The sequence below is a fragment of the Ptychodera flava genome, assembly GCF_041260155.1.
Source record: "Ptychodera flava strain L36383 chromosome 3 unlocalized genomic scaffold, AS_Pfla_20210202 Scaffold_27__1_contigs__length_13241970_pilon, whole genome shotgun sequence".
Classification (NCBI taxonomy): domain Eukaryota; kingdom Metazoa; phylum Hemichordata; class Enteropneusta; family Ptychoderidae; genus Ptychodera; species Ptychodera flava.
This window is the reverse complement of record NW_027248281.1, coordinates 2,674,548-2,746,636: the sequence shown is the minus strand read 5'-3', so window position 1 is coordinate 2,746,636 and position 72,089 is coordinate 2,674,548. Positions and strand designations below refer to the sequence as shown.

Below are 72,089 nucleotides of genomic sequence, written 5' to 3'. Positions count from 1 at the left end.
TGACTGCATTTATCTAGCTCGTCCCAAAGTGACGGACGCATCTTTCAACCTTTCAGCTTGGTGAAAAACGCATTTATTGATTCGCCAAAGGCCTGTGGACTCGCTTATTTTTTGCACAAGTGCTACATGGACATAGGAAAAAGTTGTTGAATACTCACTGTTTCAGTGAATCCGTCATGATCAGAGTTCTCAAATAAAAAATGTTGCCGAGCTCGAATACAAAGGTCTTCTCATTAAATTACGTCATTGTTATACAAGAGTTAGCCAAAGTCTGTCACCCTGATTTTTTCAAAGTTTGGAGAAGGCCGGCATTTCCATCTGAATGATTGGACGACGTGAAACGCAAACTTCCATCGCATATTATCTGGCAATATTTACAGTAGAAATACCGTATACCGTCGCTCCGGTCCAGGTTCGTATAAGCTTATACTCCACAAAATGGCCACAGGCGGCGTGAACTTTCTGAAAGGATTTCCTAAACGTCCTACTTGTTACCTTAGGGACTCACTTGTGATCTCCTGAAAAGTATTCTCTGCAGTAATTCCAGTTTCTGTCAACATGCAAAGCTCAACGACAAGATTATACAGACGACACATTCACGCGCATATTGGCAGACTACACTGGCAAACGAGTGCGCATGCGTGAAGTTGTATTTGCAGCACAGATTTCGCGGAAAAACTCATGCTTTTGCTCTATTTCCATCCCAAAACTTCCTCGATCGCTTACAGTAAATGCACATGAACAAAATAAAAACCCAACAACGTCAGCACAGGGAGAGGGTTTATGGTTTTCGCCACAACACAAATGCCACGCTGAAGACATTTAACATTCTACTGGCATAGACTCTCCACAGTCGCTGTGCCTTGTTTGTGGGCGCCCACGACTGCCACGATGGGCCTGCGTTCAAAGGCTACGCTGTGCAGCTCAGCAGCTGTGAGCGCGCCCTGCCAGAGACGACTGTTGGTTTTTGCAAGTTTATGAATATTCATAAGGGTAGTGATGTCAAAAGAAACACCTATCTGACTGGGCGGAGAGAATATACGTACGACAATTAGAAGTCACCCCTATTGACAAAATTAAAATAAACAACACCTTTTTCCTATTTTTCAGAATTCCCACAGCTTCAATAAATTGTTATTAGATTTCTATATAATACTTATAGCCCCTAAACTTGTAATAATAATAATAATAATAATAATAATAATAACAATGATTTATTTATAAAGCGTCTATATCCACTGCGATAAAAAGTGATCAAAGACGCTATAAAAGCACACTACTATTTTAAAAATGTAAAATGTGCATGTAAATTGAGAAAAGTTCACAACTAAGAGAAAAAATTTACAAGTAATAAAAATTTAAAATTCAACAAAAACAACACATTGCACAACAACTTACGTGGTAACCTTAAATCGCCAAAAAAGGACATAAAAATTAACTAAAGGTTAATTTAAAAAGGTTCGTCTTAAGGTTCGATTTAAAAGAAGAGAGAGTAGGGGAGCATCGGATCTCAAGTGGAAGATTGTTCCAAAGAACAGGTGCCGCAACACTGAAAGCACGATCCCCATATTTCTTAGTACGTGACCTATTTTGGCAGAGTATAAACTGATCAGCAGATCTCAAATTACGATTCGGAACATATAAAGAAATCATGTCATATAAGTAGTTTGGAGCAATGGAATGGATACATTTGTAAGTGACTATTAAAATCTTGAAAATTATGCGTTGAGAAACAGGTAACCAATGTAATTGCTTAAGTACAGGGTGATATGTGAAGTGGGTTTGGAACGAGTGACAATTCTGGCAGCAATATTCTGAATACGTTGAATACGATTAATTAAGTGTTTGGAAAGACCGAATAAAAGAGAGTTACATGAATCAATACGAGATGTAACAAATGCGTGGATTAATTGCTCTGTGGCAGATTTAGAGAGATACTTCCGAATAAGTGCAATGCCACGTAAATGAAAAATGGCTGAACGGCAGATCTGACCAGCATTGGGCTTCATTGTGAGGCTAGAGTCGAGAGTGGCTCCCAGGCTCTTGGCCTGAAAGTGAACAGGAATCAAAGTATCACCAACCCTAATTTCTCTTATCCCCTTCTCAGGCTGATTACCGGTAATTGCAGAGAAGGTTACAAATTCAGTTTTCTCATCATTTAGGCAGAGAAAATTTTCTGACATTAAGGACCTAACCTCTGAGATACATAATTCAAGATTACTAGCTACCCTTGCAGCCTTGTAGTAATGCCATTTTCTTAACAAAATATACGACGCAACGTTTTTTTTGTATTTGAAAGTAGTATTGTCGAGAATCTGTTCAAGTTTCTACACTATTGGAATGGAAATTTGCTGTTTCAGTCAGAGCTCGTCACTCATCAACGGCGCTCATCAACTTGTAGTCACTCGCTATTGTTTCAAAGCTGCAGGCGACACTATGAATCGGGTCACGTGACCGGAAACTTTTTCAAAGACAATCTCCCTAAGGAAATAGTCTTTTAAACCCCCTCTAACGTCCTATTGTCCATTCAGTGGGGCTAGACATCTCTATTTTCTCATCACATTACGCATTCTGGCGAGAGAAAAAAGGAATGAGCATGTGGAATATTATAAAAAATATTATACAGAATTTGGAAATGTCCACGCGTATGACAAGATTAGTTGTAAGCTTTATCGATGTAAAACAAACAAACAAATAAGTGCGATCAAAAGAATAAAGCAGTAAGCTTACACACATCAAATTGTGAAAAGACCAAAATGCAAAGAGTTACATTTTCCTGACGTAAAATTTGGTCTTCTGACATCACTCTCTATTCTATTCTATTATAGTTTGACGAGACCAATCCTGAATTGGAGATCTATTTGGTTCCTGAAATCTATCACTTTTCTTCCAGGCATTCGCTTTATTTTTCCATTGCCCTATATTGCTATAAAGGCTTTATACTTCTTTGGGGCGTATTTCTTGCCTGGGAGACAAGACGGGTCTCTCTCACACAACTCAACGATAGTGAGTATACATCATGTGTGAACATCCACGATCTATTAGCGTTGTTGGATTTTTTTTTCTATGGAGATCACACCATTAACTTTCCATTTTATTTCGTATGACATATCCTAACATTTGTATTCGATATGTAAATATTAATATTAAAATCACTTCAGGTGTTTAGATACAAATGAATGCTGCTCTCTTTTACATTCATATGAAGATGCCCGTTCCTAAAGATTTATGCATCTTAGTGATTATCAGACTCAAATTGTGCTTTATGTGTGTACCATTAGTTAGAACTAACATGCCTCAGAGTTTGATTTGCAAGGAGTGCTTTATGACAGAACATGTTGTAAATGAGTGATTATGATGCTTGAGATAGCTATGTGCAAAATAAAACGGTCACGATGTCTATTTGTGCCAGTAATATGAATCTAAATTCCCTGAATTTATCTTCATTTTTATTTTGTTCATTTATCCAAGGTACGTACATCGCACTGTCCATCTATACAGTCTTCGTTACCTGCACTATCGTACTTCCGGTTCTCTATCTGAAAGGAAATGACGTCACCTTTACGTTTACTTTCCTGACAACGGCCATTATCATCGTCAGTACAGCGATATTGTTACTGGTGTTTGTACCAAAAGTATGAGTTTTGTATTTCACACATTATTGCAGTAATATGCTAATGAACTTGTTTAACTCTTTCACATGCGTGTCTACAGCTATTGTGGATATAAACAAACACAACATAAACACGATGACGGGATCGAATACTTTGCAGCAGATAGTGTTTGTAAAAATATACCATACGAAATAATTCTTGATTTGAGAATTTTTTTTGCTCCTAAAATGGTATGCGCAACTTAAGGAAATGTATTTAAAACCCTGCATTGTCTTCCGATGTATTTGCGAAAATATCCTCTCCGAATATTGGCAAAAATTGATATACCAATCTTTGCAGACTTCTAATGATTCAAGTGATTTATCAATGTGTCATTGTTGTAGACTGTTAAACTGCACGATTTATTTTTATTGGTAGATTCTACTTCTGACCAAAGACCCCGAGTCTCTGACCATCAGTCTCATCCACATATCGAGTTCATTGAACTCTCGTGACACAAAGGATACCAGGAGCGTGTACAGAAAGGTAAGACAGCTTTGAGTACTCAGAACTGTAAAAAAACCATCGATAAAAAAGTTTAGAAGGAATGACCAAGATTTTGACAAATACTTCTTCTACACAGTACTATCATTTCCCAGTCAATAAATATTTTGTTCTCTATTTGTTATGGAATTACAAATTTAAGACAATTTGGCCATGTCTTACTCAAATACATGAACAATGTTTAAACAGTCATACCAGGTAATGACACAAAAAATAGATTTTTTCCCAAATTGAGTCTGTTATCGCCATGGTAAAACCTTTTATCTATACTTTAAGTGAAATTCATATTTATAACTCGGGATTACATATCGCTTTTGTTTGTTTCGTCATCGGTGCTAAACTGCTCATCTTTTATGATTTGTTCTCGGTAAGAAAACTGAAGAATTGCTACATCTACGAAGACGCCTCATGTCTAGCGGAAATCATGAATCCTACGTCACGCACCTGTAATTAAAATTTCACATAGTTTTATAGCATCAATATAATAACACAGAAAAAACTTGAGGCAGATGTTGAACTGGATGACATGTTGTGTAACAGAGACTTAAAGGCCTAATGGCTGTATCTTTTAACATTATTTTTGTGATTTTACTTCCAAACTAAAACAAGCTTTTGGGAATGTACTCATTGAGTGGTGTTTATATACAAGTAGAAAAACTGTCCATTGGGACTGCATGTGCAATTTTGAGCAAGATAAATAGTAAACGTTTGCCCAAACAAAAAATGGCGCCCTCGTGCAAACAAAGCCAAAACACTGTACGTCATGCATATCTGTATTGGAATCTTTACAGAAACAACAGAGTAGTCAAATATAATGCATAGTGCTAAATGTCATCCACTGGGACATCATATGCTTTGTTTTCTTTGTAGTATTTTCAGATTTTAAAAATGGCGAGAAATCAAAATAACGGTTAAAATTCAAATTTATCTCCCCAATGTTTCAGTAGTAATTATATAAAAAGACTATATCCTTTAAATTTGTAGAATTTAAAGAAAATCAGAGAAAATATAAAGCCTTTTTCAGGTCAACAAATTTCAAGAGTTACAGCTACAGCGGCTTTAATATCAAAGACATTGTTCGAACCATTTGGGTCAATGATTCTTTTACTTTTGAAGCCTCATTGTAAAACTTGTCAACAGAAAATTTGTGAAAATTGTCAAAGTTCTCCTTGAGTGGTCTCCTTTAGTTGTTTTCTTGGCTTTTTGACAACTAAGGTCACTTCAATGGACCCACTGTTTTGTTTTTCTTTGGTCATGTAATGTTTATTTATACCGCAACGTTCCGCTCTACATTAAAGCTTCATCAGATAGTTCAGAAATAAAAAGATGTTTGGTATTATACAGAATTAAAGTGCTTGAGCTGTGTATGTTTGCAAATAAATTATTTTGTCCGCAATTTTCTGTCGAAACTCCAGTAAATGAAGTTGAATGCATGTTACAGTATTAGATTGACAAAGCAAATTTTAATAATGACAAATCCATGATTACGTAAGTATGAGTCATTTTTCCTGAACAAACTCAACTTTTAGTAAATTTCAATAAAATATATATCTATTACAAAGTGAGATTTTCCTCACACAGCAGATTTTAATTTTTCATTGCTGACAATTTTGTCGATGTGAAGTTTTGTTCTTGAGCCACGACATTGGAACAAAAATACGACAGTAGAGGCAAACCGGTGTTTCCTTTTACCTCGTCTTTGCTATGCTCCCGTCACTCAGCGAATTGCCTTTCAGAGAAAAGACGTTTACGTGGATTCCAGTCACCACTACAATAATTATGTACTCTTAAGGTTTAAAATCTCAATGGAGACCCTATGTGACAGAATCAAGCCATAGGCTACATGTAAGCTTAAATTTGACGAGTCACTTTGCAACCAATGGTTATGTTCCGCTACGTATGACAACAGCAGTCAGCATGCTTTGATATTCGTGGTTCGTATATTGCCCTGACATCATTTCACAGAAGCGAAGTGCCTGTTCTCTATTTCCCCCTGAATGACGATAACACTGATACAAAGGACTGTTATGGCGCCCAGTCTACGAAATTAATGGAGTGTCGATGCATTGTGAAGCACAGGACACGGGCGGCAAGTTACATGCACTGAGAGAGGACTAAAAATACCCCTGCCCTGCCCTTGTCTGTGATGCAACATGGCAAACGCTTGAACTCATCTAGAGTGAAAACTTGGCAGATCGTCCATGTAGCCGACACGAACACGAAGTGTCTGTTACCGGCTACCAAAAACTATGAAAAATAGTGAAGAATGAGCTACAAAATCACCGTCAGTTTTAAGTTGCAGGTAGAATAAGTCTGTGCCTTTGTAATAAAATACTAAAAAAATAGTAGAAAGTGAGCAACCAGCTGAAAGTTAGTCGAGGAGACCTTTACTACATATCATTTGCATCTCATTGTCGGCTACATGGACTGTGTGCCGAATACTTGCATATCCAGGGTCACGCCGAGAGTTCTACCTATCCAGCGGACTTGTCAGTCTGATAAATACCTATACCGCTGGCTGCGTTGCTCACGAAAATAACGTCAAGTATGGGATAATGTTTCAGTCAGAATTTTGACTGCATATTAATTAGCAAAGTCACCTGACAAGATCATGTGATCATCACATCTGTACAGCGGCAATCGCTAGCTGGGAAATTGGATTACGAAACATCGAACGTTGTAGTTGTTTGCAATGCTTCACTCTTAAGTCCCCGATATGATAGTATTTGGAGGTGAAATAACGACTATGATCTACGATTGTTTTTTCTCAGACGTTACCTGGTAACCATGATGACCTTTGGCATGTACTCACTCACTTTCAGGGGCAAACGAAATCTAAGTTCGAAGTTGGAAATAAATTTAATGCAATCACTGCGCTCGTAGTATTGACAAATGACAGTCATGCTGACAGTAGCCCATGTACCTGACCCTTATTTCGTGAGCAGTGCCGCCAACGGTAGATATAAATAAGCTACCTAGCGGCCGATATAGCTCCCGCTGTGTTCTGTCGAGAATAAATATTTTTGACATGTACAGTGTTGATGAAGAAGGTGGAAACTTTGCTAGCTCATTTCAGTGGCCACACAAAAAATGGCACGATAGCTGCAAAAAAATCACAATCGAAGATTTCATCATAATTTGAACAAATCATATTGACATCGTCCCTCAGAACATATCAGCCAAAGCTATCAGAGTAGTAGTTTTTTGAGAAGTAAATATTTTGACCAATAATGGCAAAAATTACCCCAAAAACAAAAATTGCAGATTTCATCATAATTTCAATATATCACATCAAGTTCATCTCTAGGAACCTGTATACCAAGTATCAAAGCAATCAGACGAGTACTCATTGAGAAACAAATTTTGGACCAAAAATGGCAAAACTTGCCCCGTAATACAAAATTGCAGATTTGATTATTATTTCAATATATAACATTAAGTTCATCGGTAGGCACCTGAACACCAAGTATCAAAGCAATCAGACGAGTACTCATTGAGAAACAAATTTTGGACCAAAAATGGCAAAAATTGCCCGAAAATTACAAAATTGAACATTTCGCCATACTTTGAATATATCACATTTTGCTCATCCGTATGAAACAGTATACCAAATATGAAAGTTGTAAGACAAGCAATTTTGGTGAAATAAATTTTAATAAAATTCTCGACCAAGAATGACAAAAATTGCCTTAAAATACAAATTTGCATATATCTGCAGCATTTGAACAAATCTAAAATAGATCATCCTTAGGGATCTATGTACCAAATATCAAATGTATTTGACCTGTAGTTTTGGAGAAGAAGAGTTTTAAAGATTTTTTGACCAAAAATGACACGATTTGAGCAAATCTAATTGAAGTCACCCTAAGTAAACTGCACATCAAATTTCAAAGCAAACGGACATGCGGTTTCATAAAAGTAGATTTTTTACCAAAAATAGCAAAAACTTCCCCAAATACAAATATGCAAATTTTATGACGATTTTAACAAATTTTAGTGGGGTCATCCAAAGTGAATTGCATATCAAATTTCAAAGTAATCGGATTGCGGTTTCGGAGAAGAAGGCAATTGTTAACGGACGGACGGACGATGACGGACGACGACAGAAAATCAGCCTATTTATAAACTCCGTGTCGCTGACAGTGTTCAACCGAGGGAAGTACTTGTTTCTGATATTATCATAAATTTATCGCATCAATCAAAATGAAATTGAATTTTAATAACGGAGGGCTACATACCTTCAATAATTTACGTCACGTAAAATTTCTCTTAGTCATAGAAGCGTACCTTAGGGGATCGTTTGTAAAGCATTATTGCCAGCGGGTGTCATTGAATTATTTCAGCATTTCAGTACCGTATGAATGGTATTTAAATCTCAAACCACCAGGCCTGGTGGTAGAAAGTGCTTACGCATGTGTGGTCTAATCCAATTTTCATTGGAAAACAATTATTTCACATGTTAACATAATCTAAATAATGTTATAAATTACAGCAGTTACGATGTTTTGCCACTGCATATTTTTTTCTGCCAAGCATACTGGCCAACATTCCTTCATCGTTGAAAGACTGCACGTTTCATCGCTTTGAGGATGATACAACTACAGTGAGTCGTTGTGGGGTTTCAATCGATGAACTGATATTCCATTAACAATGAAAACAACACAAGTTGCTTCCGAATTCTTGCTTTCCAGACCGTCGCGTGATTGACTAATATCAATGCTATCCTATGGCGAGCAACCGAAATGTTGTATGGGTGTACAAATCCCCTATCTATGTACCGATCGATACCTGAGCAAAAAAGACAGCTTTTGCCAGAGAGTTGCCCGAAAATAGTCAATTTCCGAGTCACGCACGAAGCGCCGACCATTGGCTGATGGAAACAGACTACTTTAGGCGACCGACTCTCATGCAACAAGCGTATGCCGTTATCCGAATATGGTTAGTCAATATGTGTTTTGTAACAACCTCAGCCAATTTTCTCATCACCAAATTGAGAAATTCCACCAGCTGTGCCCGGGAAGCTATCATACACCGTCTCGGTCCGAATACGACACTGCCATGTGTTTTACACCTTCGAGCATCTGCGCGTACGTGGATGATACTTTCAAATTACAACAGTTTTACCGAACTAACTACTTAACATATTTGAAAACTGTCAACTGTTATTTTTCTCTTTGCATTCATCAGCTTCACCGTAAATTGAAAAATCACAGCAGAGAGTTTAGAGTAATGAGTTGCAAATCTAAAAATTTACGCCACTTTCTGAAGGTAGTTGTTACATTACTTATGAATTGTTGCCATGCCAACGATGACAAATTGAAGTTCTGTTTGAATATGAATTATGCATGCCGGAAAATGCCGAGAGGTTTTGACCGTTTAAAGGCGCCCTTCTCAATCCCAGGTTCTCGCATTAGCAAATGTGTCAATAGCTCATTAACAGTTTGTCATTCTTTTGTTTTCCATTGAATATTTTATCAAGTACACAATATTTATATTAGATAAATCTGATAATTGAGTGGGGGCTTTAAGAAGGGCTTGACTACGCAGTTTCTGCGTAGTGAAGCTTCATTACGTATTCATGGTGACCCCTGGCCAGCTGTCAATAACTTTGGGGCTTTTGTCTTTTGGCCTGCTTTGCATATGCGTCGTTGGACACGACCTGCCAATCACCCAGGTAGTCAATTAAACTATTAATTGACTGTTTACCGACCCAATTAACACTATCCAGCAGTATCAGTCATATGTTAATCGCGTGGCCCGGGTGGGCACAACGTGGGAACGCGTGTATTTCTATGTGTACGTTTCACTTGTGGTGTCGTTTGTAACATCATGCTTTTGAAGTCCTTGTTTCACTTACAGTATTACCTTCAAGGTGACGGGCTTACTATTAATGTTCAGTATCATTGCACCGAGTTCTGCCCACGGTGAAAACCACCTGTTTTGCCTACTAATTACTGCCCGTCGCTGCCCGTCCTGAATGTAGCCTATCATAGCTACAGTAATCAGTCAATATATAATACCCCGCGCCTTATACTTTCTATATACACTTGTAAAATCATAGTCCGAGCCGTAAAATTTTTGACTTTCGATCCGATATACAGGTTGATCGTTGAATCGCACCGGCGCAACCATTGTTTACTTGCCCAATAAGCTTACTACTCTGCAAAGGGTGGGTAGATGGAATTCCAGGGCCAAAATGAACACCGGGGCGAAACTTTTTGTGAATCCATGTGAAAACATAAATCATTTATCTGTTTTGATATATACTCCTTAATTGTAAGTTTGATCAAAACCGAGACCACATTCAAGGGCTATGCAGACTGTCCATGTACGCACACACAGGCAACCAACGGTGAATATCAGCGTCAGCGGCATAACTATCGGTCGTAATCGATCGGCGGTTTGGGGGCCCTGGACTATGATTTTATAAGTTTATATCACAAACAAATGTTGTGGAATATTAAGATATCGACCTATTACTGTATTGAAAAGGCCAATTTCGTGACGGGCATTGCTAGAAGAATGACGGGCAGGGACGGCAGTAATTAGTAGGACTGTTTCTTTGAATACTGTTCGATATTAAGTGACGGTCAAACTTTTGGGTGGTGCGCGTGACCGGCGGCACTGACACAAACTGGTTTGACAAGCATATAATTCAGGTTTTGTTCAGTGTTGTTACCATTTGTCCGTGGTGGAAAACATTGACGGAAAACCAGAGAAAACGGTCCCGCTCCGAGAACAGCCCCGAGACGGGGACGGCCACACTTGTGGTGTTGTTTGTACCATTGTGCGTTTGAAGCCCTCGTGTTATCTACAGTATTACCTTCAAGGTGACAGGCTTACTATAAAAGTTCAGTGATCATGGCATTGAGTAAACGTGTTACATGTCATGATGTAAATCACGCAATGTTTTTTTTACATATATCCCAAGGATTTGTTTTCGCTTTCTTTTGCCCTCGCGAAGTTTGCGAAAATTTCTCGCTCTGAAAAAATTTCCGGCCACAGTATCATTGAACCCACTCATTTTTTTCTGGGTGACCTGTGACCAAATGTACGTAATAGTGAAGTCGATCATGCGGGGAAATAAAGGAGTATTAAAAGCAAAGTTCTATTCGTCTATGTCCGTTCATTGTCAAAAGTCAAGCAAATGGTGATCCTGAATGATTTCATGACCATTGGGCGATAGAACTTTAATTTACTCTGTAGTGCGCCTGTTCGATACACAAACATTACAACACTTTTGTCTGTGTAGGTATTAAATTTGGTCTGGCCGAGAAAAAAAGGCAATCAAGACCATAGTCCAAGTTTTTAGAAAAACTAACTGGGACACGAACGGGATTCGTGAATCAAATTTTGTTGAGCTTTACAAGCTGTCTGGTTCACGGCTTATTGTGCACAGGCCGCGTCTTTGCCCTTGCCATCGTGTCATTGAACTTGTAAATGGACGCATCAATTTAAACGATTTCTTTTTATGAATGTCCGTAAGTTCATAATCAAACACCGATTCGTTTGAAATTCGTTTGCCTGGTACAAGCAGGCTTTGTCATCGCGACGATTCACGTGCTGCCGCGGGGCCGTTTTCTCGGACGAGGCGTGGGGCCGTTCTCACTTGTTACCTTATGACGCATATCAATAGCGGGCACTTAGGTTTTGGTCAAGGTACTTGGCAATTTATTCGAAGTTTGACACCAGAACTATAAAAGCAATAACTTCAGGGATAAAAACAGCAATACCGCCACCGCTACCACCAACAATAAATCATCATCAACAACATTAACAAAACGGGTAGACATAAAAAGCCAAAAAATGGTTTTTGGATGCCGAAGATGGCTCTTGCCATAGAAATCACTGACAAACAGTAATTGAAAAAAAAACCAAACAAATGTAAAGGACGGGTGCATGTGACGAGATAACGTATCGCATTTTTAAAGTGTACAATATCAACTTACCTCGCACTTTCGGTCGTGTAAACACTTTGGGGGAGCCATTGAGCCATTGAACTCTTCTCTTCTCTTCTACCATAGACAGTTCTCGCTATACTGTCTATGTTTATAAAAATAAAGTCATCTGGCATTTTGAAATTTCTGTAGGCTCATATCGAAGTCGGGCGATTCCATGGCTCTTTGGGGCAATTAAGTGTACGTCGAGCTTAAGGAATGTGGTTACATTCGCGATGTTTTATTCGAAATCATTTATTCTAGGGCAAATGCACACAATTTATGCCGTTGGAAATACTGGCCGCTCATAAACAAGACAATAAACTCAATATGTGTGCATCTTTACTTTTATTGTCAAAGTGCCAACGACACCTACAAAATACAGAATAGTTCAGTCCAGGTATTTGCAACTGTGCCATCAGACTGGTCAACCGAAAATCAACCATAGGTGTCTTTTAGCACGCGTATACGCCAGACACCTAGGCGACGGTAATCCGCACCACTTATCACTATCTTGAAGGTACTCCTCCCCCTATACCACTGGCTATCCCGCCCTCAAGGCAATACGTCATTCGACCAAGCATTGTTATTGTAATTTCCTGCATAAAATTAACAGCGAGGTCAACGGTCAAAACCTCTCGGCATTTTTTCTCATGTGGAGCAATGATAGTCAGGCAAAAAAATTATTTCTAGACATTGACATTCAGCAAAAGTGATGCTGCGACGCGGTTTTCTTTTTCTTCCTTTTTCCTCTTTTTTTATTCCTAACAATGTTGGTTTGGCACTATTGATGCAACAATGATTGTCTTTTATCACAGGCTGCATAATACTTCCGTTTTCTTTTTAGCATTTTTGGACATGGAAACAGGGATATCAAGGACAGCTGTACTGATGAGTATATACCCCCTCCCCCCCAAAAAAAAAAAAATTAATTAATTAATAAATATATGAAAGCCATGAGGCGCAGGTTTTGAAATGATGACCAGAAACGATCCTTTTTGGCCTTACACCTGTTTAGAAAAGACATATTAAATATAGAAATAACGGGCGACGCGCTGACCATTAACGTTTATTTGTGGGCAAGGGCGAGAGGAAAGCCAAAAATTAACGGGCGAGGCTTGCCGAGCCCGTTAATTTGGCTTTCCTCGAGCCCGCGCCCACAAATAAACGTTAATGGTCAGAGCGGAGTCTGTTATTTCCATTATATTATCAGTGAACCCAAGAAAACCGTCAAAATTTCCGAAAATTTCAGGAGCGAACGACAACTGGGCCCCAGAAACTGAGCAATACGCGACGCACTGTCACGCGCGCTGTAAAACATAGGCAAATCCGGAGATGTTTTCAGAAAAGAGTATCTCAACTTGACCTACAAGTGCTCCATTTTATTTTGTGATTGATTATGATTTACGTTTGAGCTGTAAAGTTACGATACTTTGAGTTGTTAATCTTATTATTCATATTCACGGGCATGTAAACAGACCATTACTGTGGATTTGTGGTCAGTCACGTGGTTCAGCTCGACCAATCAAAATGCGACGGGCAGAACATGGTAATATAATGCTTAGTGTAAAGAAATATTTCCGAATTATTGCCCCGAATGATTTATTATTACGATGAGTCAAAACATGAATTTCCCTGCCTTTGGTCGAATATGACAACTTCACCTGAACTTGAAAAAACAGTACTGAGCCATCTTATATCACCACCTCTTGACAGTTCCAACAGACTATATGTGAAAGAAAACTTTGCACGCCAACGTTTTCAGAATTCACGTTTGAGGGTGTTGTGTACAAACCAAATGGAATTAAACATAAGTTTTCCTTGCAGAAAGACGATTAAGAGTGTGTCCTCTCGGTTAGAATGTGATGGCTCAACACTGGCTATGATGGATCTCAATGTTGACTAAACTAAGTCATGATACAGCGATCCGATAGTTTAAATTCTTTAGTCTTAGACACATCAAAATGAAGTCTACACTCAATTTATTTCCAGACACGTTCGTACATATCTATGCTATACTTCCGCGCAAATGTCGCCGCAGACTTCGTAAGCGTGTTCCACAAAGTTCAATATTTGGGTCTTATACTCTTTCTCACGAGAATTGAAGCATATTTCGTCAAATATTTATTGAGTCTTAATTATACATTCCGTGGGCTGGCAGTCGACACCTGCGGCTTGGGCGCTGAAAGTATCGTATAAATCGACTAAGAACCAAGGACATCAAAAGCTATCCGCCCCACAGCATTTCTGATAACATTGCGTTGCATTTAATTGAAAGGCTATTGCAGAGACTTGCAGGGAATATTGTTTGGCTCTTTCTATGTTTTTGTCTTGCTTGTTCGCTTTTTCGTTGTTCGTGTCGTGACCATGCAACATGGAGGAAGGACCTCTATGTCACATGATCACTAAATTTTCTTCTCGAACAGTTACGAGGGACGTATAAGACCAGGGGGAAATAAACTATCTAATAATTGAGCTATCAATAATGCATCATTTTATTGCTTCGATAGTTGCATTTTCGACGTGATAAAATAAAAGTTTTTTTTTAATTTCTTGATCACATCAATCGTAAAAATGGCGGTTCACAGTCATGACAGTGCACGGCAGTTGTCCCGCTGAGACTTGATGATGTCAAATCGCGTTCTAACGTCTCTGTGACTTGTGACTACAAATGGGCTGGCTGTCTATCGATACACAGCTATATGAGAACAAGCCTTGCTATCGAAATGTGCCCTAGGAAACGCAAGGCTTTTTACGTTCCTAATTATCAGTTTTCTACCCACACGCTCCCCTCGATGCCCTTTGGGATCATGATGTATAACAGCAGACTTAAAAGCGGGATTTATCACGTATGTCGACTTAGGGCCAGTAAGCTTACGTTTACACAGTATGTGCAGACTTTGCATTCGCCTCAATACATGCATTGATGTAAATCGTTTTGTATTCGTGCCAAGGCTAATGACTGATTCATGATGGAGTAGCGGCTAAGATGGTCGAAATAAATCACTCACAAACTAAGTACGTGATCATCCGGGGTATTTCACTTAAATTGAGGAAGGCAAAGGATTAAGGGTCATGAGCAGGCAATGCAAAATGTGAGGCTATCCAGCCTCAACATTACAAATATGAAACAGGTAAGGTTCAGGCATAGCTGTGAATGTTTTTTCAAACAAAATGTTCTCTCTGACTAGAGATACAGATAAGACAATCGTGCTGTTATAGTATCAACTTTGAAAACAAATAAGTATTGCGTGTATGGCCCTATATTTACGCCATTGAAACAAACAAACATCATTCATAATTCATAATCCTGCCCTGAGTCATCTGATCTTTCACCCAACGATATTAACAGTCACGACAACTAATCTTTAAAGAACTGCTCAAAGTAGATAGTTATTGAAACTGTCTTGCGTGTAAGTAATATGCCGTACTTCCCCTCAAAAGCGGCACCATGCCAAATTGTCAAATGCAACCTAACAGCTTGACCATCTAGACTCCAGGCTAAAAAGTCGAATACTAAAATTCTTTACTTACAGGTGAGTACTTATTGAAGCTGCCTAGTAGCTACCTACCCTTCTAACTACTTACTATCTATTCTCCCATCTGCTCACCTACCAACTCACTCTGTCACTTACTTCATCTCTTACTTACCTACTTACCTACTTACATACCAACCAACCTACATACTTACTCACTCACTCACTCACTCATTCATTCACTTATTTACTTACTTACTTATGGTGACATTGGGCCTTAGTTGGTGACCACTACCTATCTGACTTACAGATTGATATATGGCGGGTGCCACATGTGGGTTAGGCTGCGTTTACCATTTTCGAAACAGCTGACAACACTTCTTAGTCTTTTGGCCAGAGTTACATGTATCTTTCTTTCATGATTTTAACTTTGTTGTGTCTACCGGTGCGTTACTGTCTGTTCTGTGCTGTTGTGTGTCTATGCTTATAGCTATTGTATTATGAATTTTGACCTAGGGTTTTACGGATTATGGATTGGTATGATTGCGATTATTTTAGTCACTTATTTACTTACTTACTTACTTGCCCATGATTTTTTTTACGTTTTCGCCCATCAATGAAGCAAACCATGATCGTCCAATCTAAAATGTAAGATTCATTTTGCCGATTCTGAAATGGAATGATGTGAAAGGTAATACTCTGATCGAATGTAACGCGGTTGAGTTGAGATTAATTTTGTTGATTATATTTATTTCGTATTTGCAATTCAGCAGACTGTGATTTCTGAGACACGGCACAAATCAAACCAGTCTTTTCTGGATAGATTGTCCATCGATTTCCTGCAGTGTTTTTAGCAAATTAATGACATTGGTTTTACTGTCTCGACTGGTGTTAATTTGACATATATAGGTGTCGACTTTAACGAGACGGTAAACCCCAAAGAAAGTCTAATAATAGCAGAACAGAAAGACAACACTGTCTTGCTTGAGTGGTGTAATAAGATAATACTATAGTCTATATATTGACATTTCCGTCGACTTAAGTGGGTTCACACAATGTAATTCCACGTGGTGATACTCAGTACCCAAGAATTGTGTTTACATTGTATCGTTACACTTCTTCGCAATTATTGTCACTTGAATCAATCAGAAGTACCCGTTACTGCACTAATACGAAACCCTACAATATTGCTTGCAGATGCTTCCAATCACAAACTTGATTAACTGGGATTACTTGCCCGCTCCTTTGAAAATCAGTAGTGTGTATGCTTCATGTCAGCTACAATATGGTACCGTCATCAAATATATCATTCTGAAATGAAAGGCATCTCAGAGGAAACGTAAGCTGGTGCTCCGATCTAATCGAAATTTGTTTTCACTCACCAAACAGTCGTATCATCTTACACTCTGTCCCTCGACAAAGTAGATAAATATTGCTGAGTATTTCTATTTATGATGGAAACTGTAGAGTTCATAGTAATGTCACACGGCACTGCTTGAAAGGAATCAGTGTAATTCTGCCTAGCTGCAGTTACGTATACACAAACAATTTAGGTTGAATTGTGTGACGTGGCAAGTAGCTACCCGTTGATATTTCATGTGTTGGACGTAGAATGTAACTCATGTTGGAAACCAAACGCACAAATTTCATTTTCATTCTTTACATTATGGAGCACAGTGACACCTTACACCCTTGTTAATGAGTTATTCTTTTCAATTCATTTTTTCTGGAAATGATACAAGATTTCTGTTTAAGATCTAAGATAAGATGTTACATTTGCAAGGAATAAAAGATAATAACAAAATAAATTACTTTCAAAAGTGTATTGCAGTTTCACTTGCAGGCTTTGAATGATATTTTTACAATCCCTAAAGCCTTAGCAGATTGTGATGCCGAGCAAGACCGCAAGGTAAGGACGAACCTAAGAAAGTCCATGAGCAGTGCCGCTGTAGACCAAAGGCAAGCAGTGTCCATGAGCAGTGCCGCTGTAGACCAAAGGCAAGCAGTGTCCATGAGCAGTGCCGCTGTAGACCAAAGGCAAGCAATCTAGCAGCCGTCACGTTCATTCTACTATTCTCAACCGGAATTAAAGCTTAGTTTTCCATAAGAAGACTGAATTAATCGCAATTGCCATGACTTCCCCATTGCGTAATCCTTGTACAAAGAATGATAAATCATGACTCTGTTTTGTGTATTTGCGATTGCATTCTGCAATATCTTGGCTTTCCAGATGTTTAAACTTTATGATCATCAATGAGTTAGTGAGTACTCTACATGGAATCATTTCTTTGAGGAAGGATTTGCTGTTTCTTCTCCCGGAATCTTAATTGTATCCCCAATATCCATACGGAATTTTTGTCCTTCCTCATACGCCAACCAAAACTACATTGAATGTAATCGATATAAGCATTGACATTGTTAAGCTCTGTGGAAATGAAACTGCCAATATATCAACACTGTAATGTCCACCGACGTTGACTTTCAATTTTATACTTTCTTGCGTCAACCTTGTTTCTATTAAACGATGGTATATCCATCTCAAATAACTGTCTGTACTGTTAAATGACAACAGAGTGTATCAATACATTGAGAGTGTGCTGTGACGCACTGTTCTGCATACACCAGAAATACGTACACCTTGATATAACATAGGCTATTTTAGCTAGCTGTACCATCAGCCTAAGCTGGCATTCCACTGATTTGTAAGTCCAAAATATTTTAGGAAAGCAGGTTAATGCAATGTGATATTTACCGTTAGCCATAGTCTGTAGCGAGTTGTTTCTATGATTGTGGACTTTCAAAACATCGACAATTAATGAACAAAACATGGAACCTATTTGGTTGCCTGGTTACAGGATGCTAATGCCATAAACTACGCCGACTGTAGTTTTCCCCGCACATTTTTTGTTATTTTAATGTCCACTGTCATTAGCAATTGAGTACAGTGATAGCAATGTCACCATTAATTCATGCCAGACATGTTGAACAGGCGATTATTGGATAATTGTACATACATACATACATACATACATACATACATACATACATACATACATACATACATACATACATACATACATACATACATACATACATATACATACATACATACATACATGCATGCTTGCATGCATGTTCATACATACATAGATACATAGATACATACGTACATACATACATACATACATACATACATACATACATACATACATACATACATACATACATACATACATACATACATACATACATACATACATACATACATACATACATACATACATACATACATACATACATACATACATACATACATACATACATACATGTACATGCATATGTCTACATCATATATGCATACACAGGTGATTGTAACGTGACAATCTAAGGCCAAAAAAATTATAATGGGTTTGTTTCTGGTCATTGACAAGTGGCAAAATTGATGCGGCGAGGCGATTTTTTTCTTCAGTTTTTATTTTTATTTTTGTGGAATTTGATACATTTTCCCATTTTTCCATAGGGGCAAATGAAAAAAAGGAAAAAAAAGAGTTGACGCGCACACTTTGAAGTGATGCACGCGCTGACCAAAAACAAATCAAATTTTTCTTTTGGCCTAACCGAGAAAACACATGAGTTCAGAGTTTTCAGTTTCGCTTCATTTTCTAACCAAGGTAGTACCTCTGCACTATTAATGCTTCCAATCTTTTAATGATAAATGGATGTGCATAATTTATCTCCAATTGCTGTCTGGGAAATAGGTGATTCATGTCAAATTGTTGTGGTTCGCCGCTGAGAAACATATAATCTAGCATCTTCGGGGATGATTTAATTTTTTCGACAGTGAAGTGAAATACATGCTACTTAAAAATACACGTTTCAGGAACTCAGGAACCTAACTAAAACACCCTCTTATACGCGACAAACAACTCACCACCACCAATGTCATTCATTTTGCAACTTTTATAATGAATGTAAGGTCCCTACAGGTGAAATTGTGACCACCTTATCGTACTCTTTTGTCAACGAGAAAGATTAAAGTGAAATGAAGACAGGAAGGGTACATTTCAGGTCGTGAAACCATGGCAACGACTGTCAAGACTTGTCTACTATTCAATGAGACTCGGTTTAAGAACGGTCAGTTAGGATGTAATACGGTTTTTACGTGACAATCAACATTTTTTTCAATATGAAGGAGATCTTTGACTTTTATCGTGCTGCTTTTTGAAGAGCAAAGTCGTAACGATTCATTGTACAACTGTAGTTTTGTGATGAGTGCATAACTGAGGCCATGACATACTTTTGACTTGCATGACAGTGTAGTTTGTAAACGATAACTGTGGTTGCCATAGGCTTGGGCACACAAATCGATATGTATCGCATTGCTTTTTCACGTGCAAGGAGAATGTATAGGCATTTATAACGGTGAAATACGTTCATTTTACTTCTGCAATTATTGCGGTGAACTTGACTCACCAGATGGAATGAACGTATAAAATAACCAGTGCGAAAATATCCAACCTACATGAAAGCAAGTCATATTCTTGAACAAGGCATTGATTTGCAGATCATTATTTACCGTAACGATTCATTGTCAATAAGTGTTATATGACAATTCTTAGGGATTTCGTTTTACACTCAGACAATTTCCTAGGTCGGTGGAAACTGTTGCTTGGATCACTCGCAATGCCAATGTTCTAAACCGTTGAAATTAAGAAGAAACAAAACTTTATAATCACAGGTAAATATTGCATAATCATGACATAGAGACAGTACGAGGACTGATAACTAAAAACAGAAATTTGCAATGGGGTCTTGAAAGTCAAAATACCTTAAAAGACATTCCATTATGTTTCGTAATTTGTTCAGCCCAAGACGAGTACCCAGTGGCACACTCTTCGTCTGTATCGACGTTAGTTTTTATTACATTAGAATTTCAAGCGGGGCAATATTCAAACACAACGACTGTACAAACTCTTCGTGTATTCAGGATTAAACTTGTCAAATGCATGGCCTACACATATTTCTAACATGACAGGATGTGCGATCTGCCTACAGTTTGCATTACTAACTCTCCTGAGATTCACGTAAACTGGTTCGGAATAATTGATGCAACGTTGAGCTATGTGCTTTGAAAATGGTGACAATCCAGGAAAACAAATATGCAAAAGAATTATGAGGACTCGATGGTGTAGATATTGAAACTGTTGATATACATCTTACAAATCGCAATTGCTTTGCGATAATCACGTGTAGAATCTAACGACGCTGTGAAAATAACTGCATCGGTGTACGTCACGAACAAAGACGGTAAAATGAGATACTGTACAATAATGTTTTGTAGTCAAAGCACTTGCATCTTCTGAAACATCCATTAAATAATTGAGTTGTGGAAAAACAAATCAAAATAAACAAAACAAATCAAAACAAAATATAAATCTTAAATAAATAAAAGAATGACACCATCACCTCCAACTCTAACCTCAATATCAATATCAATATCATCATAATCATCATCACCATCATCATCATCATCAAATCAATCGATCAAACAATGAATCAATCATCATCATCATTATCAACAACAACAACAACAACAACAACAACAACAACAACAATATTCCATGATGCGACATGCATGAAGATATCCGGGAAGCGATCGAAATTACAGTACGTACTTCCAAAGTCAACAGTATAAACTTATTAAAGTGACTGCCACAGTAACTGGATGTTTAGATCATATCGTCCTCACTTTTCTCCTGTGTAACAAGTACATGTTTCTTCTGGTCTCTCAAGTATATTAGAATAGGAATGATTAGCCTTGCTGACACAACACATCGAGTAAGATATGCAATGGCATGCTATTGTCGACTATAATTTAGCCGTCAACTTTTGTTTGGGAAATTCCACGTTGAACATGCCGCGTCGCTAAGTTAAACTCTATGGGTTTCCTGTGACATTTAGAGTAGCACATGAAACTGTATTTTACAAACACGACCAAGGTACTGGAATTATGTCACAATTTACAGCTAGCGGGCGTAAATCCCATTGTAGGCTAGTTCAGCATACCACACATTGAAGATATTACAATGGAATAGCCACCGTGCTGTGGTCATTCTGCCAATTTTCAGTAATCTCACAAATTATTTATCAAAAGTTCTCTCAGGCGTTCAATACAATTATCGTTCACGTTGCCTTGATATATTTCTATCTATGTATTTTTTTAATAGAGAGCATGTGACGAGGCTAGTTATATTCTTGATTGCCTTCAACCACAAAGAACATTGTACATTCTAGGGATGTTATATACATCATTCATTATTCAAATTTATCCCCGAGTAGCTGTGTTGAAATTCGTTGCACTGTCCGAGTGTTATTCATGAAGCCATTACTTTAAATACAATGAAACTGTGACGTCTGTAAAAGACAAACCAGCATTGTTGTAGTAAAGCCGAGAGATCCAATAGCTTAGCACCATATGTTCACTGTCATGATTTCCAGGATTATTCAGTCATTACATTAACAACAAAAGAGGACACAGAATCTTCTGCTCATTTAATTGATATGGTGTCAGACACCACATATGATATCGCATACCATTACGAAAACCTCATGAAACTCAGATCATCCTGCTTTTCTGAGTGATTCTACCACCGTCATAATTGGTCGTTTGGTTATGACGTCACATCGACTTAGCATTTCCGATATTTTAGTTGTGTATTGAAGCAGTTTTTTAGGAAGTGCCGTATCGCACACTACTCCGTGCTGAAGGATGGCTAATGATGTATGGAATATAAAAATGTTGTACGTTCTAATGGTTCTTGCTTATCTCAACAAAAGTAAGTTAATAGCATTCGTTGTAATATTGAGATTATATTTTCGTTCGAAGAATGATATTTTGTGAGTACACTTATTAGTTGCACAGCGTCGCTTCCTAAGGAACTTAGAAATACTTTTGTCATCATTGTGTTTTCCATGGCAGTGAAATGTAAGCAGATGATACGCGGTATGCTGTTTTGCGTAATTGTCGTTGGTAATCAAGTACTAGCTCGATATGTGTAAGGTATCCTGGAAATTTATAGCACCAGATGCAGAGTTTGACATCGGACAAACTTGACTAAACGATAACAATCACTGTAGCTGCAACCGCGCTTTACAACGCTTTCACGAGACTGCTGATCGTTCAGATGACGTGACGTTTACACAAAATGTGAATGGAAATAAACGACTTCGCCCGGGGTCTGTATAATTTATTTACGTTACTGTTAGAATCGGGAAAGTGTAATTGTCATGGCCCACATTTTCTTTGCAACTCAGTCTTTTTAAATCATGGTTGTCTCTTCACCTTTTCTTCCTTTCAATTATAAAATATTTAGCAAGTATCTTTTGTGTATACAATTACTTGGATTTTCACTAACTGTAATAGCAGCAAGACTACAGCGGGGTTTGATAGTAGTTTGAGCCAAACCTGTAGCATCTGGCAGCTAAAGTGAGAGAATTTTTCAAAATATAATTTCATGATGTGCAATTTCATAGTGCAATAATTGAATAAGGAAACAGTTTGGCAAAATAGCTTGCCAGATCGTACATCATGTAATTCATTTAGCGAAAAGTAATCTTGTTAAACATATCTACTTGGTATTGCAAAATACATTAGTCGATGTTATTACTCATATTAATTTTTTATCTTTCTCATTCGATAACGAATGTGTGATTCTGCGCTTTCAAAATACCCTCAGCTGTGAATTTTTTCCATGTACTGGCGCAATGAAATGCAATTTCACATTTGTATTCCTGGAACGTGTAGTTCATTTGCAGAGCGAGGACAACTGCGTGCTATCGCTGAAAGTACAAAGAAATTGGTAATCGACTGAGAGATTGTAACTACCTTAACGTTTTCCAGAAAATGCCACGAGGTAGTTACCCGGATGTAAAAGTCAATGTAGCCACATAAGGATTCAGTCATCAAGACTCGTTTTTTTCCTTCACGATATTTGTGGCAATCATTACAGTACATCATCACTTATAACAGTATCCGCTATTCAACCGCAGAAAGTTACGATGCTTCAGAATGTTTCCTTATCCATAATGTACCGTTATCTGTATCAGGTAGAGCTTTATGTCTGCATGAAATTGGCCACTACAGCCTAGGCAACGCAGAATGAGCAAACAACACAGTATAGTTCTGCGCAGTATCATACTTTAATAGGGCTGATGAAAGTAACTCAACCCGGATGTAAAAAAGAGAATAGTTTACGTGAAAACAGAATATCCATATTTTGGGGAATAATATTTTAGTTTTAAAGAGCTACAAGGTATAGACGGATAACATCTAGCTAGTGATTGTTGGGATTTTGAATTTAAAGTCAGAGTGTGTTTTTCCGTGATCCTGTACGAATTGTCAAGTCAGAGCTAGAGAGAATGTCACCAAGGCAGTGATAATGGAAACCACTGTTCAATGAAAAAGACTTTTCCTTCTTCACTGATTCAGATCTGACAATCAATAGCAGGCTTCCCGAAGTACATCACGTTTAGCATTCATTCCAAATTCTTACTCTTCATTGCTAGCTTTTGTTAGCTAGGTGAAAAAATCAATTGAAAGTGGACTGTGGTCAGTTCCCGCTCAAACGTAACCACCTTGACATCTTCGACGGACCTAACAAGGCGTGAAATTTAGCATCTCTTGACAATTTTGACTTGTGAACATGCCAAACACAAACGTGCCGTCAATAAGTGTGACCATAAATACAAAACATGTATCCGACAGTCGCTATTCAAGAATATAAGTTTAAGTAGGTTCTTCAATATTATAAATTATGCTACTGACTAGACACGTTATGCAACCGTAATACATGAATTTCATTTGTGAAGGGTTCATGCGAAATGGATTGTTAGAACAGTGCATATCTCCTTATGGGACTTGTAGGCAGACACAAGAACTTAATAATTGACCTGTCAGTATTACAATATATTTCCTTCGGCAAGGAAACAAAAAATATATTTATTACCTTTAACGCATTGATAACTTCATTTAATATTGACACTGTCCATTATTTTCGTTCATTGTTTGTGAAGGACCCGCGGTAGATTACACGAATTAACGAGTAAGTTTATTTCAGACTTAGACTGTTGTCACCGGCCAAAATGTACAAAAACATGAGTAATTAAGGTAGGTCACTGGGAAAATCAGCTTGCAATAACAACAGGTCATGAAAGCTAATCACAAAACAGACGACAACATTAATTGAAATGTACATTACTCATATAGTCGTCTTTACGCTTCATTGCAAAACTATTTATCTACTAAACTGTCTTAGGGTATTTAAATTTTCTGCTGACATCAACAAAGGTAACTTATACAACAGGTGGGTTGTAATAATAGTGTGATATAAACTTTGCCGGTAGATTACACCTTGTTCACGTTATTGGAGATTTTTTCTGTACATGGGAAATCCTTAAATGTACGATGGACGCGAACAACGTCACTGTACAAACACGACCTTTCTTCTAATTTTTAAAGCTCTTAACTGACAGGTGTCCCGTCCTGATTTGATTACGTCATTACTTTTTCTTGTCCGTGTATCTGATTACGATGACTGTATATGTTATTGTGTGACAGATGCTTGGTGTGTTAACAAGACACGGATCTACATTGGAGCATTGCTACCAACTCGAACAGACACAGTCTTACGGGAATACGAGAACGTACTGGAGAAAGCGGTCGCTGACGTCAATAACTGCTCCGAGATCCTGGCGGAATATGAGATAACACTGATCGGTAATTACACCGAGGTGAGAATTTCTATACACTATGACGATTCTTATCTTTTACGTTTTTCTGTTCAAAGAACATTCAAAGGCCTAGGGTAAAAAGGATTAAGATCAGATTAAGGGAAACAAATGGCAAAGTTTATATGCATTCATATTAAGAATTATTACACCTCACGTACCATTCGATTATCGTGATTGGTTTAGATGTAGTCACGTGGCATGTTGAAAACAGTGATGGAACATGACTTAGGAGATATTTGCTCCTTCGATGAAGTGATCTTGACCGCTGTAGACGTATATAAGCGTTGTGCGCTTGGTTTCCGCGCATGGTGAAGAGATCATAACCGTTGCTGACGTACCTGAATTTAGTGCGCCGTTTTCATGTGCGTAATAAAATAATAAACTCGTGATCTTGCCCATGCTATCACAGGCATTATCAGGGATTAAGTATTATCATCTGTGACATCATAATAATTGACACTGATGTGTACGTGATAATATCGGAATTCGAAAGTTGACAGGTTTGATTCACAACAATCTACATGCATTACATCAATCTATTGCCAACGGTAACTTTAACCTCGTACGACTGCTCCATCAGAGTTTTATACAGCAATGTGGGATTCAGCAAAACAGTTAAAGGCCATACATTCCATTCCTATGTACTGTACATTTTATTCGATCCGCCAATGCTGCTGATTGTACAAAAATTCGTATTTATTTAATGCCAAGCTTATTTCTCAGTATTTTTCTCAGTATTATTCAAACACATTTAGATTCAGCCAGCAAACTTGACATATACCTTATCAGCGGTAAAGTCTTGTGCATAATATAACCAATTACTATCGACAATGGACAACATGCAATGCACTTGTACTAGTTTGGAAAAAGCTAAGACTTGAATGAAAAGAGTTAAACGATAATGTGTCTAAAATAATGTGTTCCTAGATTGCTTCAGTCGAAAGGCGACATCAGTTAATAGAGACAGTATGTACATAATGGAACACACTGTCTCCACGATGCTTGACGTCCAATGTGGTCACTTTATTTCAAATAGCATCTGTAGAATTTAGCTGCACAGACTGTGTTTCAACACGACGACACTCGTCAGCTTTCACTGAGACTTTTCTTTTCTGAAATTCTACATCATAGATTATGGCAGTCATTAAAATAGAAGCTTTAGATTTTTAAACAAAACAAACTAAAACAACATCGAATACAGTAGACTTGAAAAATGATAGATTAAAATATGGCAATCGGCGATCTCACAAGCGAAGCATTCAAGCTATTTCAATGTACATGCAGACGCTGCACATTTACAGTCGGGGTTAATCCCGTCATTACAGTAGCGTTACCATTTTACAGGCTCTCCATATTGTTGTCTTTGACGATTAAGTAGTGAAGCCCTTAAGAAATTCTGATAATTTTTAGTATTTTACATGCTTTTAGTATCTTGATTAAAATAAAAATTGTTCTTTCCTCAAGTAAGCAGGCCGAAACTAGGTTATAAAGTCACGTTGGTTTTAATAATGAAGAATTGAACGTTGCACGTCGAGTTGTACACATGTCGCAGTTTTGTTCGTGTTCGGAACTGCCTAATCAATTCCTTCAATTGCACACCTTTTGCTACAGTAAGATAGACAAATAGACAGACAGACATATGGTCAGACCTACCGACCAACAGAGACACATGGCAGCATATGCCATAAAGACACTATAGTTACAGTCAGATGGTTTTACTCACCAATAGTGAACAATGGATGCCCTTTGTTATCTGTTCTCTCGCTTAGCTTTAATATCTTATAGTCCCAAGTGTCTCTATGTTATCGTATGTCATGTCGCTCATCTGCTTGCTGTCTGTCGTAAGCGCCAGCTTCTTTTAAAGCATTCTTTGAACGTGATATCGATATAAGAGACTCAAGCCAATCCCTCTGATATTCGATGTAGTTTAATCTTGTGAGGCCCAGCCACACGAGGTTCAATTTTATAAATCGAATTACAGTGTCGGTTGTGTTATGCAAAAGACCAGTAACTGAATTTCATTCTCCAAACACAAAGAATTTATTGTTCAGTGATCCCATGGAATCCAATTAGGTCAAAGATATCCACGGAGAGTGCTATTTATGGCATAAATCCAACTTTATTCTTGAAATGAGAAATAGATATAGGGCTTCATTTAAAAGCCATATTGGCTTTAAATTTTGAAAAATAGATGATAACCAGGGAATAATGTTCAAAATGCTTCTGTTCCAAAACAAATATACAGCTTTCACAAAAATTTGACTCATATCATCATTATTGTCAGTACTTTCGATCGGTTTATGCTAAAAATCTATGATAACAATTGACTAATGTTCAAAATCCTTCTCCTCAATAACTGATTAACCATTTGAACTGAAGTTTTACTCATATACCGTCACTGGTGTATGGTCATATAGGTGTGCAAATCACATTTTGATCAGTCAAGTTGTTTGGCGGCCATATTAGTTTTTGCGAAAAACCAAAAGTCATAAGTGAATAATGTTCAAACATATTTTTCTCCAAAACAATGTACCATTTGTCCTTTATTTTTTCTATATCTTCATTAGTATGTGTACATTCATTTTTATCTTAGCTTAAGGCGTTAAAATAAGTCATGTGGTTCGGTGACCATTTGCATTTTTAAAAAACCTATGATAACTAGGGAATAATGTTCAAAAATCTTATAGAAAAAAAATGCACTATAAACTGAAATTTTACCGCAATTGTAATTGGTGTATGTACTTTAGTACATCTCAATCACTATTGAACTGCTTGCAGCTTTTAATTTTAGTATTTTGGTTCAGTGTTGATCAGATATATAGACACCATGGAATATATAATCAAACATCACTTTCTTTGAAACTGATGATAGATCACGCTTTCTAATGTAGAGCATATATATTTAGGGTTCTAACCGTTTTAGGGATGATTTATCCGAGACATCTATTTCGTAATAATTGATAGATTTCATTATTCGTTACATGAATAATACATTGGAAGCTATCAACCCACAAACACTTTCAATCGTCAGGAGTCATCAATATCACAAAACTAGTTTCAGTAGAGTTTTGTTCCTTTCATGTGAGAAGACATTGCACACATCGCTTGTCACATTTTCAAACAACAGGCGCATATCAAACAAACAAATGCATCGCCTCTGATGGCCACTATTGACGCGAAAGCTTTGTTTGCAGCGGTTTCTGAAGATTAATAAAGCTGCGCAGGAATGAAAGACGCTGAAATAACGCCGGGGTTTTATTAAATATACATCAGCAGGGCCTGCAATGTCAATGACTACTGGCACTATTGAATCGAAAACAAAGATAAGCGAAGAATGATCAATAATAATACTAAGAATGCAACTTCCTAATAGAAGGAGGCAGCAAGAACTCCTAAAAATTATAAATTTGAGTCTATCCGCAATGAAAATGGCATATCGAAGTTAAATCTCTCTTTCGCGTTTACATTTTGTGGAAGGAAGGATACGTTAAAGACCTATTACAATATTTTCACTATGGCTCCAGATTTGGATCACAGTTGATGTTATCTTATCCATGCCATCTTCCAAAAGTTAATTTGCGACATCTTTGAAAGTATGATGTCGTGTGACGAAGGTGCCAATTCTGTGTAAAATCGCCACATAAATTGCTACATATGCTAGTTAGAGCCGAAAATCGTTCATATCCCAGTGATAGAATTTATCGAAACAAGAGGAAAATCTATGAATGAATTAATATATAAATACATTACGGTCACTTTTTCCCTTGATGAGATGACCATGCAATATGAACAAAGCTAGTTTTGAATTTAGGAGAGTATTTCCAGCACTCGCCACTATTTTCTACTTTTTTAAAACTAGAGACTCTTATTATCGCACCGCAGCATTGGTTGGCATGGTGTCGTGAGAGCTCTTACGAGTAGCATTTCAGACACAGACTGTACATTTGATTGCCTTCCGTGCAAGGGAAGATAAAACGTAACGAAATGCTATACCGTTAGCACGCACGCGTTTCATAATGTTGCCATGGTAACTTTACTAGATGAGTACTATTTCCTCTCAGGAGGATGTGGTCCACTGAATAGTGAAAACTAGCCTCATGTTTCAAAATTCAGAATTTTACGAATGGGATATTATATGTTTTGATGTGGATGCAATACAGTCGAAGTCGGTGCATTGCATGCGCGCCAAATCTATCCGCGAAGACTCATTTTTAGTAATTGATAATTGCAGATATCATGTGATCTATGGTTTTTAGGATACTTGTCGTTATTCAAGGATCTCTGAAATTAGCGCCATTCTCACAAATCGTCTCAAAACAACGCCTGCGGAAATAAGAATAATTTGCCCTCATATGTTTCATCAACTTTGGCCGAGCGATTATGTTTGGTGCTAGTCCGCTAGGTGAATGGATAACGTATGTTGTGAGTTCGAACCCGATTGGAAACACCGTGCGTGTATTTCAACCACTAGCATTACAAACACTTGTATTGATAGGAAGAATAGAAATCGTCAATCGACCACAAACTTGAAGTTTTCTCTTTTAGCTAACATGGTACGTGTATTTGGCAATCAAATGGAATCAGTCATTTCTTGGTAATTTGACCCGGCATTATTGTTTCAAGATGGATCAGAAAGTCTATGAGAAGAGTTACGACAGAATTTGACAATTTGAAAAGGGATGTCAGGCAATGATGTCCCTTGGGTGGTCAGTTATGCATTCTTCGTGTCAACATTTCTGAAGAGGAAAACAATTCAGATTAATCAGGGTCAAACAGATCCACTCAGAACAGAATTCAAAATCCTTCCGTCAGGTCAACGACTTAGGTACCCTTTGCCCGCAAAATCTTGTAAAAAAAGTCTTTCATTCCTACAGTTGTGGCAGTTTTGAACTCGGAATTGTACAAATAATTCATTGATTTTTATGTGTGTGTTAATAATTGTAAATCGGGAGCTTTGTGGTGCCTAGGGAAAAATATCCATTTGTGCGTGTTTCGTTGATGGACAATAAAGTAATTTGAATTGAATTGAATTAAATTAAATTGAAACACTAACTAATATGACATTGGATCACTAAGTCAACGAAAAGGAAAACATGTTAGTTATGCTCATTAAGCAAATGGCATAACTGTTTTGTCAGTTATACAGTCCAGTATGATATATTATTGCTTGAATACATGGGTTTATGTGCCCGACTAGGTGACAATTTGCCCGACGCCAGGAGGGCAAACTGTCTCCTGCTGCGAGGGTACATAAAACCATGTATTCAGGCAATAATCTTTTTATTACATGCCTCTTCACAGTTTATGCTATTATTAGTTACATGCAGGGCATTTCAAACAATTTACCATTTTCGACCAGTATCAAACAGATTTTAATGAAAGTTAAAATAGCAGGTGAGGGTATGGATATTTCATATCTAGCGTTAGGCGTCTACTTTGACGACGAAAACGTCGAAGGGCTTCACTGGACCAGGTAACCATGGAAACCGGTCAGTACATCGTTCACCGGCCCGCTAACTCCCCGGATGTTCCTATTCAAATTAATGCACTGATTTGCATTCACATCGAGGCATATCATGAGAAACTTTGTGGTGTATGTACGATAAATCAAATAGAAGTATGATGGATTATATTTGCATGGATTTTATTTGGACTGATTCTTGTTTAATTCTTAGAAACAAAGAACCTCATCACGTGAAGGCATAATTACATCATAATCTTGTCTGTAGGCTTATAAATATCAAAACATAATAAATTGAAGAAATCAAATTTCCTCAGACTGTCGCGTTAGTGATAGGTTGTCGTGTAGCTCGTGGAGTGAATGCCAGCCAGTAACTGCTGCCATGCTGAGAAAAGCCAAGCGTGTTGCGGTGGAAGAGGGTCTAGGTATGTGGCTGCATGGGCTGCACCGCCGGGAGGGGTACAGAAAGTTTCAAGTGAGGGTACTGCCAGTGTTTGTTCGCAATTCAAAATCCAACATAGCGTTTTACTTTAAAGAGAGGGTTTAAATGTCAGCAGGTTTTACAGCTTTCACATAAAGCAATTAATTATTCGTAAGAAAGGTACACTAAATGACATTTCCATGAACGCAAACTTTATTTGTTGATGGTACCTGAGAAATGATAACAAAGGGATCATCGTAATTATTAAAGCATCACCAATATTATTTCAATGTCATTCTCGAACTATTGTTTCTATATCTTGAAAGAATGCTAACGGAAATAAAAGGCCAAATGAAACAGACGGGAGGTCAATCAGCGTTACTATGGTTACAGTACAAGCAAGCCTTCAAAAGTCCAACAGGATTACTGTAACATTATTTATTGTTTTCAAGGTAACTTTGTTAAATGGATGACGAAAATGAGTTTTGAAGATATAAAGCGAGGAAGTTACCGCAAACTGATGATACATTGATATCTTTTCAAACAAGATAATTTATGAGTCTTTTGTCGCAACAGGAAGGTTTGAAATACTCACTCAATAAATTCAGAAATAACATTACTCAGTGATATACGGCTGACTATAATTATTTATTGTGTACTTTACAGTGGAGTGGTGACTATAATCATAATCCATGTGTGACATACTTTTACTCCTTGATTGTTGTCACCATAGTGTAGTCCTTGCTGTCTTGCCTTCTGTTTGCGTAATTGTCAGTTTATCTGCCCGATTGTCTATCCTTGTCTGCCTCTGACGTGATTGTGTTCAGTTCCAAACATAGACAGGAAGTACATGATAAACATATGCCCTGTAAACGGATAATTTAACGTTTGGCATGATTTTTCAATATTTACATGAGACAGGAATTTCTTCTTTACCCATTCTATTAACACACAAACGAGAAGAGAAATCTCTCGCAATTGATTTGTCTGGCGGTGCCTCTGACATTTAAAGCAGCAATCAAGATTTCTATAACATTTTCATATGCTTGCATTGCCGTTATAATCCTAAGATTGTTTAGCGGTTTGGTACCTCACATCTGAACAAAGTGACGCACTTGTTTTGAAGACGAACTTTTAAACTGTGATAAATCATCAGTTTTGAAGCTGTTACAACAAGCGATATGGTATTTCCAAGTCAACAAACAACACGTCTTATTCAATAGAGCCATAAGATGTGTATAGAACAACGAATCAAAACATCAGAGTCCATACGTAAATAGTTACACATGTGTATGACTGGTATTTCTGTTGTACACTTATTAGGATTTCGCGATAGCAAGTTATTATAAGGGATACTTTAGTTTTGTTAACATGGCTTGACGAAATATGAAAACACATTATTTTTTCTCAATTTTTAGATTTCACAATGATCTTGATATTCACTGTAAAGCATTTGTTACAGACGATGGATATTCTTGGATATCGTTACTATTCATGCAGAAACGTTGAGTCATGTGAAAATGGTTATCAGATGTAACTCAATTGTTTTACGTCCTCAATGTAACCGGTCCATTGTTGTCACATGTAACTTTCCTGAAACGTACATTGTACACTAAACAAAAGATTTGAGGATACAAGTTACCTGGCCGGGAATTATTCAGTGTACGTCATACATTTTCACAAAAATCAATAAGTAGGACACGTGAACGTATAACAATTAGTGTGGCGCTTAAGTTTTAACAGTCTGTGTGTGGCTAAAGTTAAAATGGTTTGTAAGAATTCAACACACCAATAGCGACAGATCATGTACTCTCATTGACGTGACATTCCATTGATGTAAGTTTCCATCGAGAAGAAGAAATCATTATCAGATGACATTTAACGATCGAAGAGTGATTTTATCATTTTCAGTGAAAACGAGGCAAACCAGATAAAGTATTATAGATGTTTAGTACAGTCAGGCTAAAGTTTCGCCGAATATTATATGGCATCTCTACGTGAGTTCGTATAATTACCGATCAGCAGTCACCTGGTGACAGTGTAATACCATATCAGATATTAAATTCCATTCTTCAGATACAGAACAATGCAAAGCCGTGGGATTCGTAAGCAGTGGTCGACACTTTCAAACGCTGAACTAACGGTGTCAAATTACTCTTTATAAAAATCGATCAGGCTACTTGGTATTACAGTCACGCAGAGCCCAATAGCGTAAGAGGAACTTGAAGAAGTTCGCAATCTCATTGAAATCGATGCAAAATAGGTCCTGCTGTTACGACGCAGTTTGTGAGAAGATTAGTAAAACAAGTGGTTTACCATCAACTCGATTGCACTCACAAAACGTTGTATAGTTTGCTCAAACCACTTATCCTGTCGTTCTTGTGAAATGAAATTTCCTTCTTATTTCTGTTTGCGGGAAACTAACAAATTAGCATTGATTGCGTCTAACGTTAACTTCGAACAATAAGCTTATCTTGCACAAACTCGTATCTTGTAGCAGTGTTTCTAACAGTATGATGACACCACTGGATATAAACACTGTCTGAATAAATGGACGTGTTACGATAAATCATATTTTACTCATAAATCCGATCAAATCATTTCTTGTAACTTAAATATCAATTTAAACACACTTCCGTTCTGAGAAATGATATCACTACTCAATAATTGATTTGTTGGCGCCGAAGGCTATGTTGCAATAAATACAGAGAATAAAATCACAACACGTAACTTCTCAATCTGCTAGCCATCGAATCCCAGCCTTTCAAAATTGGCGTGGCGCCAAAATACGTTGCTATTTGTTTTGTTCGTGCTCAGCGTGGTTTGAATTTGACCATACGATGTTTTACAGGCATAATTTTCATTGCGATTGTTCTATTCGAATCATTTCCCCGAAAAACCGGGCCATGTCAGAATGAATGAATGAACGAATGAGTAAATGAAAAATGAACGAACAAACGAACGAACGAAAATGAATGCACTGTACGTATAGATTGAAAAATCACTGTGATCTGAGGCACGACATCATTTGAACACAATTGATGAGAAACATTATGGTTGTCGATCAGAGTGCAGGCCATATTGACACATAGATCGAAGACGAGACGGGAAGACTAAGGTTAAAGGGTTTAATTAAAGCCTAAGCGTATTTTCTCTATTTGACGCCACACTCTTTAAGTGGAGAGAACGTGATGCAGTAGAGTTGACAATAGAATCAAAATTGAACTTTGTAGTATTCACTAGAATCTCATCTAACATGAAAGTGTAGACGTTCATTAGATGACTACATAGGCATCGGTAGTGAACTGACCCAGATATGACTGAGTAGATCATTGTTGTGATGTATTTCCAGTCACAGCGAAGTGATTCTTTGAGTTGTATCTACTTAATGAGAACGACATGGTTAAAGACTGATTTTCAGCATTGTAATCGCAATACACAAGTCTGGAATATTCCATGATGCAAAGCAAAGATAAATGACGTCATGATCTCTTCAACTCATAGGAATTAGTCTCTAAATCATTTACTGTGTAGCGATGTTTAAGTAAGATTTTCTGACAAAACAGTTTGATTTTCAGTGCTACATTCACACGTCATAATATGATATATTTAGTAAATTCTACATATTTAATGAAGTCAAATGTCTCAAGAACTCATGAAGAATTAGAAATATAGCGTACAAGAATGTGGTTTTTCACTTGACTCTCCTTTACTATTAACGAGGAAAATTGAATTTTGATATAATTCATGCGCTATTTTCTCTCTAATTTCCTTTTTTGGTCAAAGTGATTAATTTATACACAAAAACGCCAAAACAAGCACGAAGTTGACATCAATTGCCTGTTGTACAGTTCACTTTTTCAAATAAAGTCTTTACGAGTTCCGGGCTTTCTCTTGGGAAGTAAAATCATTTGGCTTTACGAGAAAGGCCACTAAACGTGATCTCGTTAAAGACATTAAAGCGAGGCTATCATTCCAAGAAACCGATGATCTATTATTTTATAATTTAATTAAATCTCTGTACATTTGATAATTTATCTTTCTACGATTGTCATGACACCATGACATTTCGCGAATACCATGGTCATGTCATGAATGTCATGACCATGACACACGCGAAAGGAACGTGAAAGAGATGCATTACGTTCAGCAGTCGATAAACACAACATTTAATTCCCGTGTGTTACTAACCCACATAATAATGCATGGTTGATCTCGTATTTCCTTTTAAGCAAGCTGCCAATCGTGATTAAATAGTTTGCTACTGTAGCAGTATTATAGTTCTATACATCTGCTTTGTTTTATGATATCCTATAAATCTCCGAAATGTTTTCGTCGAAATAATCGTAAGTTAGATTTCAGTAAAATTATTACTTTCAGAATGGATACCTTCACAGTAACGATAAACAAGGAACAATGAAATCTACTAAATAATCATAACATTAAATCTTATCCTGGTGGCAATAAAAACTACAAACTTTCCTTGAGCTATTTTTCACAGTCTTAAGAAATGAAACACACATTCTTGCAATCTCCATCCATTGGCCTCTTTCTGTAGGTCTGTCTGCCTGTCTTTCTGCTTGTCTACCTGTCTGCCTGCCGTTCCTGTATGTCTGTCTTTCTGTCTGTCTGTCTCTCCATATCTGGTTATCAATATCATGATCATTCGCACACATAATAATAAGAACCAAATGACCTATTTTTTAAATCAGACACATATTTAGTTCAAGTAAGACAATAGTAGATGAAATATTAATGGTTTTATCGTACCTCTACTACGTAACGTAATCGTGGATCAAGTGAAATCGATTGCGTCATCAGATGACGACACCGATTGATGAGAACGGCGAAAAATGATATTTCGAGAATCCAATATTTGACCACAGGCCGTGCTATTCAATTAGCCGTGTATGACCTCTTTCTCTTGTACACTGTAACTTAAATATGCTTATAACTGCCATATACAGTGTACGACTGTGAATGGGTACGATTTATCGACAGAGCCGTGAATACAACGTTAACACACATTGTGTATGAAATAATATTTCTTTACAATTGAACCTAAAGTGGATTACTTGGTGTCTGGAGAATTTAAGTAAAATCTTAAAAAAACTAGTCAGTAATGAGAATCAGACACACATTATTTGTCTTTTACGCCACAAGTGAATAATGTGGTCTATTAATGTTTTTGATAACAACAACATTTATGTGTAACCGTTGAAAATGCATGTCTGTCATATCACGCAGGCGAGATAAAGCGCCAACAGTTTTCCTGACGATGGAAGAGATACAAACCGTGATGAAAACCAACTGTCATTCGTTCATCTCTGAACCAGTTAGAGCTACAAATGATTGCAAAGCAGACAGACAAAGAAACATGCAGTAAAATAAACTGACTATCACTGCAACCCTTTAATCAAGTCATTTCTTTGTTAGAATGTTGATCCGACAACTAGACCTTCAAATGACCTTATAATGTACGGTACTCGATGGTTCATCGACAAATTTAAAGTTCTTATGTTTTGAAGTTTCCCAAGTGAATATCTCCAGCTTTCACCCGGGAGTAATACCTCGACTATTGAAAGGATATTACACATGTTTTCACCGGAATGAACAGTAAAACTATTCTCTGAAATGCCAAGTGTGTGCACAGAATATATGAATAGATTTAAAGAAAACGAACAGAGCTGTATGTCATTATTGTCAAAGAAAGCTCCACTAATGACATTTAAGTATGCGTTTAGTTGTCTTCTAATTTTAATGAGATGGCTTAGAAAGTTAGTTGAACTCAATCCTACTTGGCGTGATGTCGAATATATCTCGGGGTATTTGTAGCCACTAAATACCAGTCATGAATAGATGAAGTACACAATGGCACAGCCGTGAAATCGTAAATATTTGTGGTTGTTTAACCTTGACATCAACTGTGCGCTGACAGAATACGTTATCTTCATGCTGATGCATATGTATCCTTCACGGTGTAAATATTTCAGTGTACGTAGCAATCAAATTTCAATGTCCCGTCTTAATAGTCTTGTCTCTTCATTAATTTTATCACGACAGAGGTCATAAAATAAAAGAGAGAGAAACAATCCTCATTACTTCCAAAAATGATCAAGAGACTAATTGGTATACGTTTTGTAACAGAGGTGAGTAATATGTATGAACCGCAACCTCACCAGAGACATTCTAAATCTCCTAATATATATCTCTTCACAGATGTTGCCTGACAGAGCATTGCATATTCTCTATGACTTCATTTACCGAAAGCCCCAACTGACAACCATGTTCGGCCCTACGTTTTCAAATGTTGCCTCGGTCGTCAATAGAGTAGCCGCCGAATATAACATTATACAGGTAACGTTTGATGTTTATATGCTTCCTTAAATTCAATCACGTGATTAAAATTGACTACAATTCGCATCATCGGTTCAATTCGAATTTTTTACGAAGTCGTCAATCCCGGATATTGGATTAAAAGCAAACAGGCTCCAGGTGTACCGGTTTGATCTACTTGTTGTTGAATAATCACCATATAATGATCTCCATAAGCGACATTGCTATGTTTATTCCTTCGCCTGAAGTTAACAGCTGCATGTCAATTTACTGAGTGTGCGCAGTGCTTCCATTTACACCGCTGTTCAACTCACGACCAGAAGCACTTTGTCGTATGGCATTACAATGGAAATCAATCTACAAATTCACTATTTACTCTCATTTACAAAAACCTTCGTTTTAATAGCAATTAATTGGTTCACACTTCAAAGCCAAAAGACTCAGTGCTTTTGCAGTATGAATCGGAAATTATTTATCAACTCAGTGAGAAACAGTTCTTGTTGAATTTGGCAAGAGAGAGACAAAACTAATAGTTTGTTCTCAAATAATCATGTTTTAAATTTGGTTGTTTTAATTGGTAAGTGGTACAGAATTCTAGATACTAATCTCTGTCAAGTGAATCTTGGTTCTGCATAAACATAACGATTGACCTTTGCAATTATCAAATAAGAGTCCTTGCAAATCTGTGGTAAAATTATTTGCAGATCGACAGCAAGTGTAATCTTCACATAGATTGCTTGGGACATTTTAATGTGCATCTGCGGACAGACATTAAAACGTCATCGAAATAAGTTTGTTCGATTTTATTTGCTGGGTATTAATATTATTTTGAAGTCCTTGAGCTCTTACAGTAACGTACATGTAGATTGCAGAAGATGCTGTACTGTTACGATGTTGACCTCAAAAAGAAGGAATCCGCCCTAATTGGGGGTCACGTGTGTTGCAGTGATATTTACAGCTTGATAAATCCACAACCTTTGTGTAAGTCAGCAGCATTGCGTGGGCACTTCAAGTTTTGCACGGAAAATCATTGGGATCAGTAAAGTAATGTGTGCCTTACCCAAGGGCATTTCAACTTGCCATTCTGATGGCCAGATTACTGACACGGTGTTAATCTTGATTTGACAGATTGGCTACGCTTCGTCACCGTCACTGCGTGATAAGGTGGCATACCCACTTACTGTCCAAATCTACCCAGTGGATGATGTATTAAATCCGGCCAGAGTTCAATTCATCAAGTCTTTCAAATGGAGTCGTGTCGCCATAATTTTCGATGATATTGAATACTTTCGTTCGGTAAGATAAAGTTCTGACTTAATCCTGCGAGATTTTCTAACGAATTAGTATCTCTGCAGATATTGCTCTAATCATCAGGCTGCATTCACAATACATGGAGGGGAACTGGATGAATTCACTGTTATGTCGTCCAGTGGATCTTATGTTAATAATAATTGAACAAATTCTGGAATCTTTTAATAGCATTTCATTAATTTATTTGAAAAAAAATGTAAAATAGTATGAATGGCCTTGAATTTTGGTAAGAAAAATCAACAGTTAGACCTTGTTCAGGGGACAGACGCTGCAACTATTGACATTTTTTTCCCAATATTTCAATTCTATGTATTAAGGTAGTATGCGTCTTGAATAAGAAAGACTTAAAATTTTGGTCAATTTTCTCAGGGAATCTTTCAACTATTCTCTTTCAAAACCAAAAATAAAAAAATATGGGGTCGCCGTACGTGCAAATTCTGGTACTACAGAAACAAATTCTCAAAATTTACCGATACTTAAAATTCAGAATGGCCACCGTGCCTTGGTTAACTCTTTGGAGAAAAATAAAATGATCGATTTTCTGAAATCTGGAGAAGTTTTCTTACACCAAGAGCTTTAAAATGAACCCCTGCAAGAGGTAGATCACAAAAGGATTATTAAAGTTGGAGAGTTTGAATATCTGTCCTCGAGGCGTATTCCACCTTAATTACACTTTCGTTCTATTTCCCTACGGCATGCTGAAACTCACAATATTCGCCTTGTTAACAATGTCTGTATACGAATATATTGTATGTTGTTAATGATTGAATTAAAGTCCAAACTGAAAGATATTATCAACGATACAAATGCATATATACACAGACTGTGCTGAGAAAGTGAATACTGAATATTTCAACATGAAACTATCAATACTTTTACTTCCATAGCACAATAATTGCACTAAAACTAACCATTAAAATCATCTATAAAAACAATCATTAGAAATACGAAATCCATAAAATTGTTTCAAAAAGGGTACAGAAAGGCTCAAAATAGCCTCTAAAACCAACAAAATATCGAGGGCGACTGGGGGAACCCCCTCTCGAGAGGAGAGCATATCCCCCTTGACCCCTCTCTCTCTCCTGGCGATGACCTTTGGTCATCAGCCTCTTAGCGACCTTTACTGGCTGCGAAACCAGTTAGCTGTCATTTCTTTTTAGCCTGTTGATAAAAAAAAAATGTGATAGTCATGTTAGGTGTAAAACAAGTGATTGGAGTAGCTACAAAGAGCAAAAATACTGAAAGACAGATATTTAAAATTTTAGTTTAATATTGTTGGTTTCGTAAATGTTTTGTGATATAGTAGTGGCAGGATTTGAACATTTTTGATCATATAAAGGGGGTCCAGAGGGGGTCTAAAACGAATGAGGACCTTGATCGCAATTCCTCCAGCACCCAGTACCCCGTATTTGTAAATGCAGCCTTATTGTGCACAAGGGGTGGGTAATCGAATAAGACTGGTTTAATCAAAACCAAGAAATAGCTGAAAATTTACCGTATTAGTAGTTTAATGCATTGATAATCAAGCTAAGATATGCATTTCTTACAATTGTGACATCAAAAAAGTACCACGTAGCCACAGGAAAAAGTTAAAACAAAACTCAAAGCGAAGCAGAGTTGATGGTTGTAAGATCAGTACGGTAACACTGCTATCTCTTATCAGTCCCAGTGGGTTCTTCGTGCATATCGTATAGAACTACCCAACATGCATCAGGTGATGGTCTACGCTCTATTAACATAGGGTTTGTGATCCAATGATATATTGTAAGTACACAGCTAGTGTGTGCTTATACTGGCTTAGACAGCACAGGAGGAAATGATGTCACAGAGCATTGTACAAAGTCGAGAGGTGACATGTTGATTACGGGTCAGAGGTTTCAGATGGAGTCGAAACTCGTGTTCAAATTGTGTAGCAATAAAACTTTGGATAGACAAAAATTAAATGCTCTTACTTCTGCTTCTCTTTATTTGTGCATTCATTCTTTTAAAGACGTTTCTTTTGATTTTCAAAATTGTTTTAAGCGTGTCTGTTGAACAAGCCACATTGCAAGAACCCCTCGCCCTTATTACAAAGTAATAAGACAGTCTACTCACCACAATGAACTGTAAAGGGTTATACGATGACCGGGTAAGGCGCAGCTTTTGAAATATTTCGCTTGAGCTCACTCTAACTAAAAGATTCACTCCGATTTCTTACGTTGCACCCATGATTCCATTTTTCCTCAACATTTATTCTTTTAAAGAACCTGCACTTTCTCAGCGCACTTCAGACGGCAATGAAGTACAATATTCTGTATTTGTATCGACAAAACTATCGGTTATTCATCCATTCAATAGACAGATGTTTGCTGAATGTAATCAACTGCTCATATACGATCGATCTGGACGATGTGTGAAATCCAGAGCTTTCAAACGTACTTTTCAAGACAAATAGCATTGGCGGCAAAGGCAAGGAGCGTATCCAATCAATTACATGGTGTACGCACATGTATACCATGTCATCGACATCTGTCACCATGGCAATAAACAACGTAATGCATTATAGCATTTTTGTTATTTCCTGGGGAAGTAACAAAAATCTGTGCCGTTGAAAGTAATTTGTTTTTGTGAGAATATTCAATGAATATTTCTTCCTCTTACATACTGCAGTGTGAGTATATTCAGTCAATATGCATTCAAGTGTTTAGGAAGATTTACACAAGTCTTGCCTTGTTACGTGCTGATGTTTTGCTCTTAAAATGAAAGTAACTTTGTCAAATAAGAAATTTTACAAGCATGACAAGGACTAAGCATTTACAGTTCATTGGTTTCTCTTGTCGATGCAGAATATGAAGAATCTAGTACAGTTACTGACTGATGAAGAAATAGATATCTTAACGATGGAATCAATATCGCATGACCCAAGTTTACAGGTTCAAAGTTTAAAGGTCAGTATTTAAATTTCACAGGTAGAACAATGATTGCCTGTTTGCGTGTGCATTAATGGACGAAGTTGTATAAGAATGCTATTGACCTGTCATCATTTCAAATCAAAATTATTTGTACAGATGGCATGGGTGGCAAAATGTACCAAAACAGCTTAAAGGGTCAACGCAGATTAAAGTAGTTTAATTGTAGATTACATACTGGAAGCTAAGCGAGGCCCTAAGTTTGGTGTGTCTATTCACGTATCCGTATATGAGATTATCAAAATGACTGGCAGTCCTCCCCAGTCTTCGTTACATGCAGAATGGTGAGCGACCGAACTTCCAGAATAGGGGAGGTAATTGAATTCTCGGGTCAACTCACCGAGTATAAGAATGCCAATCCATATTGTTAGCATTAGGATTTGTAAAGTTAGCTGTAGCTCCAACCTATCGTAATTATGCTTGCTTTATGCAGAGACACGACGCCAGAATTATTTTCCTCTTGGCCTACATGGAAGAAACCTTTACCGTATTCTGTCAGGTTGGTACATCAATGACTGTAATTGATAGATTGTAGATTGAGCTTTTGACTTAATATTTTGAAGCATGTACGATTAAGTGACTGCATTCAATCCACAGACAATTCAAGTTGTACGTGATATGTGTATTTTGCGAATTAGCGTGTGCATGTCACTTGTATATCCTCGGTAAATACTCCTCTATCATAGCAGTGTGTGCTTGAAGAGATGTCGGACAACTGTGAACCTCTGTAGAATGCTATAGGGCCCTTAGTGAACGTTGCATACAAACTCAGACCAGTGATTCACGCTTCAGTTAATCCAGTGTCATGAACGATAAACTACTCAGCTTTATCTATGATCTGTGCTTCCATACATGCTGCAGGCCTGCTTGCATAGCTAGTATCTGACAGAGAAATCAACGTAATCATGAACACACATTCAGTCTACCGTACGCGTGTTTCTACTTGTGAGAAAATTTTCAACGCACAAAATATGCAATGATATTTTTTCAAGTCGTTGTCGGCGTTTCTGATTGGCCCTGATGTTCCCGCAGGGAATTTTGATATGTAATGGAACAAGGCTTCAGATTGTTGTGGTATTGATTGGAGCGTTATTACATTGCAGTCCTGTTAACAGCCTAGAATGTAAATCGATGTAAGATTGTTGCTGATCGAAGCTACACTAAAGCACAGATCAAACCTGTAAAGTACACTTTCAGATACATATTATCGAAAACGTCTCTTATTGGAATTCATTGATGGCATGTCTGTGTTATTGAACAAAAGTATACGTTGTCGCATCATATCACCGATGTAACGGTATTTGGTGATAAAACTACCATACGATGAGTGCTGAAGAGAAATGAGATGAACCACGCTGAACTTCATAACGCTTTACAAAGTATGTTGCTTTATAACATACAACAGCTGTAACTGGATCTCATTGGATTCATTTAGCGAGCCGCGAGAATATGTTAGGGAAGTGAATTTTGTATATAGTACCATCTTTGCTCCCTTTGCTAGTCCAGAACAGGTTAACCAAAAAGACAGTGCCAAGTACGGAATGAAAAATATAGTACACGGTCATCAACAAAGTCCAAAATAGACGAAAATTTTCGAGATTTAGACCAAGCATTCTCATCTACGAAATGACGCAAAGACAGACATCAGAATAAAATTCAGAAGTTTGATTTGGGTATGCCAGAGTTTGGAAATCCAAATGGTTCGTTTCTGACTTGAAGCAACATGCATTTGTGCCTGAATTAAAGTTCATTGAGATATAAACTTGGTTAATAACAACGGATGCAATGATTCGTCTGTCAAACCAAAACCCAGGGAGAAGTCAACCCACACAACCTTTCACATCGATCACTAGTAAGCTAGGGAGTCTTCAATGCCAGCTTTCTGATAGACGATATCGCTACAGGCTCTCTAGAAATCCCTTTTGTTATAGTGTAACCAGTACCGTTTCAAAGGTGTGTTACGATTGTTTCCGATCCAGTATAATTGTTGTTTTAGATAGTCACCGTGTTTACATGTTTTTAATTCTCCATTCAATTGTTCTAGGCGCTTTAGTATTGAAAAGGATATAACGTTGTCATCACATAGACGTGAAATCTGATGATCTAGAGTTTCTTAGTCTATATTTATTCATATTATCTATGCAGTTCAATCATGTGTCTTGTAGACGCATGGCCTACAGGAAACACGCTGTTCAAAAAAACTGGACGCTATTCAACTGACCAAAGCCCTTCATATAATGTGAGCCTTTGAGCAAATGGCACTTGGCGTTCACGTGACGAATGACAAAACATTTATTTGGCTTTTGTTATACAGACAGTCGAGGGACAGTGGTCTCAGTACATCAACCCGTAATATTTCATAGCAAAAGACGGGTAAAACATGCTTAACCGTTTATTGTTCTCTGCACAAGAGATCATAATACGCATCGTAGCGAATAAGGTGTGACATCGGACGTGTGGCTGTATATGTGCTAAGTTTATTAAGGCGGTATCAGACGTAGTGTAATTAACATTTCAGGGAAACCTAGAACATAAATGTCAATTACCTTTACAGAGAAAAGTTTTCATACGCATGTCATGTGCACAGAATCATAATACAGCACTTGAAATATCTTCGTAATTGTTTCAGTAACTCACACTACGCTGAGATATTTGGGGACAGATGCCGTGACACTTGTGACGTTTTCTCATTTCACGAATGTTATGATTTGACTTGTCTTTACAAAGAAACAAACACATTAACATATGACACTGCTTATTTTTCTGAATCCAAATTATCTGACAAGTATGTAAATGTTTCATTCGGTGAAACTTAGTTTGTTTTCAATTTCTTGGAAGGCCTATCTGGAGGGTATGTACGGTCGTAAGTATGTTTGGATAATTCCTGGATGGCTGTACGACTTCAGCTGGGATAGCTGGGATAAGTTTGATTGGGAAACTATACCATGCAACAGGGAACAGGTGCGAGAAGCCATGGACGGCTACATAGGCTTTGTAGCAGATCCGTACTTAGATGATCTGGACGAGATTGACTTCAATGGTGTTGTAAGTTCTAGCCATCATAGATGGCGCACTTACTAGTGAAACGTTTTAATTAACGATGTTCTCGTAGAATTGAAGTGCCCAGTTACCGAAATCACGATGTCAGTTCTATTACTTGTTAAACAATTCCCATGTAGGTTTAAAAGCCAAGATTTCCATATGACAACTTTGTAATTTAAAGTCCAATAATTGAATCATCTGGCAAAGGTTAGTCTATTCATATTCAAGCAATGCAAGTTAACAACTTTTAGGGGCCGTCTTCCATCCCTGGTTCTCGCATCAGTGCTCGTTGATATTGACTATTTACGTTATGTGTGTCTTTTCGTCTCCTTTAAAAGCTGTTTCAGTTAGTTGGGTAAGCTGATAAAACACCTGGCAGTTTGCATCGTTACGATATTACAGATATTCAGCCGAGGATTTTAATGTCTGAGTTCAGGGAACAGTGAATGTTCATGCATTTTTAATGTCTCATCTACTCTGCAGAAACCATCGACTTCACAAAAACAGTTTATTGCATCAATAATGAAAATCAATATGGACTTGACTTTGTCTTATGATGCTATCATGGTTATGGCGTTAGCAATGAACGCTTCCTTAAGTCTACTCAGCAAACAAACGCCAAGGCGAAGACTGGAAGATTTCACCTACGATAATGAAGACATAGCTAACTTACTTCTACAAGAAATCATGAAACTCGACTTTACAGGAGCATCGGTAATTATTTCTCAGATCACTGTGAAAACAACTTGAAGCGCTTAAAATAATGAATAGAGATTTGCATGGCTGTAATTCTGCCTGATCCTTGATACACTTCTGAGTTGACGAAATCAAAAAACACTACTCTCATAAAAATAACATAGATACATGAAAGGCACCGACTTTGATGTAATTTTGAACAAAATCATGGAATGTATAATTCAGTTGGCCTTAGTCTTTGCAATTACCAGGCTATTTGATATTTGAAATGAGTCTATATCAATTCTATATCAAGTCTATATCAAGTCTATTGTCCACAGTAACGAACTGGAAAGTCTTTTTCGGAAAAGTGATTGAAACTTCAATAAATAATTACAGTGGTTACACAATTTGATTGCAGGGTAAAGTGAAATTTGATGAACGGTACAGCCGACAAAGCAATGTTGGAATTGAACAATATCGAGGTTGGTTTGTGTTATGACATCTATAGTTGATTGACTTCAACAGCTTACTAGGTCTTTCCGAACGCTGTTGGTGTGTACCATATTTAGCTTTTGTCTAGAAACCCGATCAATACAACTCAACTCAATTATGAGCAAAGAGCTAATATCATGGCCAAGTATCAAAGAATGAACAGCAATTTCCCAGATGGTATCACTTCATACAGTAATGCCACTCCGTCGACTGCTGTTTAAGAAGACATTAAGATTGTGTGCAATCTTTAATTCTTTGTTGGTTTTTATTTGATATCCTTTAGGAGGCAACGTCACAACAATTGGCAAATACGAAAATGACCTTGGCATTATTGACTGGTATTCAGGAGTTCAGTGGCTAGGCAAGTGACAAATCATTTCATACAAGACTTCGAATTCAATACAAAATATTAATGCTAGCTAGAATTACAGTGTCATTCGTGAAGAAATTAGACTCAAAAATCAAAGTTTTGAAAGTTTGCCATCCTATGAACATGAAAACATCAAACTGTCTTCTACCATGATAAAAAGACGAAGCTAGTCTCGACGTGCAAATATTTTTTATCATACAAGCAAATTTGCCCAAAAGTTTATCAATGTTTGAAATGAAAAATTACAATGATTCCCTCATAACTCTGTCAGACAATGACAACGACAATGACTATGACAACTGGACTTTGTGAACAGGTTTCAAAATAAACCCACGCAAGCTGTAAACAAAATATCATGTTTTTATTGAGTAAAAAATTGAGTCGTAACTCTACATGATCAGAGTTTAGATGCACGTCGAGGGGACGTACGGAGAAATTCAGTACGCGATGACGTCATCTTAATGATAGCAACGTTTTATCCTTGCTCAAATGTTCGGATTTAACAATGTCACATAACTACAGTGCGTGCATTTCAGTGACATAAGCAAATATCATATCGTGCATTTCGGAATAACTCCTTTCAACGATGAAACGGATGATTGCCAGACTTCAGACTGATTCTTGTATTTTCCCATTTCGTCATCTCTCATCCACGAATCCTATGACAACACTGTCTACTCACTTCCAGTCTCAGTGGTTAACAAGCTTCAATCACTTTTTCTCCTCAGATGGCGGTAACCCTCCTGTCGATGGCATTACGTTGATAAATACGCCTGAGTCAATGTCAAGAATTCATCGTCTAATAATGTGGTCTATAGCTGGATGTGGTTGCTTAACGGCCATTGCCATGTTAGTGATCAACATTGCGTACAGAAATGCTAAGTAAGTTTGCTCTATTCTACAAACGTGGAAACATCTCGGTCATATGGTGATCATATTATGCATTCATTGACATGAAACATTCACAGAGTCGTATTGCATGGCGACCGAGTGTGTGTTTTCACTCACATACTCTATTTCCAATTTGTGAAAAATATTCCCAAATGATCAGCTTCCTTTACTTAAATATACCGGTTAAGAATACTTAATGTTTCAAGAAATTATTACATCGTTACTCATTGATGTTTAATCTGATCAATGTCGTAATCTTTGCCTTTGTCTTTTAGAGCCATCAAAATCTCCAGTCCCCCACTGAACAATTTCACCGCTGTTGGCTGTCTCTTACTGTATGCTGGCGTTTTTATGTTCGGAATTGACATCGGTATATCAACTAATGTACAACTATTACTTGCATCTTGCTGGGTAAGCTGGTCAATAGCTTCCAGGACATTTATTGTCATTCACCTGAGCACGCCCAACTTTAATGTCTTATATTTAGGGGCATTGACAATTTCATTGTCGAGAACGGTGTACCCCCTGTCTTTCCTGCAAGAAAGAATGGCAACAGCAGAATCAAATTTAGTCGATAAGTACGGCTACTATACATATTCTAAATCAGAGATGAAGAAACAAGTCTGGAAGCTTTAAGTTTGTCTTAATCAGAACCAGCTGCGTTTCTTGACAGAGTGTGGACGTTTATGTGAGATTCATAGAATATTTAAGAGACCTTTCATCGAGTATCACTCTCTTTTCACTAGATTCGTATCATACTGCTTAGTGTCGGACTTTCACTGAGCTTTGGTGCGCTGTTCATGAAAACATATCGAATCCACGTCATATTCAATGAAGCTTTGACTAAGATGAAGATGACCGTAGGTAACAGCTAATTTCTATTTGAACATTGTTTGTTGGAATGCCTGCGATAAATGTCGATTAGATTGTCTGTGTTTGTCCCAGCATACACAATTTCACTAATCAGAGAGGAATTAGATATCTCGATTATTCTATTGTTAAATGACCACTTCTAATTACCAGTTGGGCAAGCTCTCATCTCTCCTTTAGTTTACACAATTTACGATATCTTTATCTGTCAAAAATTTCAAAGGCACTTGCTTTGAGGAGAGTGGAATTTACATTCACGAATTGCGAAAATATGGGAGTCGTAAATTAGGTACATCTCCTTGTAAACCACTGCATTACCTTTCCTTATGTCGCTTTAAAAAAACAAACATATATATGTATATATATATATATATATATTATATATATATATATATATATATATATTATATATATATATATACTCCAAGGTGATCCCAAAAATCATGTGGCACTCTTTGAATCTCTTTCAATCTGAAATCGAAATAATTATGATGAGACTGTAAATAAAGGCAGGTAACATTGCAGGTGGATAGGCTAGTCAATTTTCGTCACTGAAAATAATCGGCATGGTTTAGCTTCAACATTTGTCTTCACACACAGGTTTTTCAAATTGACTCATTCCCATTTAATAGTAATGAAGAGAGCTACAGATTATTGTATTCAATGTCCCCGCAAGAATCCTGCTATAGACAATTTTAGAAAAGGATTCAGAAAAAGTTTCTTTGAACGTAGTTTTCTGTGACTACCCTACACATTTACTTTTTGTCTACTCCGACATTTTTGTACAAGTCTCCACGGATATGCCTGCGGTTTTTTCTGCGTTTTTTATCTTCTATAGATTTGCAAAAAGGTTGATAATAAAAATTATTTGATAATTAGAGACAAAATTACCAAGCAAATGATAGGTAGTCGTCTTGAAATACGACATACCTTTTTTCAATCTGTAGAGCTATTTTCTTTTTTTCAGCAAATTAAAGGCAACTTGAACATGGAGCATATCTGAAGACGCAAGCAGTAGACAATACTAACGATGTTTAAGTCACATAATGTCGGATATGATAAGAAAGTGTATAGTTGTTCATTCCAAAGAAACATCCCGAGTTTGAAGTGAGACGTGCATAGATTTAGCATAGACCGTAGGACTTATGGATCGTCATCTAGTATTTTGCTGTAAATCTTCTTTATCACGATAATGGGTATTCTAAAATTTCAAAAAATTTCTTCATCGTCATGACCGCAATAACGTTAACGCAATTGGAACTAATTTGGGATAATTGGATCTTCATATTTTTCAAATTTATTCAAAGTGTAAAGTGCCCTATAGCTGAATGTTGCAATATTACATATTACTCATAAAAACAAGTGTGTAACTTAAAAAGAAAAGCAGGTGAGCTTACATTTGCAGATCAAACCGACATTACTTCACCATCCGATTATCCCAAATTAGTTCCAATCATGTTCATTATTTCTATCCTGAAAATGTACTTATCATGATCAGTGGTAGGCCAGCAGCATAGACAAGCATAAATTCTTCACACAAACGATAGAATTTCAACATTTGAATATAAGCGATAAGTGGTTGAAGCAGCATTGAATGATGCATATTTTTTGGTATACCACGTTTTTTTCAGAATTTGCCAGACAGTAAACTCATTGGTGGAATCCTTCTTCTAGTATTTGTCGACATCGTTATATTCGTTCTATGGATTATTTTGGATGATATGCAAATAGTAAAGGCCCACCTAGAACCAGTGGTAAGTATTGTGTAGTCCCACCTTGAACTAGTGGCAAACATTCCAAATTGAATATATGTCGACAAGATAAAATGGTTCGTTTTCACGCTAGCAATAGAAAACAAAAAACAAACAATAAAGGTTGTTTCTAGATGCAGCTGTAAAAGGGGTTGATAACGCGCATTTCCTTGTCAGTTCAATGTTTGAAAGGTGTCTGTTATCTTTATTTATACATATTTAAATCTTAATAAATACCTATTAGCTGTTAATGAGGGCTATAGCGTCCGTTTGTAACCGCGAGGGTCTGTGAAAAAAACAGAAACACATCGCTATGCCCCGAGGCCCATAGGCCGAGGGACATAGCGATGCAGGGGCTGTGTGTTTCTGGCAACAGACAGTCACGAGAGGTAAGAAAAAAGTGCTAGGGCCCGAATAACGGCCAGGTTGTATGTGTTTTTGTAACACATCATAGGCTAATGATGTTTCGTGTTATTGTTTTTTAATATGCTTTGATATATATGCAACTCAATCATCCTTTTTGAGAAGTTCAATTGGCGGTAACTTCTCTGAACTTCACACCGGTAGCAGTAATGCTATTTTCTTCACAAAATATACCACGCAACGTTCTTTTTTTGCATTTGAACGTAGTATTGTCGAGAATCTGTTCAAGTTCCTACACTATTGGAATGGAAATTTGCTGTTTTAGTCAGTGCTCGTCGCTCATCCACGGCGCTCATCAACTTGTTGTCACTCGCCATTGTTTCAAAGCTGCCAGACGACAATATGCGTCGGGTCACGTGACCGGGAACTGCTTCAAAGACAATTTCCTTAAGGAAACAGTCTTTAAAAATACACTCTGACGTCACTTTTTCAATTCAGTGGTACCAGACGTATCTTTTTTTCTCATCACAAGACTTATTCTTGCGATAGAACAAAAGGAATGAGCATACGGCGTATTATAACAAATATTACACTGTTAAGGGGATAAGACCCCTCTACTGTCTATGACAGAATTTTGAAATGTCCATGCGTATGACAAGAAGCAGTACACACATCAAATCGTGAAAAGACCAAACCGCAAAGATTTAAATTTCCTGACGTCAAATTTGGTCTTCTGACATCACTCTCTATTCTTTTCTATTATAGTTTGACAACACCAATCCTGAATCGGAGATCTATTTGGTTCCTGAAATCTATCACTGTTCTTCCAGACATTCACTTTATTTTTCCATTGCCTTATATTGCTACAAAGGCTTTATACTTCTGTGGGGTGTATTTCTTGCCTGGGAGACAAGACGGGTCTCTCTGACACAACTCAACGACAGTAAGTATACATCATGTGTGAACACTCACGATCTCTTAGCGTTGTTGGATTTTTCTTCTGGAGATAACGCCATTAATTTTCCATTTTATTCCATGGTACATTTGTCAATGATATATCCTGACATTTTTATTCGATATGAACATATAAATATTGTTATCATTTCAGGTGTTCAGATTCAAATGAATGCTGATTTTTTTAACATTCACATCAAGATTTCCGTTTCTCAAGTTTCATGCATCTTAGTGATTATCGGACACAATATTTGCTTTGTTTGCTAGCATTTCTATGTATTAGAAGGTACTATTTATAAGAATTTGCATGCCTCAGAGTTTGATATGCAAGGTGTGATTTGTGAGCGCGTAATTATGATGCTTGAGATACAAAAGATCACGATGTCTATTTGTGCCAGTAATATGAATCTAAATTCCTTGAATTTATCTCCATTTTTATTTTGTTCATTCATCCAAGGTACGTACATCGCACTGTCCATCTATACAGTCTTCGTTACCTGCACTATCGTACTTCCGGTTCTCTATCTGAAAGGAAATGACGTCACCTTTACGTTTACTTTCCTGACATCGGCCATTATCATCGTCAATACAGCGATACTATCACTGGTGTTTGTACCAAAAGTATGAATTTTGTATTTTACAAGTTATTGCTGTAATATTATAAAGAACGTTGTGATTTTTTCACATTCTTGTTTTTACAGCTATCGTGATTAAAGGTATATACTACATAAAGAGGATAACTGATCTAATACTTTGCTGCGAACGTAGTTTGTAAAACTCTTATGTATGAAATAATTTTTGATGTGAGAATTATTTTTGCTCCTAAATGGTATGCGCAACTTTAAGAAATGTCAATGTTTTTAAAGCCCTGCATCGCCTTCCGATGTATCTGCGAAAATGTACTCTCGAAATACTGAAAAATTAGTGAAATGCTTATTTCTGCAGCAGATTTCTAATGATTTAAGTGATTTACTGTTAATTGTCCGAGACGGTTAAACTACATTATTTACTTATATCGGTAGATTCTACTTCTGAACAAAGACCCCGAGTCTCTGACCACCAGTATCATCCACATATCGAGTTCATCGCACTCTGGTGACACAAAGGATACCAGAAACCTGGCAGAGGTGTACAGAAAGGTAAGACAGTTTTGAGTATTCAGAACTGTAAAGAAACCATCGATAAAACATAAGAAGGAATGACTAAGATTTTGACAATGCGAATGCTCCTAAAGAGGACGATCATTTCCTAATCAGTTGACAATTCGATCTCCAATTGTTATGCAGATTACAAATTTAAGACCTTTTGGCCAAGTCTTAACAAAGTATAACTACTAGCCGTAATACCAGGTGATGACACACAAATTAGATTTTTTTGCAAATTGAGTGTATTATTGCCTTTGTAAACCCATTTATCTGTACTTTAAGTGACATTCATATTTGCAACCCGTGATTATTTATTACTTTTGTTTCATCACCTACCATAATGCTAAACTGCTCATCTTTTGTGATTTGTTCTCGGTAAGAAAACTGAAGAATTGCTACATCTACGAAGAAGCCTTATGTCTTGTGGAAATCACGAATCCTACGACACGCACTTGTGATTGAAATTTTACATAGATTTATCGCGTCACTATGGCAACACAGAAATCACGTGAGGCAGATATTGAGACGTTCTTACAACATATCAAATAATTAATAGAAGAGTAAAATCAATGAACACTTCCATTTTCCAAAACATCTTGAAAGAGAAACTTATTTTGGAATTCAGAATCTTCCAATTTTTGTTCCAACAACGGATGGCATGTTGTGCAACATAGCCTTAATATCAAAGACATTTTTCGATCGATTTCGATCAATGGTACTTTCGGTATTGCTGCTATCTTGAAAACTTGTCAACAGAAAAGTTGTCAAAATTGTCAAAGTTCTCCATTATTTGGTGTGACCATCTTTTTAATGATTTCTTTATACATCACTGCTTATACATGTCGATGTGTTGTCTCGTCATTACCTTTCCAAACTCTAATCAGGAAACATAATGATATCTTAAGGAAAGAAACATCATGGACGATTCGTCAATCAGTAGTGACTCATGTGGATACATAACAAAGGACAGGTCATGACATTGAAAAGACATCCATTACAGGGCTCGAAATTAACATTTTATCCTGGTAGTCATTTTGACCACCATATTTTAAATTTGATGGTCATTTTAAGGAAACTGGTAGTCAATATTTTTTTTTGAACTGAATCATATAATCAGGGTTTTTGTATTCATGAAAAGAGAGGTCAATTTTATGGTGGGAGTCTCTGAACATGGCTGTACCCAAAAAATACATGTCTGTACAGTGGATAAAAAAAAACAATACCAATGTTGGATAAAAAAAAACTGATTTTGCCAACAACTTCTCACTACTGACTCGTGCTTTATTGAACCCAAATAACATGCAAACAGGTGGCACAATTCGTTCATGTTGTCTATCTTGCAATCGTATTTTTATACTTGCCAGAGTTCCAAAGTGATCGCTGCGTTGTCTAATGTTTTGTAATGACAAGTAGAAGGATTTTGAATGTTTTTTCCGTTGCAAGGAACTAAACGTTATGTGTATCAATTTCTTCAAGGCCAATTGCAATGTTGTATTGATGAAACGGTACCCTCGCCATGCCACCAGACAAACAGGCAACCGCTGAAATACTAATTTTTTGCCATGGTGGTCAAAATGACCACCAGTTACAGAATTTGGAGGTCAAGCGTGGAAAAATGGTGTTCATTTGACGCAAGACCACCGCTAATTTCGAGCCCTGCATTATATGTGAAATATTAGTCCTTACAGTAGAGGACAACAACGTACTTTAACATCGTTATCTGTATGACGTAATATTCAATGTCTAATAAAGTAACGGTCTGTGATAAGATTACCCTTCTTCCCGTTTTCAACTTCAATGAACGATCCATTGTCATGATATTGCAAGTCAGTGAGTAAAGGCTTGGCTTTTTGAGAACTGGAGTCACTTTAATTGATCCACCGATTTGTTTCTGTCTTTGATCACGTGATGTTTATTTATATCGTAGCGTTTCGCTCTACCTTAGAGCTTCATCAGGTATTTTAGAAATAAAAATATGTTTGGTGTCATAAGTGGTTCAGCTGTTTATGTTTGCAATAAAATTGTTTTGTCTGTAATTTTCAGTCGAAGCACCCTTCAGTGAGGTTCAAAGCATTCCACAGTATTAAATTGACAAAGCAAATTTTAATGATGACAAATTTACAGAAAACGTCCGTATCTTCGTACATGATTACGTAAGTATACGTCATTTTCTGAACTAATGCAAATTTTAGTAAATTGTAATTAAATATATAATTATTATATAACGAGATTTTTCTCACAGCAGACCTTAGTTTTTCATTGCTGACAATTTTGTCGATTTGAACCGAAATACGACAGTTCAGGCAAACCTGTTTCTCCTTTTACCTGTTCTTGGCCATACTCAGGTCAACTCAGTGAATTGCCTTATTAAAAAAGACTTTTAGGTAGATTCCAGTCACCACTTACGATAGCTATGTATTCCAAGGTTTAAAATCTCAATGGAGATCCCATGTGACAGAATCAAGCGATAGGTAAATTTGACGAGTCACTTTACAACTAATGATTATAATCCGCTTGGAATGACAGACAACAGTCAGGGTACTTGATGACAATCGTCGTTCGTATATTACCTTGACACCATTTCACGAATATAGTGTTCTCTATTGCCCCTGAATATCGATAACACTGAAAAAAGACTGTTGTAAATGTGTCGATGTATATAGTGAAGCCCATGACAAAGGGCGACAAGTCACATGCACTGAGAGAAGACTACGTTGCCTCCAGGACTGTATGCAACGTGGCAAGCGTTTAGGCCACGTGTATGGTGAAAATGTGCATGTCAAAACACACCGAGAGTCCCACTTCTCCAACGGACTCGCGTGTCAAGTCTGCAGGAGAACGATGTGAGAATTCCAACCATCACAGAACGTAAGTATGCCTTTTATTAAAGATCTATTAGCTGTAACTTTCGTCATTTTTAAAATCGTGTTTGTTCTGTGTATCATCTGCAGTTTCTGGTTTGAATCCCTGAACCATGGAGAAATTCCTTATATTTAGCTCATAAATATACCCTATATGAGTATAATCTGCATTGTTATTGTTTAAATTTTGTATTCAGGTCCGGACTAGAATACATTTATCAACAATAACAATGGTCATTTCACATACACAGGCTGCGTTGGCAAGCATGACACCGAGCATTGGTCATGATGATCGGATTATAGTAAAATTCTGTAGTTGATACATTGAAAGAGAGTAGTGAAAAATTAGTCAAAAGTTACAGCTAATGTCCCTTTAAGGTAAAGGCGACGAATTCGGACGCGCACATGCTTTAGAACGTTTCTGCGCAGATTTAACTCCAGCCTGCCGCAAATGGGTTATTTTGTAGCGCATATATTTAACATCACCTGTCATTGTTGAAATTGCGCTTTTACCTAATTTTTTGACCCAGTGTCTTAGAAATACATGTGACCTATAACCTTGTCATATTTTGACCCCCTAGGTAGCTGGTTTTTATTCAATATGAGCGAAAAATTAACATTTCTCTCCCATTTATGTGGCGCAAATTATCCATTCACCTGGAGATATTGTAAAAAGTAGCGTGGTGACACCCTTTTATTAAAAGTGTAAACTAAATGGTATTGTGTCAGGAGTTTATTCGCCAAGTTTGGTCAAAATGACACCATTCAAAGCGACAGGAAGAAAGTTCGAAAATTATGTAGTGATATAATTTCGATATCGTCATTTTGTAATCGACACTAATGTTAAAATTTCTTCACAAACATCATGAAAACTATACATTCGATAGATATGGATCTTAAGTCTTGGTATGTATTAAAATTAACTCATTTGCTAAGCGTTTTATAATTGCTTTCTTTAGTTTAAGTGAATTATATCATTTTTATTTATTTCTAACGACGCCATTTTAACGTCCGTTTCCATGGAAACGAGCGTGGTGACCCCCCATTTTTTATTTCATTTTTGCACTTGCACAACTTCCAAGAATATTTGTGCAAGTTTCAAGAAAATGACACCAAGACCTAATTTTGACGTAATTCGTAGTACTTCACCTTAATCTAATCAACAAACTTAAATAGCTATCAGTCAGTGGCTTGACTTCCCTATCACGTGATTCATTTTACATTTCACGTTGGGAATTCCAAACGGAATGTGTCCACGAAAGCAGTATAACCATTACTATTCCATTTGACGCTAACAATACGCATTGGCTGTTTGCCCGCTGTATAGTACGTATTGATGATAGTGTTTTGCCTTCGCTGTTTCATTCTCGAATATCGACGCATGCGTTGTTTAATTCACTCTTCAGGATATGACGCGCCATGACAAGTCATTGCATGTATAAGAGTCATAAGGATATTTACTTTTCGTGGCAAATTAAGGATAAAGCCTTCAATGATTTAATATATCTGTAAAGTGACATGGCATTTTACACGGCTTAATTAACAGAAAGTAATATGATGAAGTGCTACTCTTAAACTTCAATAACAAAAACAAAATCGCAGCCATCAAGCTGATATGCTTTATCATGTTTTAAATACACCTGTATTTGCATTGAAAATGTGTTTGGTCAAGATTGGGAGAAATATAAGTTGAAGTGATGTTGTAACACAGGATTTTAACCCTGGAAATCGATTAGCCAACTAAATTGTATTTATACTTTCTATCAGAATCGAAAACTGCATTCTTGTGATCTTAACGGAATGTATACGTATCCCTTCTCTCTGTCTTTCTATGTGTGCGTGGGTGTGTCTGTGGGTGAGAGAGGGTGATATTTTGGAAGCTTATGGTTGACATCTGGATGTAGCATTTTAGTGGCCGTACTGGATCAGGACAACTCTCTAACGACTGCCCTCTATCAATAGAATTGAACAATCAACTCCTTGAGGTGATGAAGCTTTAAAATCGAATTGCAATAGATGTCTAAGTAAAAGACTCTAAAGCGTAATGTTAGAAAACTTGAGATGATATTATGAAGGAGAAGGCAAGTTCAAGTTTTTATCTATTCATGACGTCATGGCTAGGATAAGTTGAACTCGGCAACTCTATGAAACCTCGCTTCCAAATTCACAATCAAAAACCTGCTTGCCAGTGGCGTCTAACACGTTTTCAAGGCCTTTGGATCGTTACAACAATTTGGCGATCGCTCTAGCGCTATCACGGGTATATTTGCCACTTTGGTCAAACAATGAAATTCTGAAGTAAGAAGAAGTAGAAGTAAACATTACAGCCGACGTAATGAATCAATATCTTCAGCTTCCTCTTTCTGCTGTCCATTCTTTGAATTCAGTGTTTGACTTCAGGCTTGAATATTGTCTTGGTAATGATCTACTGCAGTGTTGTGTAACCCCAGTATTATTGAGTCAAAGGAAATTCAAAAGGTTTGAATGTTGACACATCGTGGCACTGAGCAGATGTCCTGCCGAGATGTCTACGTCATTTCCTACCTACACACCCAACATGCATGACTTAAAGTGATTGCAACACTCCCTTTCATTTTCTGATAAATGATCATGATAAATTATCATGATACTTCCTAGGTGCACCTTCTGAGTTCAAAATATGTCTCTTGTCTAGGTTATGTTATTTATCGGCATTGTATAATGTCTTACAATGATAGGATAGAAACTTACAACGATGAGACGGAGGATGGCATCGTCACGAAAAGCATACTATTGCATACTGGTATTGGCCTGGAAAGTAAATATGATTTGAATTCATAATATAGGCGACACATTCCCCACATTCCTCATGCATTTATCTTTCACCTGCAATTTTCTTGTCCTTGTTCCTGCAAAATTTCGTAATAGTTTTCAATTTGTTGGTTGATCATCATTTCCAGGGCGTTGTTCAGGATGCTAGCCCCGGCGCCGGCTTGGTCCAGGTGTTGAAAATGCACGCTGCAGTGAAGGCAGCTCTTGTTTCCTTTAGTAGAACACATGTACCCAACCCAGACTGTACATACGTGTATAAAATTCTGTAGATTATTTTTGTAGTTAAGTCTGGCTAGCTTTGCTTGCCTCATATGGACGAAAACCATAGATATTTGTTACTGGTTTTGCTGCAGTGTCATTACACAGCTCTGACGTCAGAAAGCACCACACCTTTCTTATTCTAACAATTTATTCCTGTTATCTTTACGAAGTAAACATCACCAAATTTTGCTTTGTATACTGTACCGCGTCCTCCACGTTAGATTCAATCAAGTGGTCATCGTGTTCCATGATTCAGCGAAATGTCTGTTATGATGTATTCATTACCAGGAAAAAGAGGTGATGTCTGACTTCCATTGAAAAACTGACAACAACATAATTGTACATCATCAATGCACCCATACGCTTTGGCAATAGTCATAGTTATATTTTACACATTTTATGCATCAAACTCGTCCTTTTTTGTCTGCCGTACAGCTGTTAATGTTTGTAGAGATAAAGCGATGATTTTTTGTGATCAGGACACGAACAATATGACAAACACACATTTGGCAGTTTTCGGTTATCATAAATAACAGCGTTTTTACTGAAACCATGTTTTAACACGTGTAAATATTGATTGTATTGATAAGTCGATTCATATTGTGTGCGTAATAACATATTTCTCTTCGAGTTAACCGAAATAGGGAAAGGTGCACATTTTACTCTCGTGAAGGCGATAAAACGATAGCTTTGGATGTTTGGAGAGTTTTATTTTAGTATAAATCTGACTATATCAGACTGGTATTGTTTCAGATGTATTTTTGATGTGAGTAAAGAATAACTTATTTAGCACCCAGCGATTGAGTCAAGTTTTAAAAGCACAAAACACGTCACCCATATATATCTATAATATTTGTTAATAAGTTTTCTACTGCTTGTCCGGCGTTCGACTTTATGACAGATAATTACTCAAAATACGAAAGTTTCTAATCATAACTATCCAAAATCACTGCCAACAATTTTTACTGTGACCAAATATGATGTGCATTCTTCATGCTAAGACACAGTTCTATATTCACCGAGGACAGAAGTTGCTTTGTCTATCAGATTTTCTGAAGTTTTCAGAGGATAGCAACATAATCAAATGCTTCTTTCACTCTACCTGGTTGAAAGGAAACTGAACACGACATGTTTTGTTTGTTAATTTTGCAAAGTCCGTATCAGCCCGTCATATAAATTTACTGTTAACTGTGAAAGCTTTTGCATACATGTATGACAATTACCAGACATAGGTAGGTATTTAGGAAGGAATGAGGAAATTCAAGGTAAGTAGGTGGGTAGGTAGGTAATTAGATAGATGGATAGGTAAATAGATAGATAGATAGATAGATAGATAGATAGATAGATAGATAGATAGATAGATAGATAGATAGTAGGTAGGTATGCAAGTAGATCGATAGATAAATAAATAGATACACAGATACAAAGATACATAGACAGATAGAGGACAGACATGCAGGCAAACACAGACATTGCCACATCATAGACAAACTACATTGTTACTTAAAAAACGCCATTTTTATTTTGATAAAGCTTAGCACTGTCCCTACAGACTGATATTCAAATAATTGTAAGTATACAATTATCTACTACACGCACCGTCAACATTTCAAGAAATATCCCAGAATATATATAAAAACTATTACAATTTTCTCTAATATTAAATGTAAATATATGCATGTTCTATATATGAGCTGAATGTTTGGCAGTGAACTAGCAATGTAAATATTAAAATGCAAATGATACAAATTTTCAATTTGCGCAACATAATGCCCTCAAATTTCGTGCTGGAAAGTAAAACGGATCGAGTCATCCTTAATGGCACCCGTTGACTCATACAACAGAAATCAATTAGCTTACAACACTACTGCACGCCTTGCGTCTTGTAGATTATCTAGGATTGTAAGATAACAAACGTCTGCGAGAGTCGACTGGCGTTCTGAGGATTCAGAAATTTCGACCTTTCCATGTGAAATTTCAAAGGCAACAATTGCATTAGGGTAAGCTGGTGTGTAACAAAAACATCTTAGCGTCATAATGAATACAAACATTGCATTTGCGTTGTCTCAGTCAATCTTCAACACCTTCGACTTTTACTTCCCCTTTGTCGCCGTCCTTGTTTTGTTTTCCGAGATTGAACTCTTTTCTTCTTTCCTGCCAAAGTAAATGTAAGGATTTTCCATCTTTAATATGTTGCATAGAAGTAAACCTTAATTGCTCTTATTAACTGTTCAACACTATATGACCGCCAGGATTGAGGTACAATTGTCAACCCTTTATCGTGGCAGATTTTTAAAGTCTGTGAAAATAACCCCCTTGCTAGGTAAAGTCTGTGAAAATAACCCCCTTGCTAGGTAAAGCAATCCTAGATGTACATAGCACTGTTCCAAAGTGATATCAACGAGCATGCGCATACGGCACGGAATATCAAAAGAAAGCAGAGTACGTGTAACAGGTATGAACAATATCTCTGGGTGTGGTTGTAGTCAAATGTCTTAGATACTAGCTAAATGAAAGCAAGAGCCCTGAATGAACTTCAGGAGGAATTATAAGCAGTCCATTAAATCTATATCAGAAAGATACTCAAAATGATTTGACATAACTTTACCTGAGGAAGGTTTTATCTCAACCTGTATGGATGCATTGTCGGAGAAATTCATATCATCATCTTCGGCGTCGCATGAAATATGTAAATCCTGTGTTTCTGTCATGTCCAGGTCTGGCAACAAAGTCAGTTCACTTATTAGATCCATTCTACCCCCACTGATTTCTTCCTCAGAATTGATAATCATATAATTCGGTTCGTCCTCGAATTCGTTTCCGTTGACGATGCTCCATCGAATTTCAGTGTTACGATAGACGCTGCTGGCATTACATACAAATATGCTAGGTTTGTTTTGGATGCTAACCTTACTGGCAGAAGCAGAGGACTGTCCAAAAGCCTTGGCATATAAGGAAATTTTGTCTGAAAGTAACAAACATACATCAGTCGACAGGATTAATATTGTGATGATTAAGGAAGGTGATGGTGACGACAAAAACCATAGAAATCTCGATGATGACGACTGCGACGATGAGAATCAAAACGAAACTCTATAAATTGTAGAAAGGACATAGCTGCCTTTTCAGTCAAAGCCCATTGACGTCTTTTATTTTGAACAATTATAGAGTTTAATGTTTGTGTAGATACATTAGAGCAAATCGACTTCTGAGATTTCAAAAAAAATATAATGTCAGAGGAAAAAGGTAGTTCACCTGTTTCTGTTTTAGAATGCACCGCGCATACCCTGTGTCTACATCCTTAATCTGCCAGCAATGTTTGAGGATTAAGTAACTGCACTGGCATGACAAAGCATCTCTCATTTATTGATATACTGAAAGTTATTTTTCATCGTAACCAGGTAGTCAAAGCATCCCGTATAATTGACCGTTAATAGCTTTTCTATTTCAAATGTTAAAGAATATATCGTTTTAATTGCCCTATTTACGATATACTTTCAAAGATGCATCTACTGTTACGTCATGAAATGAGCCCGGTGAAAACCTGGAAGTTAGCTGCCAAAACTACAGTTTGTGTGCTCTTGTTTTGTAGCCGGTACTCTTTGTACATAGACCGAGAATTCAGTTTTTACCACGAAGTAAGCAAGGAGAATTTCTGGCATCGTAAAACTCAGATATCTGTAAATTGTGGTAATTAACTTATCAGGTACCAAATTTATATTGCAGTGATTCATTGATTTCACTTCTTGTCCATGCAAAATTAAGTCATTATTAAATGTGATATGTACAACAACTGCAAACATAGTACCCAGTGTCATCATTGTTTTGAATTGTTGTATATTAAATTAAAATACTTACTGATTACATTGAGGGAGACATAATAGTGCTCAGATATATATCCAGTGTCGTCTATTGGCTCTTTCAATCTGAATACAACCAGGCATGAGTATTTGCCTACATCGTCATCGGTAAATGGACCCTCAATTGTCAGCGATCCTTCCTCTGTAGCACTATATTTGGGATGTACCACACCAACGACGTTGAAGTCGACAATCGTGACTAATGTGACCGTGAGGAGAGGGTTGTTTGGGTTTACTTTTCTCCAGTCAATCGTCACTCTGGTATATTCTAATTCTGGAGTATCATATATGCATTGCAGTGTAACCGTTTCGTCATCGTTTCTGATCGTCTGCTGGTGATCCGTCACTTTGGCAGCGTACAGCGGCGTTGATAGTACGGCAATTAATACTATTGTGACCAAATAGACAAGAAATGCTTGCTTATGAATGAAACGGAAGGATATGCTTTGTTGTTTGAAATAACTGTAACATATATAATGTGGTGTAAAGTCATTGTGTCCGTTGATATGGCGACACAAAATGAACACAGATGTCTTCTCTACATATCTGTCTGTCAACGCAAATAGGACATATGTACGTTCTCTCCCTCCCCCCCCCTCTCTCTCTCTCTCTCTCTCTCTCTCTCTCTCTCTCTCTCTCTCTCTCTCTCTCATGCACACTCTCAAATTTCAAAATATTGATATGCACATTGGTGTTTCCGAAGAAAGATAATCGACAAAATTCATAAAGCAGATTTAAAGGGACATTTTCGCTGTCTTTTGACCCTTTTTACACCAATATTTTGCAAACGAGCAGTTGCTGATGTTGTTCGATTTTTTGAAAGATGTCTAAAAAATGGTCTACCATAGACAACTTCAATGCAATTTTGCCTACACTGTGTAGAAAAACCTGGGGTTAGAGGTTTTAGGTGGGCTACTGTTAACCCCTGACCCGAGATTTTTCTACACAGTATAGGCAAAATTGCATTGAAGTTGTCTATGGTAAACCATTTTTAGACATCTTTCAATAAATCGAACAACATCAGCAACTGTTCGTTTGCAACAATATTGGTGAAAAAAGGGTCAAAAGATAGCGATAATGTCCCTTTAAAAGACGAAGTTTACGCTGTCATATTTAAATGTACCGACAAGCTATTATTTACGTTTAGTTTCAGGTCGTTTTGAATAAACCCTACAACTTCTCTGTTATAAATCAGTCAAGGCAAGACAACACAGTGTTACACAATACACGTCGTAAAGTCGGAAAATCTACTGAGATCCTTTCATAGACTACCTATAGAAATCTTTGAAGGAATCTATTATAAACAGAGTGGCGCTGACGTTTACCAGACCAATTCTGCTAGAGATTGAAATTACGATTGTTGCTATAAGGATACCACTGAAAATATCTGAGTGTCTGACTCAGTGCTTTTTACAAATTCTTCAAATATTTTTGAGAATGAAGCTAATGAGCAGGGGAGCAATATTTGAACACAAAAGTTGACCAACTATCACTGATATTTTACCACACTTATTTTCAAAAAATCGCTTACTTCTTGTAGAGTGACGCCAATATGACTAATGGAGTTGTCAATGGAAATGCTTGTCATAAGTAGTTGAAGTCGTCAGTTCTACTTTTTGACGTATCGGTTACACAGTGTAAGCATTCACAAGCGTTCAGATTTGTTTTGTCTTTGTTTTTATCATAGACCACACAATGTCTACTATACAACATTTGTATTCGGATCAAGCAATTCGTGATTGACTTTGACATTGAGCTAACCATTGTATTACCACCAACATCAATGCTATCAATTTGAGAATGTGTTCAAGAGGTGATTTTCAATTTTGTTGAGAGACAGCTTGTCTATATAATACGAGAAATGTAAAATAAAGCGTTGATATATAGATTTTTTCAATTTTACAAAAATTTTGAGATAAAGTTTTCAAATAAGTTCGTCCATTTGAAACTTTTACGGAGTTCAATACGTTTCTGCATGCCATTCGGTATAGACACCAGCACAGTGTCATAAACAACAGAACACTATATTATTTCAAAGAATGAACATACGAGCTAATTTGGGATAATTGGATTTTAAAATTTTTATAAATTTCTTAAAAATATTAGGTGTTACGTAGCTTAATGTCGCGATATTTAAAATTATTCATTCAAACAAGTGTGTAACTTGGAAATAAAGCAGATTAGCGTATATGTACAGATTAAAACGACCTCACTTCACCATCCAATTATCCAAAATTAGTTCAAATCGTGTTAATGGCTTGTCACTTACCACAGATATTACATGTTGCACAGAAAGTCAGCTCTCTGATGTACATCTTGCTACTCTCGTGCATCAAGTTGTTTGCTAATATCAAATACTTCTCTGCTGGTACGATTCTGTGGTCGGACAGATTGTCTGCAGTCAATCGTACACGAACCACTGTATTTATAAGCATGGGGCAACGCCTTGATACGTGGGTGATTGTTAAAACTATCAATGATTGACAGGGCTTTCCACGCATCTGTGAGTAACAAAGACAAGTGTCATCAAGAAACAAAAGAATTAGTATCATAGAACCACATAAAATGAATGAACTTACCCTCCCACCTTAAAAGCAGATGGAAGTAGTTAAGGTCAATGATTTCATGCAGTATTGATTGTAACAAAGGCAATGCTATTGAATGTCACAGAGAGATATACACTTTAAAGATACTGACTAAGGTCAAGGACAAATATCTGATTACTTCCATGTCATTTTGGCAGTCTTCCGTAGAGAGGTACTCTTTGTGACAAATAAGGGAAGTCTTAAGAAAAGAAACGACTTCTTATCCAACACTTATTTCTTTTGTTTACGTCATTGGTGAACTTTCAAAGCACATCACCTCTTGTTGTTGTGCGTGTCAGTTAACGGCGATCGTCTTTACTTGCCTTGTTTTGCAACTTCTTAATGAAATTTTAAGACTGAAAACATACCTCAGACGTTAGACGTCAAGTTCATAAAACAGACTATACTATCTCATCAACATAATCATAAACCATCAAATGATTGGAATGAGAGTTTTCCTCATTGATGGATATGGCTGTCTTTCGCTGACTCAAATATGGGCACACTCAATCAGATCAAAGAAGTCTTGTTGTCCTTCAGAAGTACTTAATACAATACTGAAATGTCACTTGCTGCAAGACAAGTTCTCCTGCCTGTGAATTTCTAAAAAATTGTTCATTGATGAATCGCACTTGAAGCTAAAGACGCCACTTTTTACAGGCTCACATTTCTATAATTTACAAACACGCACCTTGTCCTCGGTACCAAGGTTCTAAGGTAAATGAACTAGCAACAAACACCATGTAAATAAATGGTGTTTTCAAATTGACCATATACAAGAATATACACGAAAAAGATGGATTTAGTTTTTATTTCTTTGTGCGCGTATCCGATCTTTTAAGTTAATAGATTGAAATTCTGAGTTCGACATATGAATAAAATGTGACACTTCAAGTTCTTTTTCACAACACGACACTGTACACGTGATTAAATTTAACTTTGTACGTCATATACGTCACGCCCCATTATCATTTCCCGTAATTTCCCAAAAGAGCCCATAAATAGTTCGGGAAATCCCTCGAATGGAAAAAGAAATTCAAAACGAACAAAACACAGTAAAACCACGTTCAAGATGGATGAATTGCTTCAGATATTTTACTAAAGAAGCCGGGATACTCTGCAAGATAAGACAAGAACAATCATTAGAGGCTGTAATATGAATGGAAGTTTGTGTCTCCATCAATACAGGCATATGGATATTGACATGAAGGGATGGTGGACGTATCGAAGAAGTGAACTCAAATATATGTAAAAGTTGTAAAAGCTCAGAACAATTTCCAAAAATACAATGGTAATTTACAGGCTTATTATAGGCGCAGCCCGTTGATGTGAAATTTGATTTGAAGATTTGAAAGAAAAGTATTTCGCTTTGTTTAATTGTACGTTTAAATATGAATATTCCAACGATATTAACACGATTGGAACTGATTCGGCATAATTGGATCTTCATATTTTTCAAATTTCTCAAAAGTGTTAGCTGCCTTATAGCTAAATTTTGCAATATTACAAATTACTCACAAAAACGAGTCTGTAACTTAAAAGAAAAGCAGATGAGCTTACATTTGCAGATGTAAGCGACATTGCTTCGCCATCTTTATGCCAATTTTAGTTCCAATCGTGTTTATTGTAAAATAGAAACTTTGCGTAAAATGTGAAAACTAACGTGAACACAGTAAAACATCACGACAAAGTCGCCTACTTACTCTTCTTGTACCGTGATGTATGACGCCAAAACTTCCTTTAACCTCTTTTTCGCAGATAGAAGAGGTACCTGGCATGAGGAGGTTGCGACACACCTTGGATTCTAAGAAGAACCTATATATATAGCACATGTTCAACAAAACCGTGTATGGATGACTGTTAGTATCTTGAAATGCCTAGTATCAAACCACATCGTGCATAAACGTAGGAGTTTCAGATAAAGAAAATTATATACAATGACAGTAAAGGCCGTATATAACAAGCAGAACATATGTATAAATATGTGTTTTACTTCCACATCGTCCAATTTATGGAGTAAGTTTTAATATAAAAGTATCAAATATTTACTTTATGTTCGACCTCCCATTCATTCAACCCAATTAAACTGAGTATTAGTTCGTATTTGTTATCACAACTTTTATTGAATCAGAAATCTATTAAAAATAGCAAGATGTAAAATTATAAGGAATTATACTTCATAAAATCTACTAAATAATAACGACGGGAGTTTGTAGTAAGAACAGCAAGGATAATGACCTGCGCCTTGAATAATCGGATATAGCGCTATTTCCTGGGTATTTTATCACTTGTCAAACTGGCCTTTATTTGTAATAATGTTAAATTAGTCGGGTTAAAGTTTGTTTCTCTCACTTCTTCTTTCTTCTGTGGTAAAACCCTATGGTGTGGGCCGCCGTCATGTTGTGACCTACGCATTCTTGACATTTGAACGACATTGCTGCTTAACGAGATAAAGGTAAAGCAAATAATTGAGTTTCTCGCTAAATGTGCTATTTTTGTCGCACAATCAAACTGAAAAAGTATTTTGTCTTCAAGATGAAGGAAATGTACCTTGCAGACATAGAGTAATTCACCTTATTCTAGTTACCGCCACTAAATTTGTTCAGAATAGCACATACAGTCCCAGCGGGTAGATTATGATTAGGTGTATACACATACCTAAATTAGTACATTCTCACAAACTTATTTTAGCTTGAAAGTAGAATAATAAAAATAATGCTAAAAGATACAGCCAGTGATGCTTTAAAGGTATACTGTCACCTGTTCCAATTTTGCCACAGTTACCATGGAAAGAGAAAATCGAACCAGTCATAGCGGGTGGTCGCTTTTTAAAAAAGAAACCTCACATGGGCATTTTGAATACCAAGAAACGCCCCTTTGACCATATATGGGCTTAGTTAGATTACAGTGACTGTATGCCTGTAATTTTGCATGTTTGCGTGAGTGGCATTGACAACACTGTGCATGGAGGATACTGGTTGACTCTTCGTTAGGATAAATTTATGGGCGGTCGAAAATATGTCACTGCGAGTGAGATTTAGAAGAGTATCATAAAGTATGACACAATTTAACATTTTTATGACCTCAGGCAACTTGTTGTAGTTGTGAGAGTTTTGTCAGCACTTGTATGTTACACAGGACTGACAAAATCAAGTGATGATCGCTGTCACAGTCACGGAACGTGCTCTGAGTAGAGATTTCCCGTCCTACTGGGTTTAATCACTGCAGGGACTGCCCGGGAAATCGTAGTGGTAAATCACTTATTTCAACATATTATAAACGTTTCAAACCATTTCAACTTTCCCAATTTCCTCATTTTACGGTCCGCTTCGATTTGCCTTGTACAATATATGATATGGCATTCAAATGATTAGAAGTGTAATGAATTCATTAAAACATCTAAAGAGCTAAAATGATTTGTACAAAGATAAAGTCATGCAATCAGTAATGGCCCCTTTCAACATAGACTTTAACAAATTGCCATTTTGTTCACTTAGTATAAACATCTGTAATGAACAGGAAAGTGTTGTTAACATTAATTCACACTCAGTAATTTTATTTTTCACGTCATATACGTATGACATCTGGGACAAATAAATAGGAAAAATTGCAGGTTTTGTCGAGAACGTTTGATTTCACACAATTATTGAGACGTCGAAGTTTACCGTTGATGTTGAGATCGAGGCTTACCGGTGTATCATGGCCGTAATTCGATATTTCTCTTTCAGATATTGTTTTCGCCGCTGCTGCCTGATTTCATTTTAGTGGTCTATAATGTTGTTGACCTCCACGTACAGGAACAACCAAACAACGTGCACATTCAGAAGCACACATGCCTTTGTTATCAATACTAAGATGAACTTCCCCACCTACGGCATTGTGGTGATGTCATCAATCTCCGTCACAATAATTATTTCCACGTAAATTCCACCTTGCTGATTCATTCATACAAGTCGGTTCTACTCACGACGTATGGTTCATTAGGTTTCTGTCCAATGTAGGTGATTTGAGCATAACACAATGCTTACACAGATTGGTTGCCAATACGAAAACTACAGATGACTCTGGACGGAGAAATGAAGTGATACTCGCCGATGCCATCGGTTAAGGTGCGCTATATTGTTATGAACGAATTATTACAACGTCCTGTCATTTGCCTGCCTTAATTCCATTCTCCATTGTTTCTCTGCAAGTCGCTGTATCCCATCTATCTCTGCTTCATCTAGGTATTATACTCAAAGACGCGGTGAATTTTTAACATTTTTAAAAGGTAAAATCATTTCAAAAGTTTCTCTGAGACTTCCTCCATGTTCATACAAACCTAATTGAAATTGACAGCATAACGGTCATTTTGATTTCCCGCCATTTTCAATTTTTTTTAATATTACAAAGGAAACAGAACATACAATGCTACAGTTGAAAACATTCACCTCTCTGCATTACATTGGATTACTCTCTGCAGTCGATGTGAAGATTTCAGTGCAGACATGCACAGTATCCGCGCGTTTTGCTTTTCCGCATGGGACTGCGATTTATATGTTTGGCCAAACAATTAATTGCAGTGTAATCTTTATCTTGTTCAAAATAGCACATGCAGTCCCGGCGGGAAGTTTATAATAAGTGTATACACATACCTAAATTAGTACATTCTCACAAACTTATTTTAGCTTGAAAGTAGAATCATAAAAATAATGCTAAAAGATACAGCCAGTGGTGCTTTAATTTTGCATGTTTGCGTGAGTGGCATTGGCAACACTGTGCATGGAGGATACTGGTTGACTCTTCGTTAGGATAAATTTATGGGCGGTCGAAAATATGTCACTGCGAGTGAGATTTAGAAGAGTATCATAAAGTATGTAAAGTATGTATGTAAAGTTGTGAGAGTTTTGTTAGCACTTATATGTTTCACAAGATCAAGTGTTGATCGCTGCCACGGTCATGGAACGTGCCGTGATCAGATAATTCTTATCCTACTGGGTTTAATCACAGCAGGAACCGCCCGGGAAATCGTGATGGTAAAGTCACTTATTTAAACATATACGTTTCAAACTATTTCAACTCGTTTTCTTGAAAAATCTAATTCAGTTTCCTTGTTTTACGGTACGCTACGATTTGTTTGCATTATGAGCTGCTAACGAGTAATTTGGTCAGGCCGATAAACCCCCTCGCGTTGGTGATCGACAGAGCAAATTAATCACGGGGATTAGGAAGAGTAATTAAGATACACTTTTCTTTGAAATACTATGCAGAAATAGCGAGTGTAGAGTAATAGGCACACATGCGACGCAAGTAAGGCTTGTATAATGAAAATAAGTTTATTACATGACATGTATTGATCATATTCATAACTTGTAGACGAATAATGGCTGCAGTACCCTGTGGTCAGACAATACTGCTCTTGGTTCCCGCACTGTGTCGGCGCGGCATACCATCATGATTGTTAAAAGTTTAGTTTTTAATTACTTTTAGTAATTTACCACTGTGTTTGCGTAATTTACTGTGTTCACGTGCAAGCATAAACTTGGTCCAAGCAGTGAATAAAATGAATAATTTGGTGAATGCGATTAAATGAACAAGTGGCGACTGTTTTTTTAATTATTGCGAAGTAGTGAAGTTATCGCTGTTACAGACGATTACGTTCACTCCACGCATGCACAAATGCATCGCAAGATTAGATGCAAAGACAGCTTGTACTGATCGTGCTACGATCATCTCACTTAAGGCGTGTCATACAAAAAACATTCTCATTGACTATAATCTTATGAAATAACTTTATTCCACACCATCACAGACTTGAAACCAAGTCTATTGCAACCACAGTTTCACTAAAACAAGCAAACATATTGAAATATACAAGCATTACGTTGGACCGTGAGACATACAATCACGACAATGTATAAGTGTTTTCTTGTCGTCCAGATTCACTGTAGAATACGGTCGACAGTAAATTATAGCAAATTTCCCAATTATATTACCAGTTTTAATACTCAGTTAGTGAAATTACCTTTGGCTTAACTGTCAACCAGCCACCAAATTCGAGAACACTGCTAAAAATATACCAGAGAGAAGGTGCATATGATTTTTCCGAATCTCAAAGGGATTCTGAGTTGTCACTTTTTCGTGAAGTAATTACAGAATCCTAGAATAGAATATACGATAATCATGAGAAAGTCACTCTGAAACTTTCGTTAAGACAAGTGGCTGTCAACGTACACAACTTGAAGCCGTGCACAAAAATTTGATAAATAATGTGGTGTACATACATTTGAAATATTTTATTCGCACTAAATAAAGTGTGCTGCTACTATGATAGAGTTCAAACGATTCTGTTCAATGTTCTAGTAAATAAGAAAGGTTAATCTTAAATACACTGCCACTTGGCTACTTTTCCACCTTAAATGTCATGTTAATTTTATTTGACATTGATACAAAGCTACAATGGGCATCATGAACTTCATAATCCTTATATCGACCACTTTATTCTCTATTTGTTTAGAATAGGTAATAGTATCACCTAAAAAGCCAATACAATAACGAATGATAGACTCAACCGTTGATCTGTAAAACATGCAAAATGTTCCGTAACGAATGATGGCTGTCGATACCATCGCGGTCACAATGTTGAACAAGGATAACCATTGCCTAAGTATGACACTCAAACTATAGTCTTCAATGAAAACAAGTTTTAGGTGGTGTTGACAAGATGCAAATAGTAGTCTAGGACGGAAATATCTAAGTTTAAGATCAAAAGACATTAAAAGTGCTAAGTTTCTGTTGCAAGTCGACTCTGCCACATTTATATAACACATTTTCCAACAAGATGGTGTTGTTCGCTGAGATTAACTTTGATTTCCACATTTCGTCAAAGAGCTCAGAAGGGCTGTTTAACCGTTCAAGAATACCCCTTGGAATGTTGATCTTAAGAATGTTCTTCATATGAATGAATGTTACTGGAGAGAGAGAGAGAGAGAGAGTCAAGTATATAAATTATCACTCTATCCTTTCTGGTTGGAGACCACAATCTTTAGAGCATTGATAGACACTTGTTTGCTCATGAATAAATATGATATTTGAAGAGTCCCTCGTCTGTAGAAGCAGACGTAATGAAGAGACTAAGTAAACACGACTTTCGTCGAATTTCCTTAATATAAATGATTGAATGATATTTAGCCGTCACTCAAAAATAATCAGAAAGTTATACCAAAATATGTCTCTTTTAATCTTATAGAAATAAATTTTGTTACTACTCACCATTCTGAATATCATAAGACATTTTAACCAACAGTTGATTAAATTCTATTTCCTTCATCGTAGACATA

General features: G+C 37.0%; 3 protein-coding genes across 3 annotated transcripts in view; 2 read left to right on the top strand and 1 right to left on the bottom strand.

Moving 5' to 3' along the window:
- Positions 1–5,494, top strand: part of LOC139126176 (gamma-aminobutyric acid type B receptor subunit 2-like) — a 21,657-nt gene extending 16,163 nt beyond the window's left edge. Inside the window, exons 9-12 of the mRNA XM_070692225.1 lie at positions 2,829–3,006; positions 3,472–3,635; positions 4,032–4,139; positions 4,530–5,494. Of these exons, the coding sequence (XP_070548326.1) occupies positions 2,829–3,006; positions 3,472–3,635; positions 4,032–4,139; positions 4,530–4,607 (528 nt within the window). The 3' untranslated portion in view covers positions 4,608–5,494. The remainder of the gene's footprint in view (positions 1–2,828; positions 3,007–3,471; positions 3,636–4,031; positions 4,140–4,529) is intronic.
- A 16,705-nt stretch (positions 5,495–22,199) lies between these two features.
- On the top strand, positions 22,200–54,162 carry LOC139126253 (gamma-aminobutyric acid type B receptor subunit 1-like). The gene is made up of 18 exons (XM_070692296.1): positions 22,200–22,406; positions 25,187–25,359; positions 37,461–37,598; positions 38,706–38,873; positions 41,714–41,815; positions 42,270–42,335; positions 44,675–44,881; positions 45,362–45,592; positions 45,975–46,038; positions 46,332–46,409; positions 47,147–47,300; positions 47,585–47,720; positions 48,056–48,169; positions 49,811–49,933; positions 51,059–51,236; positions 51,705–51,868; positions 52,270–52,386; positions 52,773–54,162. Exons 1-18 carry the CDS (start codon positions 22,340–22,342, stop codon positions 52,848–52,850), a joined length of 2,358 nt encoding a protein of 785 aa, XP_070548397.1. The 5' UTR covers positions 22,200–22,339; the 3' UTR covers positions 52,851–54,162.
- A 5,656-nt stretch (positions 54,163–59,818) lies between these two features.
- LOC139126345 (uncharacterized) lies at positions 59,819–64,635 on the bottom strand. The gene is made up of 4 exons (XM_070692414.1): positions 64,455–64,635; positions 62,184–62,573; positions 60,934–61,290; positions 59,819–60,479 (listed from the first exon to the last, which is right to left on the bottom strand). The coding sequence occupies exons 1-4, from the start codon at positions 64,618–64,620 to the stop codon at positions 60,403–60,405; spliced, it is 990 nt and encodes a 329-aa protein (XP_070548515.1). The 5' UTR covers positions 64,621–64,635; the 3' UTR covers positions 59,819–60,402.
- Between the last annotated feature and the right edge of the window lie 7,454 nt (positions 64,636–72,089).

What these genes read in the sequence shown, in the direction of transcription:
- LOC139126253 (XM_070692296.1), top strand. Translation starts at nt 22,340, where the DNA reads ATGGCTAATGATGTATGGAATATAAAAATGTTGTACGTTCTAATGGTT. An exon ending in TGGAATTGAACAATATCGAG is followed by an intron (nt 46,039 to 46,331) that starts GTTGGTTTGTGT and finishes GATATCCTTTAG; the next exon opens with GAGGCAACGTCACAACAATT. An exon ending in AGGCCCACCTAGAACCAGTG is followed by an intron (nt 49,934 to 51,058) that starts GTAAGTATTGTG and finishes TTTCTATTATAG; the next exon opens with TTTGACAACACCAATCCTGA.
- LOC139126345 (XM_070692414.1), bottom strand. Translation starts at nt 64,620, where the DNA reads ATGCTTATAAATACAGTGGTTCGTGTACGATTGACTGCAGACAATCTG. An exon ending in TGCAACATGTAATATCTGTG is followed by an intron (nt 62,574 to 64,454) that starts GTAAGTGACAAG and finishes TGGTCACAATAG; the next exon opens with TATTAATTGCCGTACTATCA. An exon ending in TGTCTCCCTCAATGTAATCA is followed by an intron (nt 61,291 to 62,183) that starts GTAAGTATTTTA and finishes TGTTACTTTCAG; the next exon opens with ACAAAATTTCCTTATATGCC.